The sequence below is a fragment of the Ziziphus jujuba genome, chromosome 2, assembly GCF_031755915.1.
Source record: "Ziziphus jujuba cultivar Dongzao chromosome 2, ASM3175591v1".
Taxonomy (NCBI): Eukaryota; Viridiplantae; Streptophyta; class Magnoliopsida; order Rosales; family Rhamnaceae; genus Ziziphus; species Ziziphus jujuba.
The window spans coordinates 17,387,073-17,459,161 of NC_083380.1; the positions used below are offsets into that span (position 1 = coordinate 17,387,073).

The window sequence follows — 72,089 nt, forward strand, 5'->3', positions numbered from 1 at the left end:
TGAAAAAGAGATGCTATGTCATGGTAGAAATTTGAGTACTTTGTCTGAAAATATTTATCGTATTTTCTGTTCTACTAAGTTTGCTTTTGAATTATGGAATGCTTTAGAACAAAAATATAGGCTAAGGAATTTGCTTTTAAAAGATATTTTGTTGAAAAATGGCTTGATTTTCATATGGTTGATAGTAAATCTATTTTTGATCAAATTCATGATTTTGAAAATATTGTTTTTGATATGAAAATAAAAGGTATTGTTTTGGATAATACTTTACTAATTGCTTCTTTGATTAGAAAATTGCCCCCTTCTTGGTCTGGTTTTTAAAGAATTCTAAAACAAAAACCCGAAGATTTTTTTTTTTGATGAATTGCTTGCTTCTCTTACGATAGAAGACAAACACCGTGCGACTTTAACATCTTTTAAAAATGATTTTCAATCCAATGACCATATTGTTGAAAATTTGCATAAACAAAAAACCAAAGGTTTTAAGAAATTAATTTTAACAAAAACAAAAATGCCAATAATTCTAATAAAAAAGATAAACCTATTATTCAGAAAAAGATGGGTTCTTGTTCAGTTTGTGGAAAAACGAATCATAAGCTAAAAATTATTTTTTTCAAAAAATGAGTTACACAGAATATTCATGGATCTTTGGGCACAAAACCACAAGAAAACGTCATGGAGACAAATTCTTCCTCTCATGCTAACGAGTATTTTATTTCTAGCCCACAAACAAATTTTATTTTTGAATCAAATGATGGGTGGATTAATTTAGTGGCTAATGTTGATGTTTGTTCTGATAAAAATTTATTTTCTTCATATCAGGAATCAAACACAAAAACCGTAAGCATGGAAAATGGAAATTTAGCTCGAATTATAGGAGAATGACGAGTGAAATTGAATTTTTCTTTTGGTAGTTCTATTATTTTAGATAGTGTCAAGCACGTTTCAGATATTAAACAAAATTTAGTTAGTACTTCTTTATTGGTTCAAAATGGTTACAAAGTTGTATTTGAGTCAAATAGAGTTCTATCTATGAAGAATGGTTGTTTTATTGGCAAAGGTTATTTATATAATGATTTGTTTAAACTTAATATTATAAATTACAATATTTATGATTTTTCCACTTGTTATACTTCTGTTGTGAATGCTAATGTTCTAATTTTAACATGATAGACTTGGGCATGTTAATTTCAATTCTATTAAGAGGATGATGAATTTAGATCTTATTCCTAATCATCTTTTATTTCTAAAAAATGTGATGTCTATGTTCAAGCAAAACAACTTAGAAAACCTTTTAAATCTATTGAAAAAGGAACCACTTCGTTACAATTAATTCATAATAATATATGTGATTACAATAATATTTTGACTTGGGGTGATAAACGTTATTTTGTTATTTTTATTGATGATTTCTCTAAATATTGTTATGTTTATTTCTAAAAGGGAATTATTTGATATGTTCAAGGTTTATAAGGTTGAAGTAGAAAATCAGCTTGAAAAGAAAATACAAATTTTGAGATCTAATAGAGGTGATGAGTATACTTCTAATGAGATGAATGAATTTTGTGACTCGATCGCATTGTTCATCAGGTAACTGCACATTATCCACTACAATCAAATGGTGTAGCGGAAAGGACAAATATAACACTACTTGATATGGTAAATTCTATGCTTATTAGTTCTTGTTTGCCTAATAATCTATGGGATGAAGCTTTATACTCTGCATGTTTAATACTTAATAGAATTCCTTATAAAAATTTTGATAAAACACCTTATGAGCTTTGGAAAATAGGAAACCTAATTTGAAATTTCTCAAAGTGTAGGGGTGTTTTGCTAAGGTAAGTATTCTTGTAAACAAAAAGAGAAAATTGGGTTCTAAAACCATTTACTGTATTTTTATTGGTTATTTTTTAAATAGTATTACTTATAAATTTTTAATATTAAAATCTGATGTTTTTGATTTTTCTATGAATACTATTATAGAATCTTGTGATACTACTTTCTTTGAAAATATTTTTCCAATGAAAGATAAAATTTCAAAACAAGTTAGTAAAAACTCAACTTTTAATTTTATTCATTTCCAAGATCAAAATGAACTTAGAAGGAGTAAAAGAAATAAAGTTGAGAAAAATTTTGTAAATAATTTTTTAACCTTTTTGATCGAAAATGATCCTAAACCTTTCAAAGAAGCCATGAGTTCTCTACATGCTTATTTTTGGAAAGAAGTTATTAATAGTGAAATGGATTCAATAATAAGCATAATACATGGATTTTAATTAACCTTTCTCCTGGTTGTAAAACAATTGGATGCAAATGGATTTTTAGGAAAAAATTGAGAATTGATGGCTCCATTGAAAAATTTAGAGCTAGACTTGTTGCAAAAGTTTTAAACAAAAAGAAAGTATTGATTTCTTTGATACTTATTCTCCTACTAAAATCACTACTATTAGAGTTTTAATTGCTTTGACTGCCATTTATAAATTAGGAATTCACCAAATGGATATGAAAACTGCTTTTATAAATGGTAAATTAGATGAAAAGATTTACATAAACCAGCCTGTAAGTTTTATTAATGCTGGTCAAGAAAAAAAAGTTTGTAAATTAGCTAAATCTCTTTATGGTTTAAAATTAGCACCAAAGCAACGACATGAAAAGTGTGATTCTTTCTAATGGTTTTGTTATTGGTGATGCTGATAAATGTGTTTATATTAAATTGTTAGAAAACATATGTGTAATTCTTTGTTTATATGTAGATAATATTCTTATTTTTGATACAAATTTGAATGTCATTAAGGATACAAAATTGTTTTTGTCTTAGAATTTTGATATGAAGGATCTTGGCATTGCTAATGTTATTTTAGCCATGAAACTATAAAGTGTGATCCATGTATTACTTTGACACAAGGACATTATATTGAAAATTTATTAAAAAAGTTTAACTTTTTTTATTTTGAGCTTGTGTCTACACCTTTTGATCCTAATTCAAAGTTAACAAAAAATAAAGGTGATGCAATATTGCAATTTTTATATTCTCAAATTATTGATTCCTTTATGTATTTATCCAAATGCACCGAACTAATATTTCTTATGCTGTTAATAAATTAAGCAGATATACTAGTAATCCTAGTAGTAATTATTGAATTGTCATAAAAAAGATTTTTAAATACCTTAAAGGTACAATTGACTATGGAATTAACTATATTGGTTTTCCTATAGTCTTGAAAGGTTTTTGTGATGCTAACTAGACTTCAAATTCAGATGAAACTAAAGCCACAAGTGATTATATTTTTATTTTGGGTGGTGGTGCAATAGCATAGAAGTCAACAAAGCAGACTATAATTTCTAGGTCAACCACGGAAGCTAAATTCATTGCTATAGACCTTGGCAATAATGAAGCTAAATAATTGAGAAGTCTTTTAGCAGATATACCAATTCTGCCTCATCCAATTCCCGATGTACCTTTGCATTGTAATAGTCAAGTAACTATTGCAAAGGCAAAAAGTAAAAATAATAATAGAAGAGGAGACATATAAGGATTAGACATAAAATTATTAAACATTTACTAACACATAGTGTTATTTCTCTTGATTTTGTCAGACATGAAAAGAATATTGCAAATCCACATATAAAAAGCTCAGCATGTGGGCGAGTTATTGAATCATTGAGAGGAATGGGACTAAAGCCTATATATATAGTCACCACAGTAAACACCTAAGCTTTGTGATTGGAAATCTCATGAAGAAGGTTCAATGAGTAAAAATGAAATAGGATTGTAACTATGGTGATAGTGCTTAAATATTGTGATGGTATAGGAAGAGTATAACTCTGAATGAAACCAAGATATGTATATTTGCAGGGAGTTGATCACATATTTCCCTTGAAGGTTTCATTTAAATGAGTATCGTAGTGTGGTCGCTACTGTGTAAAATCAGGCTATTCCCTAAAAATACTCATGATAAATATATGTGCGCATGACTGTTAAAGCACAAACCATAATGGAACTCAAGAAGAATTACCTGTACTGTGTGCATTGTAAGTAAAATCTAGTTCAAAGAGCCTAGTTCAAGACTTAGTTCACTACGGTTTTTTTAGTTGAAATTTATAAATACTAAGTATTGGTTCAAACCCAGAAGCTACCTATATTGGTTCAAACCCAAAAGGTACCTACATTCATTGAACAGTAAAAATGCTCAATAATATATATATTTTATAAAATTATATTTTCACAATTTCTAAATCATGTGGAGGATTGTTATAATTGATTTAAAAATTTATTAAATATTATTTATATATTATATGAACAAGGATTTTATTGAAAGATTAAGCCTAAGTTGTTTTTAACGTTGTAAATTAGTTTCTACAAGATAATATCTTTTAACGTATATATATTTGGTCATTTAGTAAAAATCAGTTTTCTATTTTATCTAGTGTTTCAACATATATGTTAGCTTATTAACGTTAAGAAAATTGGTTTCTAATGTTTATTTTTGTTATTAAGTTACTATTTTTATTCCTAAAAATCATCTAAATCCATTACAATCTCTTACTCCAAATTCAATAAATAGGAGTTTCTTTTCCATTTGGAAACACACAGCAATAGAAAGTTATTATTTTCTCTTCTCTCTAAATACTCCTTTCAAATCTCCATATTTTCTTATTACTATTATAAAATTACTTTGCTACTACCAAATATATTTTAGTGTATATATATATAGAGCATTACGAAAGTTTTAAGGAGTTCGTGGAAATTCCTAACTGCACATAAGATTCCTGAAAAATCATTATATTTTGGGAGAGAAACATTCAACAATCCAGTGCAAAAGGAAACATATCTTCGCTAAGAATAATGCATTTGCATACTTCGATCTAACTAAACAAACTATTTTAAATCCTGAATAATTACTTATTATTTTATTATTATTATTCAATGTTTGGTATTTACAATTGTAATTCAATTTTGCTATTTGTTTTATTTCCAACAGGAGTATTGGCACAACAGGTACCAATTTAACTCTTTTGTTTTTTTTTTTTTTTCTTTCTTCTGGGTACCAAATAATATGGGAACGCATTAACAGTAATTGTTGAAAAGTCAATATAATTGTTAAACATGGTACCAAAATTGCTACTTTCATAAACAAAAATCTCAAATTCAAATCCCTACTCTCATAAACAAAAATCACAAATTCGAATCCCTTCTAAATGTATATCACTAACTCTAGTATTGGTATTAGGTAAATATCATCTTTTCCTCAAAAAAGTTTACCATACAAACTCCAACGATCGAAGGCAATTGAGCAAATGTTTACCCCATTGGGATTTGTATTCGAATTTTTATTTTATTTCAGCAAAAAAATCATAATAATAAAATAAATTATTAATTGGAAAACCATAGGTGGTATAAACAACCCAAGCCAAAGACCCCACTCTACAAACAAATTTGAATCTCTCGCTTTTTCCTCTGTTATGTTTCTCTCTCGCAAGAAGTTCATGGTTCTTTTTGTAGTTTCCAATTCTCTATTTATTTGCTAAATTTAGTAAAACTGGACATGGGTCGAGCTCAATTTGGAAACCCTTCGAGATTAACCCATAGAGGATCGATTATTCAATCAAATTCAGTGCAATACAGCATCCCAAACGATAACTTGAAGGAGAAAACCCAAATGAAAACTATGAAACCCATCTCTTCTTTCAGACTTTCCTCCCTCCTCCGCCTCCAAAAAGATCCAATTCTCGCTCTCCAACTCTTCCAGAACCCAAATCCTCAACACCCAAAACGCCATAAACCCTTTCGCTATTCACTCCTTTCATACGACCTCATCATTTCCAAGCTTGGACGTGCCAAAATGTTCGACCCAATGGAGCAAATCCTCCAACAATTGAAGCAAGAGACCCGCTTTGCTCCACCAGAGATCATCTTCTGCAATGTCATTTGTTTCTATGGCCGGGCTCGCCTTCCTCAACGTGCACTCCAGGTGTTTGATGAAATACCCTCTTTTCGTTGTCAGCGGACAGTGAAATCCTTCAATTCCCTGCTGGACGCGCTTTGTAAGTGCAGTGAGCTTCAGAAGGTGAGGGAAATTTTTATGGATATTGAGAATTATGTGTACCCAGATGCTTGTACGTATAATATTTTGATCAAGGCTTGTTGTACGAATGGTTCTTTGGATGATGCATGGGTTGTGTTTGATGAAATGCGTAGTAAGGGTTTTTGTCCAAATGTGGTGACTTTTGGGAATTTGATTTATGGGCTTTGCACGGATTTAAAGCTAAAGGAAGCCTTTAACTTGAAAGAAGACATGACTAGAGTTTATGGGGTTAAGCCTAATGCATTTGTATATACATCATTGATCAAAGGGCTTTGCAAGATCGATGATTTAAGTTTGGCTTTTAAGCTTAAGGAAGAGATGGTAAATAATAAAATTAAATTAGATTCTGCAGTTTATTCTACTTTGATCGGTGCACTCTTCAAGGTGGGTAGGAAAGATGAAGTTTCTGGGATTTTGGAGGAAATGACTGTGAATGGATGTGAACCTGATACTGTAACTTACAATGCAATGATTAATGGGTTTTGTAAGGAAAAGGATTTTGAAGCAGCTTATGGAGTTTTGGATGAGATGGTGAAGAAGAACTGTAAACCTGATATTATTAGTTATAATGTAATCATTGGAGGATTATGCAAGGAGGGAAAATGGATTGAAGGAAATGATTTATTTGAAGATTTGCCAAGGCGTGGTTGTAAACCAGATGTGGTATCATATAGAACAATTTTTGATGGATTTTGTAATTGGAGAAGGTTTAAAGAAGCTATGTTTATTTTAGAAGAGATGGTATTTAAGGGGTATTCACCCTGTTCTGCAAGTATCCATAAACTTCTAGATGGGTTGTGTCAGGAAGGTAACGTGGAGTTTATATCGAAAGTTCTAAATAGTATTGGAAATGCAAATGTTGTTGATTTAGGTACTTGGGGTTCAGTGATTTCTGTTGTATGCAAGAAGGACAAACAATCAGATTCCATTAATCTTATTGATACTCTATTAGTGTCATAAATTGATAGTTTCTCTCTGCAATACTAGTTATACATCTTGTTGATCTTTATTTATTTATTATTACTTTACGATTAACATCATTTTACCCCCAATTTAACTATGACATGTTTTTAATTTTTCCCCAAAACTACAAAACAATTGCCCCTAAACTATTGCTTTTGTGTCATTTAGTCCAATCCAAGGAAGCATTTTTTATGAATGAATTTGATGAAATTAATTTTACATAACCTATGTAACTTTTTTCGAAAACAATTTTGTTATGTTTTGTGTAACAATTCTGTTTATAATTTGGCCAAATTCATTAGAGATGATTTCATAGTTGGAATAAAGGAATACATAAACAAGAAGAAAATTGATAAGTTGAGAGGTATATTAACCTATCACTTTACTACGTATTTAATTTATTAACAAGGTTGTTCAAGATTGATATCAGATAACCAATACGCATTCTAATTACACAGTTGCTTTTTAGCTATGCCTTTTTAAAGCTGCAACTAATAGTTTTATGAACTTTGAAGCTTTGAATACTATATCCAAAGTTTTCATTCATGGTCATTATGTGTTTATGAACTCTAAACTATAAAACATAATAACATAAATGCAAATTTAGGAAGCATGAACATTTGAATGGTAACTTGTAGTTTACTAATCTAGCCCAAGATTACTATTTTATGATTATAATATTAAATTTTATGACTAAGTAATTAATTACCACATTTTTTTATTACGTTAACAATTTTTAATATATGTTCATACATGCAAGTACATTTATATTTGTTAATTTGGTTATAATTTTCTGCTAGCGAAATCAAACTAATCAGTGTTGGATTGAATTTGTCCTATGGGGATAGTTTAACATACACTCTAATGTTAAAGTCACTATTCTTCTAATAAAGGTTTAGAATGCTAACAAATAGGTAGGTTGGTCTAGTGATATAACTTCCGTACCCATAAAATAGTCATGAGTTATTGTAATAAATCCAAAATTCGAATCCCTCACCTTAAAAAAAAATGTTGTATTTAATATTTTATAAGCTTTACCCAACTAATCCAACGAACTTTGATTAAGTTCTTTCATCGGTTTTCTATTGTCAGTTCAATTAGTTAATAGTTAGATGCTTGCCTCCTAGCCCCCCAAAAATAAAAATGTTGCTTTCTCATCCGTTTTAATCAAAGCACTGTCGGATTTTTCAATTTGATACTGTCAGCGCCCCTTAAAAACCAGTATTTGGTATTGGTTAGTACTTAGTATGTTTAGCATTTATTTTAGACTGCCAGGCTTTGATATTCTTCACCTACGCCATGAATCCTTGATTGATTATTTCAAGTCCTTTGAGAGGCAGAGGCAGAAGAGGGCCAGGATACCATCATTTAAAAGAATAAGTATATTGTTGTAGTGTAAAGTATTAACTGTTCCAACTTATATTTATATATACATATATACACATATATAATATATTTTTTTAGTATTAACTGTTAACCAACTTATATTTATGTATATATATGTATAATTTTCTTTTTTTTGGCTATAAATTGTATCTATCCCCTTTTATAGTGTGGATATTTAACATCAAATAATATGTTGCTTGACGACAATTTTCTGCAACATGTCCCAGTTATCCACCATATGAAGCTTGATTTCGCCTATATATAATAGCACTTTTGTTATATAAAATCTGTATATATATTTGATAATACAAAGTTATAACTAACAAAGCTTTGATTTTTTGAGCAATCTAACTGGTAATGACCACAAATACAATTCATAATTGAATTAAAAATTTGATGATAATATCCCTTTCTCATTAAAAAAAGTAAAATAAAAGAAAAAAATAACAAAGATTTAGGTAGATACATTAATGTTACTTTTATTTATATATTATTTTATTATTATTATTATTTAAAATTGGAGGTAAATCAATTCGAAACCATCTCTGGTAAAGCTTTTTGGGTATGCAAGTTATATTTGATCAAACTAGTAGAAACCAAATCTTGATTGGTAGATCTCCAAATTCAAAGTCACTGAATACAGCACTGTAAATATCCGGTTACATTTAAGAGAGGTTATTATGGAGCGTCCTTCTTACTAGACTTCCTTTTCCAATAATATAATGCAATAAGATCTGTTATCTTAGGACTCCATATTATAATAAAAGGACCTATAGAACGGGTCTGTTAAATAATTTCTCTATGTTTACACTATTTTTGCAAACATTGCAAAGATAACATGTATCATCTTTTACATAAATAAATAAATAAATAAATAAATAATAACAATAATCGTAATAAATAATGATAAATGAATAAAGCAATCTTATATGAAGTATACATTTAGATTTATTAAAAAAAAAAAAAATGTATGCATTTAGAAGTGGTGAAACCATTGATTTGCGGAACAAAGACAGCATATATTCTAATAATTATTAAGTTTACATGACAGCTTTGCAGTAAGGCTACAAAAATGATGCCCTTTGTTGTTATATATTTCTAAGTCAGAAGCCAAAATAAAATAAACTATATGTAGAGTTTATTGATTTATTGGATATTTACGCCAATGATCCTTATAAGAATAGGTTGGAGGGGAAGAGACTTGCATGTCCCTGCAACCCTGAGTAGTGAACCTACCTGCATCATCCCAGTTAATATGTGTATAACTATTTTTAAAGTTTTACATATATAATTGCGTTTCCAATTCAGACGATAATAGAACTCAACCATTTCCTTTTGTCAAAATAGAAATCCCTTAACAACCCAGCTATTCTTTTGGATGACCTAACTATTAAACTAAGTTGTTGGTATACATGTTAATTGCCGTCTGCAGCTAAATTTGATATTTTAGCTTTTTAAATTAAAATTTTAAAACCTTAAATCCTTTATTTACGTAATAAAATAGTGCAATTTTTGTTGGAGTTTTAAGAGGTTGAAGTCCCAAATCAAGCAAAATTGAATGCTTTACTCTTGACATGATTTGAAATATCCTAAACATTAATTAGGAATTATTTTTTATTTATTTGTTAGAAGTACAAAAAAGAACATCACCACAATCTTCCAGGCTAACACATAAACGAAGAAGATAAATACTTAACTTTCATAAAATATCCAAAACCAAAAACTAAGAATGAACACGTACCAAATTACCCCTTTCGAAAATTAGTGGAAAATTCTTATTAAAAGTGGGGCAGTGCAATTTAGACCAAATGATATGGTAATTAATAAGTGCAATATTGCACCTTTACTACCTCTTTCAACTTTTAATCATATATTGACCCTTAATTTATTCGGAAAGTCCAAATTTGGGAAACAAAAAAAAAAAAAAAAAAAAAAAAAAAAAAAAAAGAAAAAGAAAAAAGAAGAAGCTGTGGCTGTTTAATCTAAATGATGAACACTCCTTTTCTGATTGGTATTTTACTATCTTTTTCTTTTACCATTATGAAAGAGGAAAATGTTATTCATAGAAAAAGACACAACAACAGTGAAGCAACAACAAACAAGCAGGCAAGCATTCATAAATTAAATCCCAAACGCTGAAACAACAAAATGGTTGACCCATAAAAGCATTCATCTCCATGTTACTAACTATCGTAGAAGAACTTGCAATTTATAACTAAGCAGTAGCTTTTACATCTAAAAACTGTCTTTTACGGTCTTTACATAGACAATCAAAATTCTACACCTAAAAAGACCAAATATAGAAGCAAAACGCATAGACAGGAGGGTCATCAAAATAACCAGAATTGACACAACTCACAAGTTTCTTTTTCTCTCTGTCTTAATGAAAATAGTAAGTACTATAATATATTTTGATATTGACTTTCTTTAGTTATATACATGTGAGGATAACTATAGTGACTGGAACATTAAGTGTAGAAGTTACCAAAGACTGGCACTTTTTTATAGAGATTCTTTCAACACCCACCACTCGCAGGCTCAATCGAACTTAGAAGACCATTGCCTCTCAGCTGCATGCAATGATCTTCAGCATCCACCTGGTCACAGATAATTACCACTGCAAGTCCATTGTAATGTGCCTCTTGCATGATATTAACTGCATTGTCAAGGGTCATTCCAGGGATCACTTTCATCAGGACCTGGACAACATACTCTCGTTTATTGTAATTGTCGTTATGCAGCAGAACACGGTAAGGTGGTGCCATTTTTCTTGATTTCCTGAAACCAGCCATCTAAATAGATTAACAATCTCCAATTAAAAAGAACCTATGTCTCCTTTACATGACATGGAACAAATAAAGTACAACAAATATACTATTTCAAGAAGCTGCAAGAAATAGCATTGTTTGTAAAGCGGGTTGAGCTCCTTCATAAACAACAAGATTGGTCTAATGACGAATAAGCTTCTAATCTAAAACCCAAAAAAAAAAAAAAAAAAATGGTGGTGAAGAATGTACAACAAGGGTGCACCTGTAGAGTTATTTTAGGCAGAAAATTAGATATTCCTTTCTATGGTGGAAAGCTTGACATGGAAGCAATAGCTCTAAAGTGTAAAATAAATCTTATGCTAAGAGAAAGAGGTCGATGCTCATAGAAATCACCAAGAAGACTCTCTATTATTCCTCTCCATTTAAGTTACCCTCTTCAAGGGAAGATCTAACTAATTCAACTAACGTATTGAATGAAAGGAACTCATGCAGAAAAGTTAAAATGGAACAAATAGCATGCTGGATCATAACGGCAGGCCAAAGTTCCAGCTACTTTAGAGAATGAATGCAGCAAACTTGAACGAGATCTTGGTGAATATGGTGTTCAGCAAACAAGGCTACAAAGAAATTTGCCAAGGACAAAATTAAGTATGCCTAAAATGGCACATGAGTTTTGGTGTTTTAAGATGCAATGAAGTTCATGTTTTCATAAGCTTTCCGTGCACCTAATAATCCTTGCTTTATTTCACTTTATTATCATGACTTATGATATATGATTGGATAAATTGCTCTTCATATTATATGCAATATTACTTTTTCACTTTTCAAACCACATTTGCTCATAATTGCAGAACAATATGCTTTTAAATGAGATCCGTAGCTAGATAATTAAAGTTCAATGAACCGCAAGTTTAAGTCATTACTATATTTTGTCTTTGAAATAAGGATATGAAAAGTTGACATAATTCAAAAGCAATAAAGGAAATCCAGCCTTGAAACTATGGTGTTTCTACCTTACATCAAACTCAGACTCGCGGCCAGGTGCAGTTCTGTCTATGGTTGGCTTTTCTAACACCCCACCACCTTTTCCAAGCCCAGTGGTCGATATTGTCATTAAGATGTTCCGGTTTGAGCAATTTGAATGAAAGTGATGTATTTCCCCTGTAACACAAATTATAGTAAAATGGGAAAATCAATAAATTTACTGTCTTCGTGTGAAATGAAATGATAATTTAGTTTAGTGATAATGGCTGGACTGTTTAGATGAAGGATTTTAGCTTAATGGTTAGGTTAAAAGGCAATAAAAATTACATAAAAATAATCAAAAAGAATATCTATTCCATTAGGTTTAAACGTGTATGCTCAGAGTATGAAATCCTATGAAAGAAAGAAAAGAACACACACAAACATATATGCATAAAGGATTTTAGTTTTCATTATTCGGTTAACATTAAATTATGAAGAAATAAAACATAACACAAAAATTAGAAATATATATATATATATATATATACATATATATACTTCCAAAAAAAAAAAAAAAAGTATATCGGTGTAAAGATTTCAATATAAATTTCTCTTTTTCCTTTTTCTTTTCCCTAATGTATTTCAAGCTCCAAAAAATAGGAGTAAGGATATCGTTTCTTATTCTCCTTTCTTTCTTCAGTGGATTCCAAGCTCCAAATAATGAGGATAACATTCCTAAATCCTAATTTGATAAAACAAATTATTTATCTGTTCCAGTATTATTTCCAATCTTCAATTTTCCTTTGCAACGAACAATCAAATTCAATTACGCAAATCCTATCATGGAACACAGCATTATATCATTCATAAGGTATACATGCTTTTACAGTTTTCACAGAGAAAACAAAGCCAAATGCATCAATTTCATGTCTACTTTAGATTAAGCAAATTCCAACCAAAACCCACCATTAAAATAACAAGAAAATGGATGAAACTTAAAGAATCACACTCGGATATGAAGAATTAATGCTGAAAAATACAAATTCTTGTTTTTCCCTTGTGTTGCTAAAAAAAAAAAAGGCGAATAGAGAAAGAGACCTGATTTAGTGGAGTTGAAAAAGCGGTTGGGTGAGAGAGGGACTCGACCGCATATTGCAGTTTCCATGAGAGCCTCTGCCTGCCTCCCTCTCTCTCTCTCTCTCTCTCTCTCTCTGCTTTCTCTCCTTCGACTGTGAGCTCAGCTCAGCTCTCTCTCTCTCTTCTCTGGGATATATATATATATATATATTTATTTATTTTCCCATTATATATTGTTTCACGTGATATGGACAATCATTTTTAGTAGCCTCTGAATATTCGGTTCGTTAATTTTATATTATTATTATTATTCTTTTGGACTGAGATTCGTTAGTTTTTTATTTGACATTCCTTTTGAACAATATCATATTGAAGGGGAACTTTTAAAGTTTAAAAGTTTTAGAAAAAAAAAAAAGGTAACATTTAGAACGTACTATGGCATATTTAAATATAATAATTTAAATTAAATATAGATAAATAAAGATTTCAATGAACCAATGAAATACAATACAAACCAACGAGGGATCATTATTAGTTTTTATATAAATAAATATATATAATTCTGGTAAACAAGATTCATAATTATTAATTTAATATTTTTTTATTTTTAAAAACTAAATTTAATATCTTTTTTTTTATTTTTTAAAAATAAAAATTTAATATCAAAAAATAAACTCATAAATATAATAATTTAAAATTCCATATTCATCTATTTAATTACAAATAGTATTTCTAAACCAATAATATATTATTTTATTTTTTATCACATTAATTAATAGATAAAAGTGATTAGGAATTTAATATAGTATTATTACTAACGAATATATGTTATTTGGAATATTATGGATACATTATACGCATGTGTATATATATATATATATATATATATTTTAGAAAACTATTAATAATTATTATATCCTCCCAATAAATACTCATGTTTTTTGTGGTAAAAAATTATATAAATTAAATATAACTAAGTAAATTTTTTAAGTATAAACTAAAATTCAACACAAATTAAAAAAAAAAAATAGTAGTGTAATATTTTTTTAATAAAATAATATTCTAATAGTTGAGTTTGAAAAAACTGATCATTATAGTGGTATCTACAATATCAATTTTTATACGTCGGAAACATACTTTAACGTTCCATGTCATTTCATTTATATATATATATATATATATATATAAATATATATTATTTTTAAATCATCAATTAAAATAATACTTATTTAAAACACCTATACAATTTCTATTATATATATATATATATATATATATATCATAAATGATATATAAAAAATTTAGAAAGAGAAACTCTAAAAAGTAGCATTTATAAAATCTATAAATCTTTTATGATTTAATAATTATACATAAATTGTTCCGTACAATTTTCTGTTTTAAATTTATTACTATCAATATATATATATATATATATATATATGTGTATGCACAGTATATTAAAACAAAAACATTGAAATTTATTTTGGTGGTGGACACAGGAGCCATGTAAAGCGTAGAGGAACAGCGATCGTTGGTTTCGAGTGGTGGACTCCACGACACGTTATGTGATCAGGAAGGATTATTCTGATGAATACACACAATGTAGGTCCCACAGAAGAAGCTTAGGATTTTTTTTTTCTCTAGTTTTTTATTTTTTGCCAAAAAAAAAATTAAAAATGAAAAATGTGAGCCACTACTTGAATATTGTGGCTATTAGCAATTGTCGCTCCATCACTACTCTTGATAAATCTAGGGAGATGGGAAGGTAATTATTTATTTATTTGAAAGATTGGAAAGGTAATTATATAATTTAATTATTTATTTATTTTGGGATAGGAATCTGTGTTAATATATGGTAACTATTTTGTGATATTATTATATTTAAACTATGTGACTTTTATGAAATAATTGTTATGTGTTTCATTATTAGTAATTTTGAAAACTTTATTTTTATACATAAATAATTTTGTAAACTTGAAATGATGGATATGGATTGGCATATTACTTCCAATCATATATTTTTGCTGGTGTTAAATTCCAATAAAATCAGTCAATTAAGCAAATAAAATAAATTCAATTGTTCAAATGTTACATAAAAATTAAAAGCACCATAAAGTATATAATTGTTTTTTTGATAAACCAAAAAGTATAAATTAAATGAAAAATTTTATTCAGTAAAAGAACTGAAAACTTCTCCCTATGGGATATTTTAGTGGTATAGCAATGTTTCTATGATTCTATATTCGAACTCCACCCCATTATAAGGCCAAAAAAAAAAAAAAAATCAATAATTGTGGATTATATTCAATTTAATTCCTTTTTTTTTTTTTTTTTTTTTTTTAGGGATCCAACCTAAACCAAACTGACTTATATTATTTTTAAATAAAAAACATAGAAAGCTTTTATTCATAAGACTTATAACACTTAATACTTGATAAGATTACGCAAGTTATAAAAAATTTATTCCTTTAAATTATTCTTATCCGCTATTATATCGGCTTGATTAATTTTATTAACTAATAAAACAAAATATATGATAGAAGTCCAGCCTTCTTCATGAACTTGTACAATCGGTGCCACAGAGAGAGCCAACTCTATTATCGAAGAAATAAGGAAAAGGGTGATGATTTGGCACCAGATATCCGAAGCTGTGGAAAGAGCAGTTAGTCATATAAATATAAATTTAAAAATTAATTAATATGAAGATATTAATAATTAAACAAATATATTTTTTAAAAAATTTAATCGTAATATAAATTGCTGTTTATGTTTTTATTTTATTTTATTTTATTATAAATGAAAAGGAAATTCGAACACTATAAATCGATGATATGGAAGTATCATTAAAATTGATTTTATTGGACTAAGTCATAATGAATTAAAAGTGTACTTAATTTAAAGTTTAATGAATTTAAAATAAATTATAAATTTTAAAGAATTTGATAGATTGTTATAGAGATTTTATAAAAAATTTATAAAAATATAATAAAATCTTTGGTATTAATACTTAATTTCATATTAACAATTTTTTTATAATTTTATTTTTAAAAATCCTTTTAAATTTATTAAAATACAATATTTTTTAAAATCTTTTAAAATTAATAAATTTTTAAATACTTTTAGAACTTAAAAAAATTTTACACAATTTTAATTGAATATATCTGAATTTTAATAGGCTTTATAAAATTTATTAAAATCTGAATTAAATATTATTAAATTTATATAAACTCATTTAAAATTTAAATTTAATATCTCTAAATTTTTATATATTTTTAAATTCTTTTAAACTTTAAATTGAATATACCTTTCTAAATCTACATTTGAGAGTAATTTTAAAATGGTTAAAATCATTTTCAAAAGAACAAAATGCTTCATAAAGTGTTTTGGCAACAAAATATGAAATTATTTTTTTATGATTTTATTTTTGAAAAATAATTTATTTGATAGTTTTCAAAAATGGTGATTTTTAAAAATATATTCTTAAAATCATTTTCAAAAAAATACTAAATTTTAAAAATAAATTTTTTTAAAACTTTAACATTCTCAAACAAGCTAATATTTATTCTCAAGGTAAATTGCACTTTATGCTCAATTGAAATATGGATATTGAATCGAATTTATATATAAAATTTGTATGTAATTTTACTAGGATTGTACCCATGTCTAATTAAAAAGAAGTTGGTATCCTACCCACGCATGCAAGGTGGTAAAATTATTGTAATGATAAAAAAATAATAAAATTAAAAAAATTGAAAATTGAAATTTTCTTTGGAATTTTAATTTTTAGTTTTCGTCTTTTGGTAAGGATTTAATTGAATTAAAAGTTGAATAAATTTCGGACATAAATTAATCAAAACAAACGGTCAAAAAAAAAAAAAAAGTAAAATCAGATTTACAGCGAAGAAAAAGGATAAGCAGAATAGATAGATAAAACAATCCCCAAACACTTTTTTTGTGGCGCTAAAATTGAAACGAAAAACGGTCGGTTCAGGTAACTTGGACGCCATAGCCGCAGAGAGCTTGCTTTCTAAGTTTCAATGCGCTGCGAGGCTTGCTCTTCATCTTCGCTCTGTGCTCGCTATGGACCGGTTTCCACAACCGCGCCAAGCCGGAGCTCGCTCAAGAGCCGGCCTTCCTTCTTCTACTTCTTCAACTGCAAGCCCTCCATTTCTTGTTCCACCAACCGTCCCACAGATTCTTCGTCATCGTCTTCTTCGCTTTCTACCAGCTCGTATAGCCGTAGATGGTACAACCCCCTTAGACGGAGGCAGCTTGATGAAGCTCCGGATATTGAGCGCCATTGGGTCGAAGCTGATCAGCCGCCTCTCGCTTCCCTAGGTATAAACTAAATTTTTACCAATTTGAATGAATTATCGCTCATTTTATATGCCCCAGATAATTTGTTTTTTTTTTTAATTGGGTTTTTTTTTTACTGGTTTTTTTTTTTTTTTTTAATTATAGTATTTTGGTTGAATAAGGCTTGGTTCAATTTGTTTTTTGGTTTATGGAGTTTGCGATTGTGTATATTGCAGAGAGATTTACGGTTGCTTCATATAATATATTGGCGGATAGAAATGCTTCTTGGCACAAAGATCTATACTCTAATGTGCCTTATTCTTACATGAATTGGGACCGCCGGAAAAGGCTCATTTGTAAAGAACTCATTGGATGGAACCCTGATATTATCTGCCTACAAGTAAGATTTTATATATATATATATATACACATTTGTTCATGTTTAGGTTTTGTTCTTTGATGGTGTTTAAATATATATATTTTTTTGGGATCTTTTAAGTTTCTACTTCCAGGCAATACTTTTTTTTTTTTTTTTTTTGGGAACAATACTTCGAGGCAATACTCAATGGTAGTTGTTTTGCAATTTTGTTAGGAAGTAGACAAATATTTTGATCTTTCCGATATGTTGGCAACAGCAGGATATCTCGGGTCGTATAAGGTAAATTTCTACTTGTATAATCACAATGTGTAGATGAACCTAGAATTTATTTATTTTATTATTATTATTATTATTTTTATGTATGTGAGCCAGGTTGAAGTTTTGACGTTTTGAAGTTTCAATCTTGATGCCACATGATAGGTCTTGTTAAAAAATTAACTGCAGTAAATTTGTGTTCAGTGAGAAGAACTCTCAGTTCTCATTGAGTCATTCAGAAACTTTTCTTCTAAAACAAGTTCTCTTTTCTCGAATGGTATAATTTGATACCTGTCATCAAATAAGCATTTCGATCCTTGGAACTTTTTGGATCATAAGTGTGACTGACTTTGTTATAAACCTGACAACATGTGAAAATGGAAACTAGTTAAAGTCGAGTTTATGCATTGTTATTGAAGTTTTGCAAACTGAGGATAAATATTCTAAATCAGTTGTTTGTGATGGTAGAGACGCACTGGAGGTTCTGTTGATGGTTGTGCTATGTTTTGGAAAGCTGATAAGTAAGAAAGGCTCAGTTTTATTTTGTTTTGTTTGTCATGGTTTCTCCGTGGTTAAACCAAATCAATTTACTTTTGTTTTTTGTTTACATCATTTTGCCAGGTTTAGGTTGTTAGAGGGAGAAAGCATTGAGTTCAAGAGTTTTGGACTTGGTGATAATGTTGCTCAACTCTCTGTTTTTGAGGTAGAGTAAATAAGCATCTTGTTTAAAACTTTGCAACAGTTTTAACATATATGATTTGAGATTTTTTGGGAGGTCTGTTGCGTTTTCAAAATGCTGGACATGAAATTTGATAGAGGTTATCTAGACCCAATCAAAACTTCAAGAAAAAGATATTGCATGAAGTTGGTTCCTTGTGCCACCAGCGAAGAGTGGGGAAAGCATTATAGGTTGATGTTTTGTAGCTCTTAATGAGAATGGTCAAGGTTTTTTGCTTAATTATGTTTACCTCCTTTTCTATAGTTTGTCCATTGGAGATTAAATGCATACTTTCCATAGAATCTGAGGATAGAATTTCAACATCATCCTAGATAGGGGCCACCATGGCAAATAGGTATGATTAGACAAGTGATGATGAGGTGAAAGAACATTATCCTAAGAAAATGAAGTCAAACCTGAATCAGTTTTGGTACTGTTTGTATAAATTCATTAAAAGAATGGTGTAATGCTACATTTTCATGTAACAGCAGCACCATGAAAAGCAGCACCTTAAGAGACCACAATATCTGTAGCAACATTTATATTCATTAAATATGTTTGCAGTGTCTCAGGTGCTGCCTGAAGTTCCTTCTTTTTGGCATCTATTGCTTCATAAGTTGAACTTGAGTTGTCTTTCTGTGTCAAAATTCTTAGGTCCTTTATCTGGTTGAGTCTGCATGTATCGCTGTTTTATAAGTGATCTTTATGAATTCAATTTTTTTTATCTAATTTTGGCTCGTACAGGCAGATGTGTAATGCTGCATCAAGAAGGTTATTGATTGGTAACATCCATGTGCTTTATAACCCAAGGCGAGGGCATGTTAAATTAGGTCAAGTAAGTATTTTACATAGATATGCAACTTTATATGCATATAGACTCAGTTTTTTTATTTTTTTATTTTTTTAGTTTTTTAAATTTCCTTTATTTTCTTTTTGGGTTACTATTGATTATAAATCTTGATACACTTGGGAATTTTCTTGATTACGTAAAGAATTTATGTCAACCAAGAAATGAAAGAAACTTATGTTAGAAAAATGCAATTTCTTTATGAAATCAATTTCAATATAGAAGATAAAATTATTAATAATCATGTGGTAAAGAATGTTAACTACTTCTACAATTTTCACCATTTGTGATGGTTATCTTTGTTTGCATTTCATGGTTTATTTTTCCCCTTATAAATGTTGGTAAAGATATGTTTTTGAGACACGACTATTTAAAATAGTTTTTGCTTATCAATTTGTCTGAATTTTAGGAGCTTGTAGTGATGTTTTAATTAATAGGTTGAATAAATTACAAAATATATATATCTGCCTCCTACTATAATTTGCTCAAGACTTTATGTGTCCAAAAGTCTATAAATTTAGAACTACTATTGCTGGTTTTATAACATTTTGTGATTAAGATTTTTGACATGCTTATTGAACTGTCTTGTACAGATTCGCTCTCTCTTTTCAAGAGCACAAAACCTTTCTGAGAAATGGGGTAATGCCCCTGCTGTGCTTGCTGGTGATTTCAATAGCACTCCTCAGGTGTGGTATTCTAATATATAAACTTTATCTCTATATAACTACCATCCTCATCTATTGCTCGGCCTGTTACAATAACGAAGTTCAAATGTCTTTCTTGCTAATTCGCAGAGTGCTATATACAAGTTCTTGTCATCATCTGAGGTGAGTTACTTACAAGTTGTTAATTGGTTGGAAAAGTCTGTTTTCAGTAGTCTTATGCCTACACTAGGGAGACTGATTTGTTCTCCTAATGTGAATCAGGATCCCTTAATTTACACCTGAGGGACTTGCTTGAAATTTGATTTCGTTCTTATTTGCAGCTGAATGTCATGTTATATGACAGAAGAGAGCTATCAGGGCAAAGAAGTTGTCATCCTGCTCAAGTTTTAGGTCTCAAACAACAATTTAGCAGTCCACTCAAGTCGATAGACGGGTATTTTCTCATCAATGTTTAAAACCACAGCTACAGCTTTTGTATTCGATTCTTGTATCTTTTTAATTTTGTAATTGAAAATTAATTGTTTTGCATGTAAATAGTTTTTTCTGATCCTTTTCAATTATTTTTGTAATCACTATTTCTGGCTTCCCTTATTATCTTAATATTTTGTTTTGTTTATTATTATTGCTCTATACAAGGCTTTTGTCCGATGTTTAGATACAAGGGGAACTTGCCCTGGTATTTTCACTGCTAGTTCCTGGATGTATTGTTCTAGTTACCGATAAACCTTTTTATGTTTCAATATACTTGATCTCAGATTATTGAAAGATTGCTGGACAGATGAAGAAATTAAAGTTGCAACAGGAAAAACTACTTGCAATATAGCTGTGCATCCCTTGAAGCTCAATAGTTCCTATGCCACAGTGAGGGTAAGAAGATTCTACCTTGTACCACTTGGTAGTTAAATATTCTGCTTGTCTTTTCTTTTTATTTTCAGGTACTTCATTTTTCCTTTTTATTTTTCTCTGTGTTTACTGCGGATAAGCTGCTAGTATAATAGTCATATCTTTTTATTTTTCTCTCTGTTTACTGAGGATAGGCTACTATTATAATAGTCATATCTTCTAAATTGGATTTTTTCTGGAGTATTATCAATTTACCAAAGTACAAATTTTCCAGGGTTCTTTGGGAACACGAGGATCTAATGGTGAACCTTTAGCCACTTCATACCACTCCAAGTTCCTTGGAACTGTTGACTACTTATGGTGAGTAGCTTCTACTGATAGGGTGCAATCAATAAATTAGTTGTGATCGTGATAGTTGAGTATTAGTTGTGATGGAACATTTAATGCTGGTTTTTCATACAGGCACTCTGATTGTCTTGTACCTACAAAAGTTTTGGATACCATTTCGATTGATGTTCTCCAGAGGACTGGTGGGCTTCCCTGCAAGGTAGGAGCACTTGAGATTTCTGATACCTGGTGACTTTTAAGTCCAAAACTGGAGGTTTAAGAATTTTGGTTTTGTTGTTGGACTGTGGGTGTGGATCTTGCAGATAAAAAAGTTGTCCATGGGATTCACTCTTACATTATAATTAGTAGTCATCTGCGGTTGTCAATTGGCATTGCCACATAATTTCCTTAGTAGTAATGAACCAATTATGACCATCGGGATTGTACATTGTTGAATTCTGACATTGTTGAATTCTGCAGTTGAGTTTTGATCCTTTTCTCTTAACCCATGTTTGCAGGATATAGGCAGCGATCATTTGGCCTTGGTTTCTGAGTTCGCCTTTACAACGCCCACCAATGTGGGCATAAATGCAGCCACATAATGCATCTCAGCTGCAGCCAAGCATCATGGAGTTAAAAACGATTTCTTGGTACAAGGCAGCGTTACTTCTAACATCAATCCATGAAAGAAGAAAAAATTTTGGTATCGTTTTGGTTAACTAGATTGTAGAGATTAAGTATGGGGGAAAGTGATGAGATTACAGCTACTACCTGTTTCATTAAGTTATTATGAAACTCGTTAAAGAATTTCAAAGTATTTCATTCCTTCATTTTTGTTGTGTTTATGTTCACTTTTTTATGCCTGTAATGTAGAAAACAATGTGAATTTTCACATATTGGTAAATATTGAATATAATCTCTCCTCTCTCTCCTTTGCCCATTTTTCCACTACAACATCTTCTCCTGGTGCTGGTGCAGTTTTTGTTTGTCATAGTAATGGCCAAAATCCACTCACATAAGTTAAAAATTATAATGCTTTTGTAAGAAAGTATACTTATGAAGTGCTAAAGACACATCTCTCATTTTTCATTCATCTTTCTGTTACCTCCAATGTGGGCAGAAATACCAGAGCCCATCTACTATATATGCTTGTACCTTGAAACCAGCAAACTTAACCTTTATGGAATGATTTTTTAAGAAAAGGCTAATCATTGTCTGATTACAATCCATAAAGCTAATTACAATATGATTAATAACATGTAGCATTCATTTAGATACTCCCCTAAATATCAGACAACAGCCAGTGAATCAAAACAAAAAACAAAAGGGAAATTAAAAAAAAATGAGAAGAAAACAAGTAATAGAAAAGGTAGATACAGTTAACAGCATGAGTTAATATTTGACCCTCTTGAATTGAAAAAGCAATTGAAGCAGCTCATTCATCACCACTTCCTTCCTCATCATCTCCATTGTCTTCATCTTCGGCTTCCTCTTCATTCTCATCCTTTTCATCTTGTTTGCTATCACTTGCTTCAGTTTCGTGAGATGACTCCTCTTCCAACTTTCTCTTCTTTTTCACTTCCTTTCCTTTCACTTCTTTTCCTTTCACTTCTTTTCCTTTTACTTCCTTTCCTTTTGATGCCGCTGCCTTCTTTCCAGCATTCATCTTTCTAAACTCTGGAAAGAAACCAAGAAAAACAGGGTCGGTACCAGTCTCAAAGAATGACTTTGTGATAATGTTATTCTGCCAATTATGCACTTAAAAGTAAATCCAAACATAGTATTTCCACAATTTTGAATGTTTGAATGTGTAGAAGCATTCACTTAAATTAAAAAGCTGTTAGGATGCAGCTGTTTGTCAGTTGACCATGACAACAAAATATTCAGTCAAATTTCTTATCAAATACAAATATCAAAAACCATAACCATTTCAGAAGAACCATAATCAAATCTCTTATCAAATACAAATCTTCCTAATAGAATTTCCATTATCATATCCTTAATCCTTATATCTATGTCTCTTTTGTAATGAAAATAAGAGATAGAATGAAACTGAAGCGTTTTTATTCCCATTTTCTCACCCCATTATTGATTGAATCACCATTCACCAAACCCAACATCATTTCTTCTTCACCCATTTTAAGAATGCAACAAAATTCCCATTCCCAATTTTTATTTGTCACAAAAAAATATATTATATAATGGAAACAAAAATCCAAAAAAAAAAAAAAAGAAAAAGGAAAAATCCCAATTCACCATTTTTCATTACCAACAAAGAAAGAGTGGAAAGAGAGCACTAACCGGCAAGAGAGGCCTTGAGAGGCTTCAGAAGCTCAGGAAACTCAATCTCTTCCAACGCTTTCAATACATCGTCACCGTTGATTGTCTGCCTCTTCGATTCCTTGCAGATGTCGTTAGCCCTGCGATCAAATTTTTTTTCGATTTTGAGGTATTCGGAATTCCAAGCAAAACAGATTTCGTTTTCAGAAAAAACAAAAAAACATGAAGGAGAGAAGGCATACGTGGCGGAAAGGTAGTGGATGAAGATTCGAGCGCTCTCTGAGAAAGCGAGAAGGGCGTCTTTGTGAACGTTAATGTCGGCGTCGGAGGAACACTGGGATAGCTTATCCTTCACCACACGGCGCACGATAGCCTTTGGTAGCTCCTCCGCCTCTGATACTACTTTCTCCATTTCGCCGTTTCTCTCTCTAATTCTCTCTACTTCTCATATAAACCTATCCAACTATAAAAATAAACAAATGGCGGCAACAAATTTTGTTTTGTGGGTTTTTATTTCCCGCCAGGAATTTTCGCTCTCAGCCAAACCCAATTTATCGATTAGGCATTTTGATCGACTTCAATCTAATTATTTATGCTAATATTAAAAAAAAAAAAATCTAATAATTATTATTATTCTTTTTTTTTTTTGGGTGAAATTATACAATAATTGTTGTTTATAAGTCTTTTCGCGGAATTTAGAAAATAAATAATTTTAGTCTATAAGTCTCTTTGCCGGTTTGTGGGTTGGTCGTTAGATTCGATAGCATTATTTTATTTTATTTTTTTAAACACCGTCTATATTATATTATAAAATATAAATAGTTTTATTTTTATTCAGCATAAATTTATAAACAATAATTTATTTATTTTTTTAAAAATGGAAAATAAAATATACACATTATCATAAAAAAATTATTAGATAATATGGACCTACCATACTAACCCGTAAATTCAATTAATAATTAAAATATAACATTTGATTAAATATGATATATTAATTTTAAAATTCAATGTAATTAATGGTTAGTAATTTGTTAAGGAATAAATTTCTGTGATATAAGTTTATTAGCATATTAATTTCCTCTCTATGAATTTCATTTTATTTTTAAATTGTCTAAAAAACTAGATGACATTATTGTCACGAGATAAAAGTTTTTTCCATTGGAATTAAATGTTTTCTACCAATTTTATCCTCCTTTGCTCATAACGTCTTTTGACTATCTCAACAAGTGCCATTTTCTTTATCCAATAAATAAATTATTTTTAATATTAAAACTGTTAGATTAGGGATGACTAAAAATAAAAAAATAAAAAAAAAACAAAAAACAAAAATAAAAATAAAAAATATATATGCAAAGAACGGGCATCTAGTTTTTTAGAATGTTCTTTTATGAAAGGTGAACAGTCTTTAATCTCTGATGTTGTTGATCTGATCTTTTGGAATAAGTTTGGAACCTTCAAATCCACCTCCAGCCCATGATATTTTGACAATTTCTCAATGATATTCCTTTTCTCTCTAAAAATCTTCTCTCTCTAAAATGCTTCTCTCTCTGTCTCTTTCCTCTATATAATTCCTACATTCTTTAGTCTCTATGTGGAGTTGGGATTCTTCATGGTTGCATAATAACAAAGACCATTGAGCTTCCCTGTATTGGGCTTCTTCTGGGAGGGAAGGTTGTGAGCGAGATTTTTTTTTTTTTTTTTTTTTTTTTTTGGGTGTAAATTGGCGTTTTCTTATAGGCTGCGAGTAGTGGTGAAATAAAATCACATAACTATACTACATAGTTTTTTATTTTTTATTTTATTTTATTTTATTATTTTATTATTTATTTTATTTATTTTATTAGGTGAGGAGTATTTATACAGTAAGTGCTGATGCTAGTCAGTTCTTCTAGATGTTTTAAATGAAATGTAACTTCCTAAATTGTTTACTTAACTAAATATCAATAACATGAAAAAAAAGCAATAAATATCAATTAACTATTGGATAAACAAAATTTATAAATTTTTCATCAATAAATAAATTTTTAAAATTTTCATAAAAAATTGTAAAATTAACATGCGTAAATTTTTAAACGAATTGTAGCTTTTAAACTGTTTAAAAATTAGTAAATGTTTAACTAACAATAAAATATCAATTAAATATTGGATAAAATGTTTTTATAAAACTTTAATATGAAAAATTAAAAAAAAAATTGACAAAATTAAGATGATTTGTTAAAATGTTTGCAAATATTTCGGTAAATGAAATATTTTTGAAATACAAATTAACAACTTTAAAATACAAAATTGTTTAATAAGTATAATGATAAATTATATAACAATATTTAATTAGTTTTTATTGAATTTCATTTACTGGTAAAAGGAAAGAATATTGAAGGAAACTAATTTTCAAAAATCAGTTTTCTAAGATTTAATTTTCCAAAAATGAGTTTTTTTTAGAATTTTTTTTAAATGATTGATTAATTATAGAAATCCTAATACAATTCTCTTATTTTTCTTTTAACATTGTTTGGATAATATAACACAAAAAAAAAGGAAAATAATATAAATTATTAAAATACTCTCAAAGTTATGTATGTATGAGTATGACATCATATTATTCTTTTTAATTGTAATTATATTTTAAAGTATATAATTTCTTTCAACTATAATATATGAATAGTATTTTTATAGTTAATCTTAATTACAACACATAATATGACACCACATAAATTATATTTCAAAATAAAAAATAATAACAAATACTCTAATATAAAAAAAATAATAAGTAAAAATATATATTTCTGTAAATTATATGATGCCAACAATATGAATAATTAAAATAAAGTAAAAATTACAAAATAATATATATCCATGAGTAAATCATTAAAGAATGTATGAGTTTGTTTGCAAAAATAAAAATAAAAAAAAAATAGAAGAAGAAGAAGAAGATGATGAATTTGCTTAATCAGTCCTATAAACTAAAATTGTCTAATGCTTAATTAGTCCTATCAATTAAAATTGTCTAAGTTATTGAATTTTAAAAATAAATAAATAAAAAAACATAAGACATTAATAGCCTTAGGGAGTTACCAATATTTGTGCAATCATATTGAGATGCAACACTTCTAGACACGTTAAAAACATGTTGACATAACATGGATCCTTCATAATAACTCGGGTTGCATCCAATTTCTATTGAAGAGTAATTCTTCCATATTATGTACAATTGCAACCACCTTTGCTAAAGGATCTAAATCTTGGTTAAGAGATATAGTAACAGCTTTCATGTAATTTTTTGAAAATTCAACAAAAGATGAAAATTGAAGAGGCCATTTCACTTCCACTTGAAGACATTTTTTGAGACGATTTTTTTCTCGTGTGATCTTGGAATATTTGTGGATGTTGAAGATTTTAGTAGGCATAGTTGGATTTAAGAAATCTTGTTGTGCACTAAATTATATTACATATTTTTAAATATAATATCTTCCATTGTATCCTCTAGACCATTATTAACCACCATTGCTGATGTAGCTTCAATTTGTTCCTCTACATCTGCTAATGAATAAGATATTGCTCTCGTTTCTCTATCTTTTGTGTATATATATATATAAGCTAATGAATCATAGATCACAAAAGATTTCATAAACAAACATTTCACTGCTAGATGAGACTACAATGATTAAATAAATAGAAAATAAAAAATTAATACATAAATTTCTAGCTATTAAATAAATAAAAATACTAATGAAATTAACTTTTACCATTTACCATTGATTAAACACAGTTTTCTCACAAACCACCCATTTGTTCTTGTCACACCAAGTAAATCCACTACCATATGTTAACATCTCATTAATAGCCATGCATTATGTCTTAAGAGTTTTGATACGTGATTTAATATGTGTATCTGCCTTAATTTGACAATTTGACAATTTTGAATTTAGCTTTTTTCAAGCTGAATAAGATAACCATTATTAAATTCAGTGCCAGCTTTCTATTTCCTATTTAAAGTTAACTCAGCGTAGAACTCTACAAGTATAGCATCTTGATTAGCATTCCAAGTAAAATTGGTCTTGCCCTTTTTAGATCGCATACATGAACTAGGAGTTGAATCATTTGCATATATTATAAACAAGTACAAATATGGCACAAAATATTTAAATATAAAATTAATAAAATAATATCATTCAAAATACTATGTGTTTCTAATATCAATATCTAAACAATACATAGCAAATTCTTCAAACATAAAGTAAATATATGCTAGTGAGTCATGCCTTGCCACTCATTCCACATTTGTACCATTGAATTTGTCCTAAATGTTTGACTAGAATCCAATGCATCTATAAATTTGATAGCCTTACCTTGTACTTGAATCCACATTGTCTCTAAATCATCTAATTTAGACTCATAAGGATCGATTGACATTTCTTGCCTAATAAAATTAAGTAAAAGAGTACAAGCCATTATAATCCTATTTTGAGTCTTAACAGGATAAAAACTAGGGCTTCTAAGAATTCTCAATGCATCTTCAATAACCCAAAATAGCTTTTAATAACATTTCGAGCACTTGAATGCTTCATGTTGAAAAACTACTAGGTTGATAACTATGTTTCCAATTATTTAGATGATATCTTTGTCTTCTATATGGAGCAAGAAATCCTTCATATTTATAAATCCAGCATCAACAAGATAATAATTACAAGTAAAAATATATATAAATTCTATTAGCAAAACAAAAAAATAAAAAAATTGAAGTATTATTAAATATTTTAATTTAAAAAAATGCCATGTGGGACTCTTAACCCATTTTTCCTAGTAATTATATCTCTAAGTATCTTAGAATTTACAGTGGAACCTTTTCAGCCTGGTTGTATATATATATGAATTGCATGTTGTGAGAGTATATTTCAAGAACATTTGTAGCAATTTTACTGTTCCTAGTATGATACCTAACTTTTCAATATCGATCACATGTAATTTGATATATGTTCCATCTAAGGCCCCTAAGCAGTTCTACAAGTTAAAAAACAAAATAGTTTAAATATGTTTTTTTGTCTTCATATTTTAATAAATAATAATAATAATAAAAGTTAATGAATCTATACCTTGAACCATTTCCGTTTACTGTCAGTTGAGTTTTCAATTACTGCTTCAGGTTTTCTAAGCAACTGTTTGTGTAGTCGTATGACGCCATCTAATATACTATTAAAGTGTCTACTAATTTTCTCACCAGAAGCATAAATCTATTTTTTATTCTCCTATTTTTAAGCATGAGCAGTATATATAAAAACATTGCAACCATCTCATCTACACTTACATTTTTAGCATCATGAACCTTTCCAATTGTTCTAAGTATATAACATAATTTTTTGAAAAGTACATCTATCCATGAGAAGTTGTTCTTTACATGCCAAATCATCCTCGTACACCATTTCATACAAATTGTTAATACAAGGAGGATGCCTTAATGAGGATGATTTCCTAAAATACTTAATATTATAAGTTTCAAGTAGTACAATCACAATATCACAAAGTATTATAATAAGATCAAATGAAAATCTAAAACCTTCTACCATTAAAGTTATTCTTTTTCTCTTCGATACTATCAATCTTGTCATACTTAAAAGGGAACATTCTAGCTAGATTGCCTCAGATTAAGGGAAAATACAAAATAGACCTTGAGGTTTCAAAAATTTCAACTACCACCCTTACGGAGTGATTCCATCATTCAAATTGATTCTCTTTCCTACATGGCTTATTGTAATGACATTAATACCTTATCATTAATTGATATAACCGTTGGGATGAAAAAAATTAATAAAATTTGAAAAAAAAAAGATTCAAATAATGTTTAGAGATTGTTTGAAACTAATGGCTAGTAGTTGAGGAGTTTCAATCACATCCCTTGGAAGACAAATTTATCTAAAAAACTAATGCTTTCACACTAATACAGACATTGCCTATAAAACCAGCACCACTCTTTCAAAAATATAAAAATTTCAACTCCTCTTACCTCACTAAACCTGCTCAATTCTAAATCCCCCTTCCTTTCATACACAAAAGGTCTTCTCCTCCAAAACATAACCAGCAAAACACTTCCAAAACTCCTTTTATACCTAACTTATATAGCACCTGCAAAACAAACTCCTCCAACCAAAACTCAAAAACTTGCATAACCCACAACAAAATCATAGAAATTTCAACTCCTACAATGCACAAAACAATCTCAATTTGACAAGAAATTCACAATCCAAAATAAAGTCCCCACAAAACCTGCAAAACTCCTTAAAAAATGACATAACATTCTCATATATACTTCACAAAACCTGTACATTTCCAACCCATAATAAAATCTTTGCAACTCATAAAAAAACCATAAAAGATAATTTGAGAAGCTGCTTATCATATATTCAATCATTGAAAATGCAAGCATCAAATGGTAGGAGTGAAGTTAATGGAGGCATAATCAAATTTAAAAATAGAAAGTGCAATTGTGGCAAAAAGGTAGGGGTCAAAATTTCTAAATTAACCAACAATCTATCAAAGCTTTATTTTGTTTGCTTACGAGAGAAATGTAATTATTACTCCTTTTGGACACCAATTAAAGAGAAGTTTAATATAGTTGATGATGCAAGTAGCAAGTAGAGGCAAACAAGATGCAATCAAGTAATTGAAAATCAAAGGCAGAATGATATTAAATCACTAAGTGTAAGGATTAAAAATTTAGAAGAAATGCATGGTGGATTGAAGATTATGATGCTTATAAATATGCTGTTTTTTGACATATCAATTGTTGTATCATAATATGAAAATAAATTAAAGTTTGAATGAAAGAACAATTTTAACACAAATAATATATAAAGTATCTAAATATACCATTAAACTCATCAGATGCATAAATTGATTACATTTTCATCATTAATCCTAAATATAAGAAAAAGGGGATGCAATTCCAAGATATAACTATTATATAAAATTGTCATATTTGTTGTACCTCAAAAAACAAAGGTAACACAGTCATATATGATATATACATTCATATATATCAAACCACCTACTTACAATGTCATATGCACAAAAACACAGGGTTTTACGCTTCATGTTAAACACCATCCATCTAGTTAGAAACCATTGTGTTAAAGTAAATACCCCATTGCATTCGATAAACAATTTGCTACTTAAAGATCTCCAAGATATCGTATTCTGAATACAACAAAACATAATCCAACATAAATTACTAGTTAATTGTATCAACCTGATAACAAAATAATTAAGGTCCCATACACTTTTTAACAATGTGGTTATTATTCTTGCTAAGAAGAAGCCCCTAGAATATTTGAGGCTGATATTGATGGATTGCCACTTTCACTTATTCCCCTAAAAATATTAGTTAATAGTTATTATTCAATTTAATGAAAATGAATAAAAAAAATTAAAAGGCTCATTAAATTACCTGCATGGTTATTTGCTTTTTCGCATTTCCAAGAGACCATGTTCTCTTACTGTGGCCAATGGTTGCATATCTCATATTTGATAGTGAAAGATCTCTTCTCTTTTAGAATCGATTCATCATATGCTTTCATCCTTGTCATTTTTGGCTTCCCAAGTCTTCGGACATATGTTGGAGGCTGCATCTTATCCATATTAACTTCTGGCCATAGTGCTCATATGGTATAGAATGAATCATACCACTATCATTCTAAAGATAACCTATCTTGGTCAAGCTCTTGTCAACATATGCAGCATACTTCATCCTCATATAGTTGATAGCTGTCATGGTATGCTTACATGCTATTCCACTCATTTGCCAATAACCACATCCATATTTGGCTTTATTCAAGTTTGCAACAAATACCTTTGTCTAATTTAAAAACATATATTCATCATTGCCAACCCAAATAACATTTAAATGTCTTCCTGCTTTTTGATTCATATTCATCTTAATTTGGAAATTTGGTGGAATATTGGTAGTCCAGGACGATGCCTTATTTTCTCGTTTCTTGAATCTATGCATATTTTCCTCCTTAAAAACTCAAGCAATTGCAGGATAGATTTGCTCCTATACTTATTACTTGACTGTTAAAAGATTCAGTCATATTGTTGGTCATGTGATGTGTTTTAGCATTTTCATCAAAAGCATATATGCTTCAATGATAAGCAGACATTTCCATAAGCCATTCATAAACAGCTAGACTAACACTTTTGATGCCTTTCATGTTTTCCTTAAATTTCTTGATATTTGTAGACATTGCTACTGCACAGAACATCTTTTTTACCTTCATTCCAAGAACATTTTCTTCAAAATTGACAAAAATATACTTAATACAAAATTTGTATTTATCATTTAGAAAAATCTCATTTAAAGCTGCAAAAATTCCTTTCTGCCTATCAGACATAAAAGTAATTGTTCTAGTTTCATGCACCCTAATATACTCATTTAGTAAATTCAAAAACTATTTCGAACTATCCAAGTTCTCACCCTCATGAATATACATACTGCCATAAGAAATATACTATTGTTCGCATACAAAGATATAACAGTTAGCAACATGCCACCAAATTTTCCTTTCAAATAGCATCAATCTAGACCAATGAATGGTTTACAACCCTTTTAAAACCCATCCTTCTGTGCAAGAAAACTTAAGAAGAACTTCTAGAAAGTGGGATTCTTAGATAAAGTATTTCTTTAAGACATTACTTGAATCATTGTACCAGGGTTCTTAATTCTTAAAATATTTTTGTACTTGTGAAGCTTTGAGTATAGCTCACCATGGTCACTACCTACCTGATCAGTGCATTGTTTTTCGCTCAATACGACATTGAGTTCTTAATCTTCACTCCATATATTGATTTGACCTTTTCAAATATTTGAGCTATATTTATATTAAGATTATCCCAAACTCTTGTTCAAATATCAGAGAAATCCACTCAATAGTCACCAATGAATTTATGGTCAATTTAGTACAGACATATTCTTCATTATATGTTTTAACTTGAAAAGTTTGACCATCAGGCATTGGTGATGTATATATCGTCCAATTATATCCTTCTGCAGCACAACATGTAGTAACTCTATTATTCTCATTTTTAAGTCTTACATTACTAATTCCCTCTTCTATGGTATAATCCAACAAAACCTTTCTATACTTAATAACATTGTTAAAAATCATCCTATTACACAAGCAAGGTTTTCCATCTGGCCTAAGCATGTAAACATTACCTACCATTTGCCTAGATATTCTAGTAATTGGGATTTCTCCTTCAGAATCTCTTCTAACACTCCTATGTTGTCATTTGACTTGTATACATTAGAATTATCATCATTTTCAAGGTTCACATTCCAATACTCATCCACATTGGGGTCCTTATTTACAGTTTTATCTTCACTCCATCCAAATTGTTCTGAGCCATTATATTTCCCAAAAGTTTTCATATTCAATTGAGGAGGGCTTGGTTCAATTTTAAATTGGAATTTAGAAGTGGCAACTAATTTTGTTTGGGGCAAATTGATGTTGACTTTTAGTTTCAGCATGGATAGGGTTGTCATTTGGGATTGATAATCCATCAGATTGATGAATGCCATTTTCTGCATCATCACGAGGATTTTAGATATGTAATGGTAAAAAGGCTACCTCCATATTCATTCTTTCAACACCTTTTTCTTTGAATGTTGCAAATAGCTCCAATAAATCCATGTAAAATTGTCTAACTACTTTCTTATTCTTAGATTTTTTTTACTTTTGTATTTTTTTAAAGTTTTTTAATATGGGTATGTAATAAATTAGTTTATAAGCTGTTATATTTGAGTTTAAAGATACTGAGGTGACATGGTGTGAAGATGGGGAAAAAATTGTGTAGAACTTAAAAATCACGAATGCCAGTAAAGTAGAGGAAAATTTGTGAAAAAGATGAACTTCCGCCATTTTCCATTAGTTTGTCAAATTTCGCTACTTTTCTGTTAGTTTTCAGCTAATTTTCCACCAGCAGAAAAACATTATATCTAGCCAAAAAAAATACAGAAGTGGTTTTTTTGAGACAGTTAATATGTTTATTCAATATCACATTTTTTCTAGTAAAATGGAAGATGATAATGTTGTAATTACGGTTTTATTCAATGGAACATTAGTACAAAATGATGGTGGTCATTGAGAGTATCAAAATGATAAAAATATAATGGTTTCCGTCGGCAAAAGATGCCTAAAATTAGAGTTAGAGGATGAGATTTTCAATTCTATTGGGATAGATCGAAATGAATTTTTGCTAAAGCTAAAATGGATATATGGACAATGTGTAGAAAAGTTGGATCCTAAAAAAATACTCAATGATAGGGATGTGAAATGCTTTCTTCAAGAAGTGAGAAATGGAGGGATAACAACGATGCGACCTCCATTGTATGTTCAGGTAATTTTGAAAGTTGAACATGTATCTAGAAGTGTTCATCAAACAACCTTTGCTTCGAATAGTGGGAGTAATCATCATTCTTTTGCTCGTCTTCCAATTGGTATTCGTATACCACAAGTTTATGATTCTGAACCTATTAAGGATACATTACGTGACATTATAGTTCATGAAACTCAGTTTAGAGATCAAGTTGGTGTTTGTGAATCCTGGACATCATTTAACATCCATGAAGGAGTTGATGTTGGAGGTGACTGTGCTAAACAATTTCCTAACAAAGAGGAGTATGAGCAGTTTCAGAATAATGATCATTATGAGAATTCCAATACAATAGGGGATAATGTTAGTTTTCAGGCAGATGATGTTGATCATAATGATGAGTTGTGCGACAATAATAATAATATGCATCCTGAAATGAATAATGAAGGAGTTGATGATGTTAGGGTTCATCGTCCTACAAGTGACCACTTATCATCGATCAACAGAAGTGATTCTAGGGCCATATTTTCATTAAAGTTCACTAGCTGTGAGAGCATTATAGTTGCATAGATATTTTACAACAAAAGTAACTTACAGAATAAACTAAGTATCTATTGCATGCGTGAAAATAAAGAGTTTAATGTAACACGATCAACTACACAACGGTATGAGGTTGTGTATTTGTAAAATACTTGTAAATGGCGACTGCGTGCAACCAAATTAAAAAATGGGAAAATATTTATTGTGAGAATTTTTGATAATGTACAAAGTTACTCGCTAGATATCGTGCATTGAGAACATAAGAAGACAAGTAGCCGGATTATTGGGTAATGTATCAAATCTAAATATGAAGGGATTGCACGTGTTTACAAACCCAAAGAAATTCAACATGACTTTGTGCAAAAATATGGGGTGAATAAAAGCTACAACAAAGCATGGAGAGGTAAAGAATATGCACTTAACAGTGTTAAAGGATCTTCAACGGAGAATTTTGCTAGGTTGCCTACCTACTGTTATGAGTTAGTGTCGAAGAACCTTGAGACTCTTACACATATCAAAACAGACGATAATAACCATTTTTTATATTTCTTTATGCCAATTGGAGCATGCATTAGGAGATTTATATCCCATATAAGAACTATGTTGGCTGTTAATGGGACTACTTTAAAAGGGAAATACAAAGGATATATGTATATTGCAGCGGGCATGAATGGTAATAAGCAAATACATCCTTTGGCTTTTGGAATTGAAGATAGAGAGATTGAGCAAACATATACACGATTTTTCAAAACCTGAAGGATGCTATTGGAGATTTCCTAGATTTGGTGTTTGTGAGTGACAGACACCCAGCTATTGAAAAGGCAATATGCAAAGTTTTTCTCAATGCATACCATGGACTGTGCACATACCACATAAGTAGAAATATTAAGGCAAATGGACATGTGAAAGACGATGATATAATAATATAATGTTTCATGCTCACAGTTAAAACATATTTGGTTGAAGATTTTAAGTTTTATATGGAGTAAATTGAGGCAAAACACAATAGGATTGCCCAGTACATTCGATCATGTGACCTTACAAGGTGGGCATATTCTCTTTCTCCATGTAGAAGGTGCAATATCATGACCACCAATATTGCAGAAAGCTTGAATGGTATTTTGCTAGATGCTAGAGAGATGCTAATAGTAGCATTGATTAAGCACATATGGGATTTGTTGCAAAGGTCGTTTTATGAACGACGTACTGTAGGTGTAAAATTGCTGAAGCCTGTGACTGACCATATGGAAGAGTAACTCAAACTCCACAATTTAGAGTCTATCGGACTACGTGTGAAGGCTATTAATACGTATGAGTTTCTTATGGAAGGTGGAAATTTGAAGGGAACAGTTAACCTCCAATCAAAAACATACTCATGCAAAGTCTTCGATCTTGATCAATATCCTTGTGATCTTTGTATTGCTGCCTGCAGAGAATGAAAAATTACACCTTATGGCATGTGTTCTCATTACTACACAGCGGATGCATATCGTACAGCTTATGCTGAGTCCATTTACACTGTATTAGATGAAAAACAATGGCATGCTTCGGATGATGTGTCAAGTCGTATTGTTCTTCCACCAAAATGGACAGGTAAGCGAGCTAGTAGGCCGAGGATGCAGCGTATACCATCTTAAGGTGAAGATGTTATTAGATGTAGATGTAACCGATGCCGTGATTTTGGACATTATAGGCAAATATGTACGAATCCATTGTCTTATGCTTCGAATTAGGAAGTTTTAATTTAGTGTTATGGTTTAATATCTTTTGATAATTATTTTGTATCATAGATATATTTTCTACTCGATGGTAATGCTTTTTTTATATTGTGATAATGGTGTAGAACGTATTAACAATTTTATTTTAAGAATTTAATCATAAATGAAAAGAGGCATTCTGGAAATGATTTTGAATCTTTAGTTTACAACAGATTTTTTGAAATGTCCAAATGATTTTGAAAAGAAAAACAAAATATATCATTTTTTTTCTTTTCTTTTAATTGGTTATTGATTTTAAAAGTCAATACATTATTTGTTAAATCCATCTTCATCTTATATAATATTTTGTCTCCACTCTCAAATTTTTTACCCCAATATTAATTTATTCATCTATTGAAAATTGATTTTCTAATTGGAGGAAATTAGTTTCCGACAGGAATAAATATATTTCGACAATTTCCGATAGGAGGAAATCTTTTTTGATAGGAGGAAAATGTTTCCGCTTGAAAGAAAATTTTTTTGACAGGTAGAAAATTTTCCACGAGCTTGAATTGAGCTGGATCTAAAGGGTTTGTGCAAAATGGAATTCTAGTAAACATGCCACATTTTGTAGAAGGTAAATTAGTTATCTTTACATCAAAATATCATTATCTTTACATTTAAAATACTAATATAAGAAAAAAGATGCATCTATAAACACGATGAAAGTAACAAAAACAAAGAAATAAAAATTATATTATGCTGTTCATGAATCAACCACCTAACTCATACGTTTAGTTCCTTGTTGTAAGCCTCATAACATACTTCTCTATATCCTCTCTCTCTCTCTCTCTCTCTCTCTCTCTCTTTCTCTATCTTTGTGAGTGTGTGTGTAATTTTCTTAGCATGCACTTGTAACTCTACAATCACAAATTTTGTGCTTCAATTTTCTGCTCGGTCCATCACTTGCTCTTCCAGTGCTGAAAGAAATAGAAAAATATTAGTAACAAAACTTAAATATTTATATATTTCTTAGTTTAACTAAAGTAAGTTAACTAAACCGAAATGAATTTTATAATAAAACATTTATTAATCACCATAATAATATCACCATACAACTCCGAAAATTTTTATCTACGAAATTATAACCTTAGTTGATACATGCCCTGAAAATTTGTAGATTCTAGCTTCTAGGAAAGAATAAAAGGCACCAAAAGCTTTAATAATAGTACAAAAACACTCAGGTTGCCATAGACATTTCGAAAATGAGCAAAGAATGAATAGAAGAAAAAAAAAAAATAAACCAAACTCCATACAACCAAAATAAAAAATAAAATCATGATCAATTTTATTATTACAAGAACTGTGAGAACTGCAAACCAAGTTACAACATTGACATGAAGCATTGCTTTTGTAGAATAATGATAATGGTAAGACAACAAACCTTCATAATAATAGACATTAAAAAGAAACCAGTGAGAGCAACAAATCACTAGATCAAATATCATCCACACTAGGTAACTGTGATCCAATAACCAAAAGAAGATCTAAAAATATCCTACAGAAACAATCAAAATCACCAGAAGAAAGGGCATTTTCGAGACTAACCAACTATTTTTTTTACTTATAATCCCTGACAATTAATTAGCAACACAACAAAAGGTACAAGCATGTTAAGCAGGAAAAAGATACCAAGAAGTTTCCCAAAGATCAAAAAAATCTATATGCAACGGTTGTAGTGAACCTTTCTTCAATAGCAAGGTTAAGATATATGCTTGGCAAGGAAATATTAGAATTTGTCTGCTACCTAGATTCAGTATTCTTAATCTCTCCAATGAAATTAAAAGTTTCAAAGAAAAATATGGGAGGGTCATGACAAAAGCAAAAACAAGAACAAGGCTTTTGCTATATTCAACTTCTGTATCTACTCTGATGAGATTTTAAAAAGTCAAAATAAGACTTGATAGAAAATAAATTACTTAATCATCCAATTGTTTTATTTTATCAAGATTCTAAAAACAAGCAATCATATAATTTGTACTCATCACTGAAGTTATTTTCAATCATATTGCAGAATAGATTTATCTTCAAGGTAAGAAGATAGTGAAATGTTCTGAGAACTTACAACATTTGTATGAACAATTCCAGGTGATACACAAACTACACTAATACCACCTTCTGCAAGCAGCCGCTTATGGAAAACACTACTAAACATAACCTGCAATAAACAGATCACCTTTATATGAGCTAATGAAAAGGATCCAAATAGAGCAAGCATAATCTTCATGATGCTGATAAGGAATTTCCGTGGCCACACATAGACACTTTATTTTTCTAGGCAAAAAAATGATACATCAATTTAAAGGTGCCAGGGGCTGCAACAAACTTATTTGAAAAAAAAAAAATACACTAGAGAATAAAGTTGGAACCAATTTCATTATCAAACAAAATAACAATCACAATAAATTATTCCATACTTTCATGATAAAGTGGGAACTACTTTCATTATCAAACATAGAAACCAATTTCATTATCAAACAAATAACAATCACAATAAATTATTCCTTACTTTCATGATAAAGTTGGAACTACTTTCATTATCAAACATATGGTCTTTAGAGGATGAGTAATGCAAAAAAAAAAAAACAAAAAAAAACAAAAAAAACAAAAAAAACAAAAAAAACAAAAAACAAAAAAAACAAAAAACAAAAAACAAAAAACAAAAAACAAAAAACAAAAAACAAAAAACAAAAAACAAAAAACAAAAAACAAAAAACAAAAAACAAAAAACAAAAAACAAAAAACAAAAAAAACAAAAACAGAAAAAAATAAAAAAACGACTAACATTGCATCGGTTTGTTCGCGTCAATTGAGCATAAAAAGGGATAATCCTCAAATTCTTAAAGACAAAGCAAAAGACCTTAGATCAATCCTAGATGTAAAACCTCTTTTGAAAATTTCCCTCAAACACCATTCATTGTTTTCCCAAACAAATGACCAAAGAGTAGCAAAAGTTGCAACCCAGTATATACCTACCATATAAGTTGAGCTAAATTGTTTAACAATTTTATGATAAATAAACTAATTGATTTCCAAGCATTCTTTACTTCATATCTCATATTTGACAGAACATTAGATCATCCACTTCTAAGAGATATAAAAATAGAAGTTGTGGGATTGAAATGTGCACAGATATTACCCTTTTAGAACTTAAAGTGACAAACATTGTAGTCCTAAGTTGGAAAGGTCATGTGACTCACTTTCAACTAGTACACACACAATGACTCAGCTTCTATTCCCACTTCCAAACCTTTGCAGAAAACCAATGAAACCCATAGAACCCATGATACTGCAGAAATTGAACAATTTGAAAGAAACAAAATATACAATTTTGTTAACTAAACAGACCTACGCACATGACTAGAAATTGGTCAATTTTGTTCTGTTCTTCTTAGTTGGGGTGGGCGGGTTCGACTAGAAATGCTATGCTTACACACAAGACTACCCCTCTTCTTGAAAGCTTCACGGGGGCCGCTTTACGACGACGGATGACCGCCACTAGGGGGTTCATTGCACAAGGCCCTTGAGGAAAAGCTTTATCTAGCGAATAGAAGATGCTCAGCTCCACACATTGATGTTTTCATAAGGAAGCCATCGAAGGCTTTCCATAAATTGGGATTTTACCGTAGAAGGATCAAATTGTATCCGAGGAACAGGGGGATACAAAATTGGTAGTTGTGGCGGCACTTGCAATTGCGGTGACGACTGGAGAGGTCGGAGTATAGAGATCAACGACGACAATGGTGTGTCTCTCCTCTACCTTTGGGTGGCGACCATGATCGTGATTTTTAAAAGGGAAACTAGAAAGGAAACCCTAGCTGCGTTTTGAAAGCCTAAGAGAGGGACCAAAAAAAAAAAAAAAAAAAACGAAAAGAACAAAGGGGGCGTTTGGTACGCCGGACAGGTCCGGATCCGACAGCGTCGGATAGGATCAAACAGGATAGGATAGGATAGTTAGTGCAATACTATGTTTGGCATAATTCCAAACTGAATGGTGGACTAATTATACCATGTTTGGTGCAGAATCAGACTAGATAGGACTATTTTGTAATTATATTTTTAATTATTTTTTAAAAAATAAAAATTTTAAAAGTTAAATTTATATGAAAAAAAAAATTATTATATCTAATTAAGGTTGTACATTTATATATTTATATATACATGAAAAATATGCAAAATTTATTGGGTACACCCACAAATTATATTAATATATAACTTTAGAAATAGTTAAAATTAACTTAAAACATAGTACGCCATAAATAATAATTAATTAAAAATAAATATATTTTAATGGTATGCATAAGACAATTGAATATTTTTGTCAACCCATATATTACATTAATATATTGTTTCCAAAACCAATAATCTTGATTACAACTAAATATACAAATAAATATATTACTTGTATAGAAATGGTGAATATAACAATATATGGATGAAGTGGCTGGACCATTTTTAGAATGTTTTTATTTTATTGGAATATTTATTTGATTAATTACTTCTGTAAAAAGTAATTATTATTTGTATTTGAATGAAGTGGCTAAATTTCTAATTTAATTGGAAGAATTACTTAAATACCGTTTCGATTGATAAATTTTTTTCACATTCATCCATCTTTTTTGGATGTGAAATGTAGTAATAAGGATAATTCTCAATGTAGTAATATTAAGCTACCATCAATTATGTTTGGTAATTCATGAAAAGAACTTTGGAAAACTGTTTTAATGGTTTTTAACTGGTTTTGGTTTTTTTTTTAATTTCTTTTATTCTTTTTTTCTAAGAACAGGAGTTTTTTTAAAGCAAAAACAAAAACAATAACAAAGCAACCAAACAGGCTTGTATATATCAAATACAATATATTTATTAGAAGCAAAAGGAATCGGAGGGACCATATTTCAACAATTCCAATCATAGCCATGCAATATCAATTATAAGAAATAAATCCAAAATCTCGACATTTTATAAAATCTGTCAATCATATACATACTGTAATTACTTATTGTGAGAAGAATAAAATATCCTTAATTTAAGAATTGTCGAAGTACACTTAACACCTGAAACAGAGAGGTCATAATGCCTCATTTTCTCAAAAAATGGTTCAGCAAGACAAATGACATGATAATCCCATAGAATTACTCCACCTGCTCTATTGCTAGCCTTTTGTCCATAATTGAATCTACAATACCATGAATGCACAACAAGAACCAACATCTTATTTTAAACTCGGAGAGTACATGATATAATTATTCAATTCAACCAAATCAAAATCACCACCGCAATGATAAATCTCCAATAGATGTCAACGAAGAATAGATAGTGGTGGCTCCTATGCTTCAACCCAAGCAAACTGTAGTACATTATATATATTAAAAAAATGGTGCTAGATTTAATTAGTAGATTGTAGGACAATATTTCTCTGTTTTGTTTCCGCTTCTCCAATTGTAATTGTCATATAATAGGTAATAATATAAACACATTCTGCACTTGCCAAAAATTTATCACAATGGTGATTGTTATCTTACCTGTTCCTAAAAAGGATTCAAGATTAAAGGTTTGAAAACAATTTTTTTTTTCCCCTAGACATATGTTTTTGTTATAATAGTTTTCGATTGGATGCTATCGGACAACGGTAAATTCCCAATTACACGTAATCTATATGAAAATTAAGAAAAGATTAGATTGAATACATCCACTATAAGAGAGTGGATAAATAGAAACAAATAGGAGAGTGATGGGCATGGATAGGGGAATTGAATAGAGGCTAAAAAACAAAAAAAAAAAAAAAAAAAAAGGCAGCAATGCCCATATCCATCCCCAAAGCTGGATGGCAATAAGCCAAAACCAGCAATGGGATAAAGGAAAATGCAAATTAAGAGTGAAGACTCTCCATTTCATGTTTATCTTTAAGCCATGCTATGAAAGACTACAGCTCATAGAATGGGTTTGATTCAAAGAGAGAAAAGAAAGTGAGAGATTGAGACGTCACATTAATTAGCCCCAATTTATGCACCAATTTACAACAATTTCTTTCATTGAACACCAAAAGAATATCAAACATAAAGAAAGATAAAGCAACAAATAAAAAGAAAAAGATAAATGTGATTTCATCATAGTTAAACCTGAATCTACCATTAATTATACTTGTTGCCAAATGAGCAGCAACACATAAACACATAAATTTTCAACACAATCAAACAATACAAATAAAAAGAGCCAATGACAAACCTGTGAAATCAAAGCATGAGGTCTAAACCTCCAGCCAAATACACCATTCACATAACAAGGTATATAGCAATATTCAACTCAATAAACTCCAATATACCATATATATTGTAATGAAGATTACTTACGGAGTGCCAGAGAGATTCTCCATGTCTACAAGGTAACTTGACATCTTTTCGAATCAAATTATAAATGTTAAATATATATGCTTAAATCTATACACATTAAGAAGAAGTTTTCAAAATAGAAGTGCACTCTTATATCAACTATCTCTGTAGTTTCTGGTAAGTTTTCAAACCATCGGAACACCATACAGCAACAAAACCAAGAAAACCATACTTCCAGAACAAAGAATTCGAACAAAACCCAAAAATAAAAACAGAAAACATAAATTCTTACTACCAGGTATGTGAAAAAGAAATTGACAGCCACAAATTTCAACTGAAACCATTTAGCCGAAGTAAATGAAGATTCTTTTACCTTCTTACCGTTGTTCAGCCTTCTTCCTCAATATGAACAAAAGGCAATTTCTCATTAACTGTAAAAGATCCCAACCAAAAAAAAAAAAAAAAAAAAAGAAAACAAAATTATTTCAGTCGAGATATAGATGACCCACATAACAATTTTTCTACAATGCATAATCACATAAAACCAAATAACTATGCCAGATCGAAGAAGGAGATGAACGACGAAGAAGAAATTTTTTTCTAGAAATATGTACTACCAGATCGAAGAAGAAGAAGAAATAAAATCGCAGAAAAAAATGCCAGAACGAAGAAGAAGAAATTTTTTTTTTAGAAATATGTACTACCAGATCGAAGAAGAAGAAGAAATAAAATCACAGAAAAAAAAAGGCCAGATCAAAGAAGATGAAGAAGAACAAAGAAGAGGAATATGGCAGATGGAAAAAGGAAATAAATGAAAAACGAAGAAAAAAGAAGCAGATGACAGCAGATCGAAGAAGAAGAAGAAGAAGAATATAGGTGAAGAAGAAGAAGAAGAAGAAGGAGAACGGAGAAGAAGAAGAAGAAAATTTTTTTTCCTAGAAATACGTAATGCCAGATAGAAGAAGAAGATGAAATAAAATAGCATAAAAAAAAGATATATGCCAGATTGAAGAAAAGGAATATGAGCAGATCTAAGCCCTAAAAAAGAAATAAACTGAAAAATGAAGAAGAAGAAGCAGACGAACAATGAGAAGAGGAAGAAGAAGAAGAAGGAAAAATCATGGATTCAAGAAGAAGAATACTACCCACGAGCTTGATCTGGCCAGAGATACACAGGAGACACCAACGAGAGCTTTCGATGAGCTTTGGACAGAAATCTGAGCCAGGGGGAAGGACGGGTTAGCTTAATCCTCCTCTAGGCGTATTATTCCACTGTAGCGGTTAAGTTATCTGCTTCTTTATTTGCCTCTACCAAACAGTGGATTGGGACACAATCCTATCCAATTTGGTAAAACAAACACGCCCAAAAGGAAAAAACATGTGTTTTGATATAGAACAAAAACAAAAAATAAAAGAAAAGAATAAAAAAAAAAACTTAATGAAAGGTATTTTGGTCCAGATGAATTAAAAATGGGTTATTTTTTTAAATATATATATATATATATATTTGTTTTTCACTATTTTTCAATTTTGGATCCGTTGGGTGGTTAGTTTTCAAAAAATTCCCATGTAAAATCTTGATTATTTCTTCCTTCTATTTGGATTGGACCCATTCTTACAGTCTACTTTGGTCCCCTTATTTCTTCCTTCTATTTGGATTGGACCCATTCTTACAATCTACTGCCGATGGTAGTGGACCCTCAACTTATCCATTAGGGCCTTGACCTCTTTTAGTTTATTGCATGTAAAATCTAAATCATTGGCAAGCAAATCACTAGCATTGCTAAAGTCTGGAATATTTACTCCAAGATTTAGCGTATGAAGCTTTGGATTTAGGATTATGAATGAGTAGGAAAGTATTTTCGTTTACATGTACTAATAAACTAATAAGCATAATATTTGAGGAATATGTATAAAACCAATTTATACAAAGAACGTGATAAAAAGTACAAATTTTGACATGAATGTGATAAAAGTACATACTTTGATAAAATTAAATAAGAAGTACATATTTTGACATGAATGTCATAAAACAAAAGTATGTATTTTGATAAAATTAAGTAAGAGAACAAGCAAGTGAATTCTGCACAGTTACGATATGGAATAAAAATAGTTTATATTTAAAGAGATTTTTTTTTTCTTTTTTCCTCAGCAAGCCATAAAAATTATTTTGTAAATAAGTATAGATTTTTTTGTTGTTCTGATTATATAATTCTTGTGTATTGACTAATTTGTATATTAAATCGTTGATATTGTAAATGATTATTGTTTTTTAAAATTGTAAATAATGAATATTATATAACTAAAAAATGAGTAAAAAAAAATTATAACTTTATTCAGTAATCGTGACTTTAATAAGTAAGAGATGACTAAAAAATAAGATAAGTGAGGACAATAAAGTATTAAAACTAACAAAAGGTAGGGAAAAAAAATAAAAAATAAAAAGGAAAAAAGGTGGGTAAAACTGCACTGGTGGTGTGTGGGAGTGAAATGCGGGGACACACTTCTTAGTTGAAGTTGAGGAGGCTTTGTTTCGTAAAGAAGGAAGAATACTTGTGCAAGAATTAGTATGCCAATTTTTCACAGCCAAAAAAACAAAAACAAAATTGAAAAATAGTATGCTAATCTTTTTGTTTGAATACTAATTTAATTTAATCTACAGAAATGTTAAAAATAGTTACAATCTTGGAATCATGCTGACCTCCGGAATGCATTTGTAGAAATTGATTAGACAAGTACAAGCACTAGTGTTTTTTCACTGCCTCAGCACATTTACATGTTGCAAGCCAAGTTTTGTTATTGTTGTCTAAGCAGAAACTGAAGTGTATCTACTCCTTGTCCATGATCGATAACCCATGGTCCATTACATATACTTCACATGTGAACTATTCTTGCCACTTTGGCTCTACACTAACCTAGAAGATTCCCAATTCCACCACCCACAAATCATCATGCCCATTAGACCATGCACAAGCTAGTAATTGTTTGTCTCTCTCTCCGCTCAAGTATTTAGTATTGCTAGCAATCGAACACCAAAAAAAAAAAAAAAAAAAAGAAAAAAAAAGAAAAAAGGAACTGTTGTTGCCCATTATAGGATATATAAGAAACCTCTCACCAATGACCAATTCCATGTTTTCTAATCATGTTTAATGATGAATATTTGCAAAACATCTTTACCCTAAAAAAATTAAAAAACATATTTAATTAGTATCTTTATATTTGCGGCTATAGTTCATGGATCTTTTAATTTGAAATGTGATATATTCCTCCATCCCCAAAAACCAAAAAAAAAAACACAATCATGTAGTAAGGTGGAAATGTCCTGAATGTGACTGCATTTGTATCTGGCCATTTTTAAACTGTACATGATGTAATAACGTCTGTTAGATGTTGACGCAATGGTAAAAGCCACATTTTCTTTTAATAATGATTTAGAATTTAAATCTTCTAATTCTATATATATAAATGCATTATAATATATACTAGATAGGATTAATTCCAATTTAATACCTTATACTTTGGTATAAGGCCAAATTGTATATTTAGTTTTTCATATTTAAAATGTTTAATATTAGATTTTCAATTTATTTCACATTTATCTAATTTTCAAATTTATTATTAAATTGACTAATAGAAAGCTTAAAAATTTATAATATTAATTAGTTTTCTCAATTTACAAAGTAGAAGGGAAAAAAATTGATTACTAAGAAAATTAGTTAGTTTTCTCAATTTTTAATTTTTTTCTCACCCAATTTAAGAGTTAATTTGGTAACTAAACAAATGTGAGGCAAATTATAAATTGAGGGCTTAATATGAAACATTTTAAATTTAAGGGTTCGATATGTAATCTAACCAAAGTACAAGATACTAAATTGCAATTCACCTTATTATTATATAATAGCAATTAATATAAATTGTAGATAATATTACTACTCATCACCTATATATATGAAATTTTGCCAGAAAATCTGTAATCCCCCACCATAACATGTGCATTACCAATTTTTTGGCGACAATAGACTCATGTTGCAAGATGATAGTACTAGTCTTCACATCAATTTTGATATTAAGAATCTTATTTAGTGTGGTTGTAGACAATGGTGAGACAAGAAAAAAAATTTTGAGGAGCACTATTATATATTATGGTTCGATTATTCTCTAATTTTAATTCATAGATGGAAAATATTCAAACATATGGAAAATGAAAATTTTTTTTTTTTGGTAATATTATAGTCCATTGGTTATTAACCAAACTGAATAGAGTTAATTAATAATTTTTTTCAACTTTTTATAATTTTTTTTTGTTTTTTCCAATTTTTTTTTATAGGAAAATATGATTTTAATACTTAAACTAATGTATTTTGGCATCTACAACAGCCACGTTAGAATTCAATTTAAAATAAATATATATACTTTTTTTTGATCTTTGATCACAAGGTGTTCCTAAACCTAATCAGCCTAATCCCTATACGAGAATTAAAACATTAATAAATATTTTATTTGTTAGTAAAAACTACTTTAACTTAAACCTAACAATAGCATTTATCTCCGTGCGATACACAAAATATATAACCATAATAGATTATTTAATCATAACAAATGATGTTAAATATAATATGTAATAATTAATAATATTTAAAAATTTATTTAAAAAGTTTTATTACTAATAAGTATTTGGATTTTTTTTTTCAATCCATGTTATAAAAATTTGTCAAGAATTATAAATTTATTGGTATATATAGTACTATTCAATTATGAAATTCAAATTCAAAAATTATCTATACAAATTACCTATATATGATTTTTTTTCCATCTACAACAGCCATGTTGGAATTCAATTTAAAATAAATATATAGACTTTTGTCGATCTTTGATCACAAAGTGTTCCTAAACCTAATCGGCCTAATCCCTATTCGAGAATCAAAACATTAATAAATATTTTATTCGTTTGTAAAGACTACTTTAACTTGAACCTGACATTTGAGAAGGCAAAATTCTTGTAGTTGTAGTTTGCTACCAACTGTTGGTAAATTACATAAATATACTTGAGGTAAGGGGAAAAAAAAGTTCCAAATTTATATAGGGATTAATCAAAGAAACTCAACGGAAAACTATAAAAAAAATAATAAAAATGTATCCATAATCACAATTAAAAGAATTAACTCCTCTACAAATAATTATTATAATTACAGATAAGTATATTAAAACGATATTATAATTTTAAAAAATTATTGATAAATATTACATATATATATATATATATAAAGATTGTGATTATAAATAAGTGATGTAAAAATTAAAACGAGAAAAATGGGAAATGAATTTGAAAAGTCAATTACAGATAATGTGGGAACAATTTGAGATCGGGCATACTTATATTTTGAAAGGCTACATTGGTAAATGAAAATATAATATTAAAAACCATGTAAAAGCCAAAAATATTTGAGGAGGGCATGTGGGTATACGCATGTTAAAAGAGAAAATATGTACTTGAGCCGTTGCCTTAAAAATTAATATTATTATAGATTAATATTGCACAATATTTTCAACGAATAACATCGTTATAGTCTAATAAAAAAGAAAAAAAAAAAAAAGATGTTGAATATAAGCATGTGGATATGAATAATGTGTCCAAAAGAAATTGTACAAGATGTATAATGTATGACTAACACGTCTAGGAATAAAAGAAGAGTAAAATTCGTTAATATGTTGTGTATAAAGAGAGGATAAGAATCCAAAACGCATGGTCTTACAAAGATAATAAATGTCTATCCAAAACAGATATGTATACTTTTGAAAGATGTGTGCCATAAAAGTGATATGGTTGTCTAAGTATACAAAATTGACAAAAGCATGCAATATAGGAGAGATGGCTCGGATGCAGCGGTGAAAAATGGTGAAAGCATGATTGGTATTGTGGCCAGAAACTTCAAAGGAGAAGTTCTAAAAATCTGGTCTATTCCTTTTCAGTCAGAAAATCCAGAACTTGCTGAAGCGTTTGGAATCTTCCAAGGCTTGATAAAGGCAAAAGAGGAGGGATGGTCCAATGTGTGGTGCGAGTCTGATGCTAAGAGAATCATCCACAGTTTGGAAAGTAATGACATGCAGGACCTTCATTGGATGGCTGAGGGAGTTTTTAATGAAATCATTCAGCTGAAGAGCCGGTTCCAGGAACTCAAGTTCGTTTGGACTCCGAGAGAATTAAATTTTTTAGCCCATTTTGTTTGTAACTGGTGCATTAGGAACAACATATCAGGGTCTCTGTCTAGCACCGATCTTCATAGTGTTTTCTTGTCTTTTGTTTCCTAGGAGCGTGGTTTTTAAACCACCTCGTTTTGTAAGCTTCTTGCAAGCTTGTTTTCTGGGTTTTGGTCATATATAAAACATGTTTTCTAGCCAAAAAAAAAAAAAAATAGTATATTGTGTAAAGGAGAGTAAATGTTCTAATGGTAAATACTGCAGGGACTTTTAAAAGTGAAATTTGGATTTATGACATAAAATCAAGTACGAGTGATAAATTCAATGTTTAAGCATGAGCATTCAAAGTCTAAAAAACGTGCTATGAAGCAAATTTAAAGAGTAGAACGCAAAATTATAAAAAAATTCAGAAACTATTAAAAACTACTTAATTACTGCTAATTAATTAGTTAACAATGAAGATGGAGCGTTCGTAATTATATACAGCATTTTACTGAAGAATTATAAATTTGTTATTTTTTATTTTTGGATCAAAACAATAAATTGTTATGTAAATACGCATATTGCATAACTAAATAGATTCATAATTTGGGTTTGCCACTAATTTTGTCAATTTCCTTCTTAAATTTTTGTTTGCCACTTTAAATATGGATAGAAAAATGCTGCAAATTTTTCTATCATTCAAACCACCGATTGTATGATAATTATATTATTATTTTATTATTCATCTCAGCTCCAGCTCCAAGTTAATCAAGTTAAAAAGGTGGTAATCTTGCCATCTTGTGCAAACCAAAATCTACCAAAGTTTGCACCCTTTTTTTTTTTCTTTTTTCGTTAAAATAAATATTTTGTTAAATGACCTAATGCAATATTTATGTCTATATTTTATGTTCCTTTTAATGTCTTTTGAATACCTAAGTTTTATTATATTTAGCTTAGGAATTGTCTTTTTGTTGGGTATTGGTTTTATTTTGTAAAATAGTTATGTATTGGAAACAGTGTTTCCAGCAACATAGGTCTATTGTTGGGGCTGGCATTCTCTAAGCTTTTAGAATGAGTTCATAATTTTTGGATATGTTGTAGTAGACATGTAAATGAAAATATAGAAAAAAGAAATACTCAAAAAGGCCTTGGGAAGCCCAAGATATGCAAGTTGCAAGTTGGCATAACCGCTGAGATTTCCAACAGTTATGGCCCACGGATTTGAGATAAATTGGAGGCCTTACCCAATTCTTTTGGACTTGGTCTTCTGCAGATTCATCCTTGATATTTGAATATGCCACATGCCAAAATTCAAGCAATTTGGATGAAGATATCCCAGCCTTCCATATGGTCAAAGTAGTGGTACAGGATTAGGTGGAGACAGTTTTTTAAATTAAAAATCTCACCAACTCTTGTCATGATTATGCACTCTTATGTGAAGCTGAGGGTTGAACGTTATGTATCATAATTTTGAGTGGAAAATGTGTAAATTTTGAATTTTAAAGACTTCCATTTGGTCCCACACACACCTCACATGTATGAAACAAGTTTTGTATCTATATATGCAACAAATGAATGAAAAACAAAGATGAATTAGTGTGCTGCCTAGTTTTGTGTGTCCTACTCTAACATCTTCTCTTCTTCTTCATCTTCTTCTTTTTCCTTCAAAACAAAAACCCTAACAATTCTAAATATCACCATACCAAAAACAAACACAAAAATTACCTAAACATCAAACCAAAAATCGGATTAAAGGTTGTGCACAAGACTAACACCTTGTGTATAACACTCTTGGCCAAGTAAACCTAAAACCACACCAAACTCCAACATGGTATCAGAGGTTTGTTTGAACCATTGAGGGACCTTGTGAGCTTTCTTTCTAGCCTATTTTCTTGTGAGAGAACCCCCCATTTCATTCCTTTCATTTTTGATTTGAAGTAGTACAAAAATCTAGCTAGAAAACTCACCAAAAATCCAACCCAAGAGCCATTTTCTTCCAAAATCCGATTTTATGTCATGGCTTCTCAAAGTTTTGCACCTCTCGCTTCACCAAAATTTAAGGGCCAAAATTACTCCATTTGAAGCATAAAGATGAAAGTCTGCCTACAAGCCTTTGGACTTTGGGATGTGATAGACGAAGATTATGAAGTTGAGGAGTTGAGAGCAAATGCCACACAAGCATAAAGACTTGCATATGAGACTGAGATAGCTAAAGGATTCAAGGCCTTGACAGCCCTTCATTCTTCGGTGAGTGACTCCATCTTCATTAGAATCATGTCTTGTACAAGTGCTAGAGAAGTTTGGTTAAAGTTGCAAGAAGAATTTCAAGAAAACACTAGAACAAGACAAATGCAAATTTTAAACTTAAGAAGAGAGTTTGAAACAATTAAAATGAAAGAAAATGAGTTGGTTAAGGACTTCACCGATAGACTACTAAAGGTTGTGAACCAAATTAGAGTCCTTGGAGAGCTATTGACCGACCAAAGGGTTGTAGAGAAGGTATTGGTGAGCTTACCCGAAAAATTTGAAGCTAAGATTTCTTCCCTTGAGGAATCAAGGACTCTTAGTGAGATTATTTTGAGTGAACTTATCAATGCCCTCCAAGCAACCGAACAAAGAAGAGCCACAAGAAAGAAGGAGTCTTTGGAAAGTGCTTTTATGTCTAGTTAAAGCGAAAAGAAGAATAAAAAGAACAACAACAAGAATAAAGGAGGAATCAGTTATGGAGGTTTCAACAACAAAAACAACAATTCTAACAACAACAACAACAATGCAAGGCAACAACAAGGAGGATAACAACAAAACCATGGGGGTTATCCACCATGCCCCCATTGCAAGAAGCATGGACATGCACCAAACAAGTGCTTTTGGAGACCGGATGCAACTTGTGATAAATGTGGGCAAAGAGGACATGTTGGTAAAGTATGCAAGCAATGAAGGCAACAAGCAAATGTTGTAAATGAGGAGGCCGAAACCTTATATGTGGCTACATGCCTTAAAGCTATAAGTAGTGGTTTTGGTTGGTTGGTAGATAGTGGTAGTTCACACCACATGACTTTTGAAGAAACCAACTTTGTGGAGCTTGACCAATCATACAAGACAAGGGTGAAGATTGGGAATGGAAGCTTCATGGATGTAGAAAGAAAAGGAGACATCTCACTTAACACCAATAAAGGTACAAAACTTATCCAAAATGTTTTATATGTACCTTCATTATGTGAAAACTTGTTGAGTGTTGCACAATTGATTGAAAAGGGATATGTCTTGAGCTTTGGTTGTGATGGTTGTTTGATATCGGATACTTTTGGAAATGAGGTGTTTAAAGTTTCCTTAAAAGATAAAAGCTATAAGTTGAATTTACTAGATAGTGAACAAGCTTTGAAAGGCAAAGTTGAGTCCATTTCTCAACTTTGGCATAAAAGGCTTGGTCACTCTAGTTATGGTGTAATAAAGAATACTAATGCTGCAATGAATGATATGACCTTAATTGATGATGTGAAAAATGTGTGTAAAGTTTGTCAACTTGGAAAGTCCACTAGGTTGCCATTTCCTAAAATCGGTGCATGGAGAGCCAAGGAGAAGTTAGAACTTGTTCATTCGGATGTGTGTGGTCCCATGAGTGTATCTTCCTTGAGTGGTCATAAATACTTTCTCATCTTTCTTGATGACTACTCTGAGATGTGTTGGATTTATTTTCGCACACATAAGTCACAAGTTCTAGAAAAACTTATGGAATTCAAGAAGTTGGTTGAAAACCAAAATAGGTCCACTTTGAAGTGCTTGAGGACCGACAATGGTGGTGAATATACTAGCCTAGCTCTTGAAGATTTTTGCAAAGAAAATAGAATAATTCATCAATTTACCACACCATACATACCACAACAAAATGGTGTGTGTGAGAGGAAGAATAGGACATTGATGGAGATGGCTAGGTGTATGATACATGAAAAGAAAATGCCAAAGAAATTTTGGGCCGAGGCTATCTATACTAGTTCCTACATTCAAAATCGATGCTTCACCAGATCCATTGAAGGCAAGACACCCTATGAGTTGTGGTTTGAAGAGAAACCATCTTTAAAGAATGTTAAAGTATTTAGTAGTGTGTGCTTTCTCCATGTTCACTCATATATGAGAGATAAACTTGACAAAAAGGCTAATGTTGGTATTTTGGTGGGATATAGTGAGGTTACCAATTGTTTTAGGGTCTATAACCTAGAGACTAAAAAGCTTGTGGTAACAAGAGATGTGAAGATTGATGAGAATGAAAAATGGGATTGGAGTAAGGAGGAGCTATTGGTGAATGAGGATGAGCCATTGTTTGAAGAAGAAAATGAAGAAAGAAATGTTCAAAACAACAATGATGAAGATGACAATGATGAAGACAATAAGGAGGATGATAATCTATTCCAAGAAATCATTGGAGCCGATTTGGAGGTTGGTGATGTGTTGAGGGGAGAGATCTTTGTCCGATATTTATAAAAGGTGCAATGTTGCACTTGGTGACCCTACATGTGTGCAAGAGGCCTTGATGAAGAAAGAGTGGAAATGAAGATGATCGAGAAGAATGAGACTTGATCTTTAGTCACTAAACCGAAAAACAAGAAAGCAATTGGTGTCAAATGGATCTTTAGAACTAAATACAATCTGGATGGCACCATTTGCAAACACAAGGCAAGGTTGGTGGTCAAAGGTTATGCATAACAAGCCGGAGTTGACTATGGGGAGACGTTTGCACCCGTAGCAAGGATGGAAACCTTTAGACTCATCCTTGCTCTTTCGGCTACCAAGCAATGGAGTGTGTTTCACTTGGATGTGAAATTGACATTCTTGAATGGTGTATTGCAAGAAGAAGTGTATGTGAAGCAATCGGAAGGCTATGTGATTGAAGGACATGAAAATAAGGTTTACAAACTTCACAAAGCCTTATATGGTTTTAGGCAAGCACCTAGGGCTTGGTATGCAAGGATAGATGGCTACTTGCTTGGACATAGCTTTAGGAGGAGCCAAAATGAACCCAATTTGTATGTGAGGGTTGAAGGAAGCATGATAGTGGTTTCTTTGTATGTGGATGATTTGTTAGTCACCGGTGAGGACCCAAGAAATGTAGATAAGCTAAGACATAAACTTGAGAAGGAGTTTGAGATATCTAGCTTGGGTCTTATGAATTACTTCCTTGGTGTGGAAGTAATGCAATGCCAAAGAGGAATATTATATCACAAAAAAAGTACATCAAGGATCTTTTGGAGAAATTTAATCTTGAAGAATGCAATCCAATGAGCACTCCAATGATCCAATAAGAGAAGTACCAAAAGGAGGATGACACACCAAAGGTAAATCCTACTCTTTATCGATCCTTAATTGGTAGTTTACTTTATGTGTGCTCATTTAGATCGGATATTATATATGCCGTATGTGTGCTTTCCAGATACATGTATTGATGATATGAGGAGTACTTTGGGCTACTTATTTTCACTTGGGAGTGGTCCTTTCTCATGGAATGCAAAGAAGCAAAGCACAACGGCTCAAAGTACCGCGGAAGCCGAATACATTGCTTGCTTATCTTGTGCAAACCAATATATTTGATTAAGGAAGTTGATGGGAGATCTTGGTCATACTCAAGAAAGTCTAACTATCATCAAATGTGACAACACTTCAGCAATTTCAATAGCCAAAAACCCGGTACAACATGGAAGAACAAAACATATTCTGGTGAAATATCATTCCTTGAGGGAGTTTGAAGATCTTGGAGAAGTCTCTTTGGAGTATGTGAATTCGGAGGACAATCTTGTGGATGTTTTCACAAAACCACTTGGAAAGACCGGATTTGAGACATTAAGGACTCTCCTTAATGTCTCTAGCAAGATTACCAACGAGGAGTGTTGAAAAGGTGGTAATCTTGTTACCTTGTGCAAACCAAAATCCACCAAGGTTTGCACCCTTTTTTTTTCTTTGAAAGAAATATTTTGTTGAATGACCTAGTGCAATATTTATGTCTATGTTTTATGTTTCTTTTAATATTTTTTGAATACCTATCTTTTATTATATTTAGCTTAGGAATTGTCTCTTTGTTGGGTATTGATTTTATTTTGTAAAATGGCTGTGTGTTGGAAACAGTATTTCCAGTAACATAGGTCCATTGTTGGGGCTGGCGTTATTTAAGCTTTTAGAACGAGTTTATGATTTTTGGATATGTTGTAGTAGACATATAAATGAAAATATAGAAAAAAGAATGACTCAAAAAGGCAATGGGAAGCAGGTTGCAAGTTGGCATAACCGCTGAGATTTCCAGCAGTTATGACCCACGGGTTTGAGATGAATTGGAGACCTTATCCAATTCTTTTGGATTTGGTCTTGTTCAGATTTCATCCTTGATATTTCAACATGCCACATGCCAAAATTCAAGCAATTTGGATGAAGATATCCCAGCCTTCCACACACACACTAAATTGTATAGGATTAGGTGGAGACAGTTTTTGAAATTCAAAATCTCACCAACTCTTGTCATGATTATGCACTCACATGTGAAGCTGAGGGTTGAACGGTTATGTATCATAATTTTAAGTGGAAAATGTGTAAATTTTGAATTTTAAAAACTTTCATTTGATCCTACACACACCTACATATATGAGACAAGTTTTGTATCTATATATGCAACAAATGAATGAAAAACAAAGATGAATTAGTGTGCTGTCTAGTTTTGTGTGGCCTATTCTAACATCTTCTCTTCTTCTTCTTCTTTTTTTTCCTTCAAAACAAAAGCACTAACAATCCTAAATATCACCATACCAAAAACAAACACAAAAATCACCTAAACATCAAACCAAAAACTGGATTAAAGGTTGTACACAAGACTAACACATTATGTACAACACTCTTGGCCAAGTGAACCTAAAACCACACCAAACTCCAACAAATCAAACTCAACTTGGCCAATTACAGGGCAATTGATGGCAGAAGATAAGATGGCAAGGCTGGTAAGAGCGTATGCTTATAACAATGGAACCACGTTTAAAAAATTGGACTTTGTGTGGTGGCATGCTAAAGATGTTGAACACTCAATGTTGTTACTAGAAGCCAAGAAAAAGTTTGAGTGAACACTCTTTTGCCTCTCATCCAAACCTTGTCACACTACATTCCCGACCAAGAAACTTCTATGTTAAATTCACTGATGGGGATCGCAGCCGAGTAAAGCCTAGAGACAAAAGTCAAAAGAGCAGCTCAATCAGACTTGATCTTAGTATCCAGTAAAAATATTGAGGGTTTGACATTTTTAGCAAGCTCCAAACAAAGTCTATTTTAATGGTTATTCTATTATTACAGTCATCCGCTCTTACAAGCCTGACAGTCATCCCTTTAATCATCAATTACTAACAAGTCAGCTTCTTGATGAGTAAATTAAGTGTTTCTAGATTTCTTGATTACTTTTTTTTTTTTTTTAATGATTTATGACTTATTGTATTTTTATAAATAAATTAATAGTTTCAAATCTTTGATTATTTTATCCCAAAAAATAAGAGAAATAATAATAGACAAAATGTGGAAATGTTACACAGTATGAAAAAAGATAAATAAGGATATTGCAAAAAAAAAAAAAAAAAAATTGTAGAAAGAAGTAGAGAAAACAAACCATTGAAGAGTCGGCTTCTTGAAGACGATATGAGAGATGTGATTGATTCATTTCATTTAAATAATTGAGGATGTGATTGAATCAATCAGGCCATCATTTCATTTAAATAATTGAGGAGGAAATACCTGATAAGAGCACGAAACCAAATGAAAAAAATCTATGAATAGAAAAATAACACACACACACACACACACACACACACACACACACACACACACTAATGATGAAACTAATTCAACTATAAACATAAGTCCAAAATGTTTTTATTTATTCATTAATTTATTTGTTATTGTCAGGATTATTACATGATATGCGTGCTTAGGAGGCACACAATTAGACCAATTCCTCATTCATCAAACAAAGTCCAAAAGATTGCTCCCAAAAAAAAAAAGAAAGAAAAAAAAAAACATATAAACAGAGTAGTTATGCTTGCACAATAATTCAAAAAACAACGTACGATATGAATATTAATATGGCCATATACATGGTAAAAACTAAAAATTGAGGCCTTATAGACGTGGATGGATATATATCACAGAAGATGTCAACCTGGCCACTTTCAAATTCGGAGTTATGATCCTTTTACTTTACCTAGCATGGTAACATACAAAAACTAAATATATATATATATATATATATTAAAGAGAAAAGAGTCAAAGGAACTATGGTGAAAAAAGAATATTACAAAGAAAGTGTACAGCATGAAAGAAATTAATATATGAGGAACAAAATAAAAAGAACAATTTAAAAGCACTAATTAGTTTCGAATCTTACTGAAAGCATGATGACTCTTAATGAATCAAGCTCTTTTTCGAGGCAAGAAATTATAGCAAAAAGAATTCTTTGCAGCTTTGTGAATGTCTCATTCAGTTTGTATATAGTATCATATATTATTAATAATATATATAAATGGCCTAGAGTTTTAGTTCGAGTTTACTTGCTTTTCCTAATTAAGTTGGATATGCTATTGGTTCCAGATAATTTAAAAAGGATGGTAACCTAGTTCTAACAAAACTTCTCTTCCTCTGTGACTTTTTTTTTACCCTTAAAAGAAAATCTATATTTTCTCCCCAAAAAAAAAAAAAAAAAAAGAAGAAGAAAATCTATACGAATTAAAAAAATTTCATGATCTTAAAGGCCAACCACTCAAATCACCCTTAAAAGATAAAATAAGCAATCCAAACAAAATCCAAAAATGCATTCCGGTGCACAAACTTTTATATATTTATTTATGTTTGATTACACAATATGTTATTGTTTTGCTTTTAAAGTTGTTTCAAATATTTTAGACTTCAAGAAATGCCATCCTCACAAAATCAATTCAACGCCAAGGAATAAAAAATAATAAAAAAAAAGCCTTGAAACGACGGTTGTCCCTAATTTTTCCATAATCACATCGACGAATCGTGGCATAAATTATGACCAACCAAAATACAAACCAAATCCCATTGAGCTATTTTTACTTTCAAATCTTTGCCATCCACTTCCCGAAACAGGATTTACTTCATGACTTTTTTTTTTTTTTGTTTTAAAAATTTTAACCCTTAAAAGAAAATCTATACGAATTAAAAAAAGCTTATCATGATCCAAAAAACCAACAAGTCCAATGATACTTAAAATAAGCAATCCAAACAAAATCCAAAAATGCATTCCGGTGCACAAACTTTTATATATTTATTTATTTTTGATACACAATATTTTATTACTTTTATTTTAAAAATTGTTTCAAATATTCCAGACTTCAAGAAATGCAATCCTCAAATAATCAATTCAACGCCAGGAAGAAAAAAAAAAAGAAAAAAACAAAACAAAACGAAAAAAGAAAAAAACGCCTTGAAACGACCGTTGTCCCCAGTTTTTCCATTTTATTTTTTCTTTTTTTGGTAAAAGCCCAGTTTTTCCATTTTCACATGAACGAATCGTGGCATAAATCATGACCGACAGAGATGGAAATAAAATCCCTACGGAATCCATTTTGACTTTCAAATCTTAGCCGTCCACTTCCCAAAACGGGATTCACTTGCCACTGACGGCCTAGATCCACCCAACAAGGATCACGTGGACCAAAAAAATCGACAAAAGAATAATCACACTCATACTTACGTGTACTGGAAGTCGTAATCCGCACACGGAGTATACCTCAGAACAGCGACACATATAAAACCCAAGCAATTGGGTCCCGCCACGTGGATTCTCTGCCCCAGAAAGATACCGACTTTTGGGGGGTTTTCGATTGCTTCAGCGAACGGCAAGAATCGGCGTTGCTTTTTTTTATTTATTTTTTATTTTTTATTTATTTTTTTTTTTAAAGTATTTATTTTCGAAGAAAATCTAAATGGAAAAGAAAATAAGAATCGCTTGGGAGGATATTGGAAATGGCGGTAAAAAAATAAAAAATGGTGAAATAAAGAAATATATATATATATATTTAATGGTCTTTTCGTTTTCTCATTGCTCTTATTTCGGTGATCTTTTTCATCCCAAAAATTTTCCCAAGTCTCGCTTTGCTTTTTTTTTTTTCTTTTTGACTGTAAAAAAGAAATTACCCAATTCGGTTGGGTTGGGTTGGGTTTTGTTTTGGGATTGATTTCGCAAAATTTTTGTTGCATCGATATTTTCGCGTGGTGAAGAATCTTTTATGTAATCGAAACCAAATTTGCACAAATGATGCAGCAATTCGTTGACAGCGTCCTTGCTGTTACCAAAGAGTGAGCCTTCTCTTTCGATCCTATTCCTATTCTTTCATATATTATATATATATAAATATGAAATGTGAATTTGTATGCATGCATGTGCTGGCGAAGAATTTTTTTTTTTTTTTCTCAGGTGGATTTTTGTTGCTTGTGATATGATAGAGATTTATTTGGGTCTTTGCCATTTTCGCTTGGATTTTTTGGTTTGATCAAGTGAGGGATTTCAAGCTTAGAGTTGTTTAAGAATTCCGAGAGCTTCGTAAAAATGATATAATTTGATTGATTGAGGTTAGAGTTGATGATTTAGGGTTTTATCTGATTAATGTCATAGGGATTTCTGCCTTCAGGAATTGCTTTTTCTTGTATTTTAAATGACAAAAGATTTAGTTTTAATGTTTGTGGTTTTGATTGCTGTCTGAGAAAGAGAAAAATATTTTCTTATTTGGGAAATTTTCGAATAAGAAGATTTTTATGCGCTGTTTTTGGACCTAAGGATTTGTTCAATTTTTCTGTTAAAAAAAAAAAAGTTAAAAAGATTGATATATGGGAGAGAAAGGTTTAAATTATCCTTTCTTTGTCTCATTGCTGGGCTGTTAACTGGTTTCATGCATTTAGTGAAAACCCTTTAAAATACCCAATTCGGTTGGGTTTCGGATTTTTTTTTCTAATTGATTAAATGTAAATTTGAACTATCGCATTCTTATTAAAATTTAAAAAAAAATAAAAAGTGCTTTTTATATGCTATAAATATTACTAACCAAAATTGTGTCAACAATTGGATTGCTTCTAGACAAGTTACCTTGAGCAAGAAGGATTTTACTGCTATTTAGGGTTGTATGGTTGAAAACTTTGGAAAAATGTATTTGGAAAGAAGTAATGTGATCAAGGCCATTTAGGTTTATATGTTGTATGGCTAAGGCAACAAAAGTAGAGTTGGAGCCTTGTTGAGAGAATCTGCTGGGGTTGAATTTGTTGGAGGATGAAAGTCTATGTTCAGGAAATGAGTTTGGAGGACATACATTGAGAAGACTAAGACGAAACGGTTTGGATACGTGTGGTTGTGTATTTCTGTCAATGTATGGTTTATGTTTCCTTCTCTGCTTTATACTCTGTCTAGTAATCTTCAATTCTACATGCAGTTGGGGTCCAAACGTAGCATTGCACTTCTAATTTTGTCCAACTAGGTTGTTAAAAACTTTGATATAATTTCCTTTTGGAAATTGCTTCTTCCAAATCCTTTCATACATAATTCTTAATTCCTTGTCAAATTCGCTTCAATATGAATATGTAAAATGAGTAGACAGACTTATCATTTTACTACCTGTATTACTTCAGTGTTTACTATATATGGAATTCCTCTTTAATTGTGATGGTTTTTTGTGGTGCAGCATAGCAGAGTACAAACATTAGCTAATTGTAATTGCTTTGAGAAATTGCTCTAACTTTCAATTCTACTTCTTTACCTGCTTTCCAGTTGTACTACTTTGTTGTCCTTATTTCCTTATTTAAGAATTATTGAAATGATGCTGCTTCTAATTCCTGGCTGAGCCACACTATGTTAGATTGCCAGGTTATGTCCATCTTCTGTGGCACCAGTGATGTATGTTGAAACATATTCCAGTAGATTTTCAGATTCATCACTTGTGTCAAATAGTTTCAGGAAATGTTCAGTCATCATTTGTCCTAATATGACCACATACCTGAACATTAAAGACAATGAAGAAAAAATTGCATTAGCAGAACTGTCTTCTTGCTATTTGAGATCTGCATGCGTGTTCTAGGTATATGGGGTTTATTATAACAGTGATATGTTCTTGAAGTCCAAATGGTGGAGTTCTCCAACATATTTGCCCATAAAGATTATCTTTACTCTCTTTCCACTGCATGCTAGCATTAATATTACAATTCTTTTCTGATCATTTGCACTATCTACCATGAATATTTAGTTCTCCAAATTTTGAATGGTTCTCTGTTATTTAGTTTTGTATGACTATCTATTATTGCCTTGTGGATCTTCTCAAGTACTTTTTGTATATGCTCGATCACTGAAAGAACAATTTGCTTTTGCTTCTAGTGCAGGTCTGTAAAGACATTCACTTATGAGTCCCTCAACAATATAGTGAGGCTGATTAACGGATTGTCTGCAATATTGTTGACCTTTTTACCGGGGAAGTCTAATATTCTTGAAGGTATTCATGGCTGGGAGCTTAGACCAACGTTTCGTGGGCCTCGGTTTCCACGGTGGATGGAGAAGTAAGTTTTGACCTTTGTGATGATAACTCTTGTGGAACTGTTTCCCTCCCAAATAGGCATGTTGAGTTGAGATCCTCTTATGTATCATTCTTTTGTTTTTTAATTTTAAATAACTTGTGTTGTTGGATCTGTTAATTACATCATACATGTTGCATATTTTGCTGTCATTGTAAAATGGAATTTTGTACTTAATACTTTAAAAAGTAGTGAGGTTCTCTCTCTCTCTCTCTCTCTCTCTCTCTCTCTTATAAAAAAAAAGAAAAATGAGAATCTATTTTGTAAATAGGTACATGATATCTAATTTATATTGTGGTTATCACACATGTTTTATTGTTGACTTCTCCCGTTTCGACTTGATTTTCAGTGGTGTGTCCTCTTTCAATCAACTCATTCATGAGCTTTCTGTGGATTCTGATACTTCAAGCATAGACTACTCATCTGGAGAAGAAGATAATGATGGGAGCATATCTCCTTCATCACCAGCATCTCAAAGTTCAAGAGTCTCTAGATCTAGTATTTTCTCAAACCATGATAGGGGCTGGACCGGATGGGTACGATACATATTTCTATGGATTTTGGTGCCTGCAAAATTCCTACTTGGAATACCTTTTCGTATTCTCCATTCTTCTTATAATAGGGGCCCAAAAGCCTCTGTTATCAATGAAAGAAACCATCCTTCAAAATTACGTTCTTTTAAGAAAATGCAGACTCTAAAGGATCATATTGTTCACCGCACCACAGATAAGAGACGTGGAGTCATTGAGGTATCCAGTGGTGCTTTCTACAACACGTATTGTTAATCTATAATCTTTATTTTATTTTGCCTAATTGATATAGTTACATGCATTTCATTCTTTTTGCTGGTCTTTTGTGTTATGTGCAACAGGATCTTCATCTAGCAATTGAGATCTCCATAGAAGCTATATTTGATATTGTTCGCAAAGCAGCCCACTTTCTTCTTTCCCCGTCAAAGACCTTCAGAGCACTAGTTCGTTGTTATTCGCATCGAGGTGTTGAAGATTCTGTTCCTACAGCTACACTTGGAGATAATGATCCAACTCCTACAGAAAGAAGTACCACATTTCATCAGTCACTGAATACAGATGCTAGGACATGTCAGGATGTTATAACAGAGCTAGGGTAATGACCATATTATTTCAAATTTGATTCCTGATTGATTTGTTTAGTGATATTTGTGCATGTTTCTGCTTATATCTCACCTTCATACCTATGTCAGGTACCCATACGAAGCAGTACATGTGATAACTAGTGATGGATATGTCATTCTTTTGGAAAGGATTCCTAGGTATTATTTATTATTTTGAGTCAAACTTTAACCCTTTTTTTTTTTCAAAAAAAAAAAAAAAAAAAAGAAAAAAAAAGAAAAAAAAAGAAAAAAGATTTGTGTTTGATGTTACCAGTTCAATGTTGCAGACGTGATTCGCGAAAGGCTGTTTTTCTACAACATGGTGTTTTCGATTCGTCTATGGGGTAAGTCGATGCTTTTATACTTGCTATCATGTATGATATGGCTTAAGCTATGGTCTGCCTGGCTGGGTGCTACTTACTCTTTTTTACAAAGTTTGAAGCAAGCAGCCTTGTCACCAGACACACTGACACTTGTGTACAAAACCCGTCAACCGGGTCATAACCACCAGTTTATGGATCTGACTTTTGGTTTGATGCATTTGCTCTGGTCCCTGTAGGAAATGGGAAAAAATATATGTTTTGACTTCACCTTCCATTCTGTCTCAAATATAGACATGCATATATGTATGGTACCCATATGTATTTTGTTGTCTATTTATGTGCATGCTGTTTGTTAACTCTATTTGGCACAAACTTTAACTGAGACATTATAGTTTCAGCAGCTGCTTCTCTTGGTATAGCAAAATTTCCACATTCATCTTTTGGTTTCAGCTTCCATTGCATGTTCAATTTTGGGTCTCAAGTGGATGGGGTAGGTAACGCACTTCACAGATTGATGAGAGTCTCCAACTTTTCTGTCTAGATGTTTCTATCCAATGATGATTTACTTGGAAGCTTTCGTTAATTGTGCCAAAGGGCTTAAATGCATGAAGACAGGGTTGCCAAGTGGTAGCACTTTAAGAGAGAGAGAGAGAGAGAGAGAGAGAGGGGGGGGGGGGGGGGGGGAGGAAAAAAAAAAAAGAAGGCATTTAAGTGTATGGTTAAAATAACTTCCTGTTGTCAATAAGTACCTACTAGGATTAGGTGCTTCTTCTAAAAGGTACTTTGATTGCTTTTTTATTGTAAAAGGGCACTTATATATATTTTTTACCAAACAGCTTATAATGTGCTTGTCTCACTTAGAAGCACATTTTGCTGTTAAAAAAAAAAAAAAAAAAGAAGAAAAAAGAGCATTACCAAACACACAGTAGATTTAGGTCTTCTTAACCTAGGCCATTTGCGCTAGATGATGGCAATAATGGTCAGTTGACCGAGACCGGTTCCATGTGAGTGCTTGTGATGTCACCCATTAAACTCTTAGGGAATTTGTTATGTTAAGGTTCCTATTGTGAGTGCTTGTGATGTCACCCATTAAACTCACAGGGAATCTGTTATTGTCAGGATATTAAGGTTCCTATTGTTTTACAAGCACCTCTGGGTCCATGTTTTGACCTTCAAGCCATGAGCTTACCGTCATAGGAAAAAGTTATATAGCAGGCTTGTGCTAAAGTGTAAGAACAATTCAGTCAAGTCTTGCATCCCAAACAGGCCTCCCGAGGGACTTACCTTGAGCATCAGAGTATATCATGCTAGTGTTTTGAGCATCTCATGAAGCTTAGTCCTCTTCGTAGTGTTTTAAAGTTTTAAACTATCTTGCTCGTGGTTTTTAACCCCTTTAATTCCATGACTAGGTCAGGTTAGTCCAATGTCACATGAGTGTTCGTGAAGGTTATCTTTTTTCAACAGCTTCGTTGTTTATATTGTTCCGGAATTTTACTTCTCTACCTTGTATATTTTCCATGTTAGGCATTGAAAATACCATGGGTAGTGTACTCTGAAGAGCAGTTGCTTTTGACTAGTTTATTGCCTCTTGCAGCATTCCCACGTTTCTTATTTGTGTTACATGTACCCTATTTTTGGAGTTTGGTTTCCAGTAGGGAAAGAAAAGAAAATTTCAAATTGATTCTATAAGAAGTCAAAAAGCACCAAAATGGAGATTTAAATATTCTTCCTTTATTTTCCCCGAGTAATTTTCAATTACAGAGGATTACACGATATTTTATCTCTCTGGATGCTCTATATCTGCTTTTCTAACTTTTGAATTTCTTCTGCGCAGATGGGTGTCTAATGGGGTTGTTGGTTCACCTGCTTTTGCAGCCTTTGATCAAGGTTTGCTTTGTTTTAACTTGAAATTATTTGCAGTTTATATGTTAAGTATTAGATTTTGGTATTATAATGCCTTTTTATTTTGCAGGATATGATGTTTTCCTTGGGAATTTTAGAGGGTTGGTTTCTAGGGAGCATGTCGACAAAAATATTTCCTCGAGACAGTAAGTTGTTCTGTTTATACTTATTTGTTTATTTCCCCCGTTCTACTTGTATTTGAAGTAAAGGAATGCAATTGGTATATTTCCTATTTATTGAATGTTGTCATCAATACAGGTACTGGCGATACTCCATCAATGAGCATGGGATGGAGGACATTCCTGCAATGATCGAGAAGATCAACCAAGTAAAAACTTCTGAATTGAAGCTTAGTCAACCTGGTCTTGAGGAAGAAATAGGTGGTGATCAACCTTATAAACTTTGTGCAATCTGCCATAGCTTGGGAGGAGCTGCTATACTGATGTATGTTATAACACAAAGGATTCAAGAGAAGCCGCATAGACTCTCAAGACTGGTGTTGTTGTCACCTGCTGGCTTCCATGATGAATCATCCCTAGTGTTTACAGCAGTAGAGCGTCTTCTTCTTCTTTTGGCTCCTCTTTTGAGACCCCTTGTCCCTGGCTTCTACATACCAACCAGGTTTTTCCGTATGCTTTTAAACAAGTTGGCACGGGATTTCCATAACTACCCTGCTGTTGGAGGACTGGTACAAACCTTAATGAGTTATGGCGTTGGTGGGGACAGCTCAAATTGGGTTGGAGTGTTAGGGTTACCTCATTATAATATGAATGACATGCCAGGTGTATCTTTTCAGGTGGCTCTACATCTTGCACAGATGAAACGTGCTGGAAAATTTAGAATGTTTGATTATGGGAGTGCATCTGTGAATATGGAGATGTATGGATCTCCAGAGCCACTGGACTTGGGTGAGTATTATGGGCTTATCGATATTCCTGTTGATCTGGTTGCTGGACACAAGGACAAGGTAATCCCACCTTCAATGGTGAGAAAGCACTATAAATTGATGAAGGATTCAGGTGTAAATGTATCATACAATGAATTTGAGTACGCCCATTTGGACTTCACATTCTCACATCGTGAAGAAGTTTTGGCATATGTCATGTCGCGGTTACTTCTTGTGGAGCCTGCTTCTAAGCAGCAATCTAGTCAGAAGGCTGGAAAGTTGAAGAAAAGAGAAAGGACTAGCTACTAGTTAATGGAGTGTAAAAAAAACCCATGCCCGTCCAATCGTTTTTGCTTCAGGATTTGGCATGAGTGTTATACTGAAGGGGGGATTACTGTTGTAGATTGAATACGTTGGCACATGTTTCTTTCCTCGTGTAATATTAGGAATAGATTTCGTGTTGGTCACTATTTGCCACCAATTGTTGTGTGTGGTGAACTGTTTAGAGGGGCACTGCCCGGATCGAGTCTTGTATTCGATTTCGTATCTATGTTCTTTGTAGAAGTGTGATTGGTAGAAGTGTGATTGGTAGATTTAAATCTGTTTTTTTAACCTGTAATCTTGATACTGTATAGGTGGGTTTTTGAAATGTGTTTCAATCATTTTGAATTCGTGAACTCTTTTCTTTTATTTGATGACAAGGGAGGGGATGTATATTTTGGCGTTTGTTTCTGTGATATATGACTGGATGATCTGTAATGGATGATGAAAATAAATTTACTTCAACAATAATGAAGGATAAGCATTTATATCATAAGCAATGATTATTAAATTAATGAGGATCTCTTAGAAGAGAATGGTATTACTTTTATAAATATATATATATATATATATATAATATGGAGAAAGTTCTCTATACAACGAGGTATATATAATTTTTCCATGGCATATTGCTTGATGTTAAGTGTACAAATTATGGTGCAATATATATATATATATATATATATAGAGAGAGAGAGAGAGAGAGAGAGAGAGAGAGAGAGGGTTCTTGTACAAAGGGATCTGACAAATGTTTTTGATACATCATCTCAATCTTTGATTTTTCATATCCAATGACCAATAAAAATTTATCCTTGGTAAATAAATTGTTAGAAAGTTTTAGTTTTGGAAAATTAGAATTTATTTAATATAAAACAGTTTTCAACCATTGGATGAACCTCATCCAATGGCTAAAATGATTTGTCAAAAAAGTTTGTTAATCTATTTGTCCAGGGAATTGGCCCCTGTAAATATAGAAAAATACTTTTATTATAATGTTTAATTCTTATTAGCGTTTCACTTTTCAAATTTAGATTATTTTTAAATTATTTTTTGAATTTAAATAATCTCAAATAAGTTTCCTTTGTTTTTTTAGGATTATTTTTTATTATTTTGGGTTTAAATAAATCAAGGCACTTAGTTCATTTAGACTATAAATATATCTTTAAATTTTACTCATCGAAACAATTCAAGGAGTAATGATAATGATAAGAGTGCTGCTATTTACACTAACTGAATTTATTTTTTACACTTTTTTTTCATATAAAATTACAAAATAATCCTTTTGACTTTTTCTTTTATATTTTCTTAGTTAAATTTTCTCTTCTTTGCTTACAGTTTCATCACAAGATTTATTAGCCATTGTCGTCCACGCAATCAGGACTCTGATCGTAAGCCATTGATAGTGTAGTAGCTTACCATCAGAGCCCTAAATGTGTTGACGGCCTACATTGGTATTTTTGTGGCCGGTGATAGTTGAGTTTTTATTTATTTGTTTATTTTTTCAATGGGTATCTTCTTGAAATGCATTAGCCTTGGGTAAAATGGAGAAAACCCATGCCTTATCTTTGTCCTTCATGGTAGGCTGTTGATAATACTTAGCAGTGATAATTGCAGGCATATGGTCAAGCGTTAAACCCCATCCGATAATTTAAAAAAATGTTTTAAGAAAATAAAATTGAAGCTGCAGTTAAAATTAGTTAATGTCTAGATTTTTTCAATATGCATTAGTCAAAATGGCGGTAGGTCAATAACTGTTAACACCGATGATCTTCCTATAGGCGATCTTGCTATATGGCTTTGGCTACCGTATGCTGGAGAAGAAGATCAAACCTGGACTTAAAGCGTGAAAAAAAAAAAAAAAAAAAAAAAAAGAGTATCGAATAAAAAATTGAAAAAGAAAAAAGAAAAAAAAGAAAAACCCAGGAAAGGGTAGAAGAATGGGACCTATTATGGGATATACAATGCATTAGAGATGTATAATCATTACACTTCAACCGGATTATTCTATTCCACCTGATAGAAAGAAAAGAATTTAAATCAAAATACTTAATAGCATGGCAATACATTTATACAAAACTTCTACCTCGAGCACACGCAAAGAAACCGTAGATAGTCAAGTGAAATCCAATCCACGAAATAATTTGATCTATAGGCAGAATTGTTGTGGTAAAGGTCGTAATGCTAGAGGAATCATTACTGTAGGGCATAGAGGGGGGAGGGGGGGCTTTTGAAATTTTACACAATAAGGATGTGTGGGGAGATTTGTTAGTCATGTAAATAGCAACACTCAATAAAAGTCTTGAAAGTTACATTAATTAAGATGTTCCGGTCTAAATATATGTTTGTGTTCGCATGTGATACTTTGATCTTTTTTTCTTTTTTTTTTTTTTTGTTTAATTTTTGGATCCAAGAAGAAAATTTTGTTTGAACATTGTTTTTACATAATTGTATATATATATATATACATGTATGTTCTCACTTTATGTTGGAAATATTTCCAACGTGAGTAATGTTAGAGGTACTAAGAAATTTACTAAAATGTTTACTAAGATGATATGTTATTATTTGATTGGTTGACAAACTAGTATAAAATAATGATTGGTTGACATATTTTTATTTGGTTGAAATATCAATATATATATATATATATTTTATATAAATATATATATATATACCAATAAAACAAAATTTAATCTAAATGGAAGGGCAATGTGTCTCCAGCTCACGACTCATGGGTATGAATGTGAAAGATATTATCAATTGATTCGAATTTTGTTAACAATAACTTAAATATAAATAAATAAACTTTTTAAGTAGTAAATTTAACCAAATATAAACTAGTAATATGATGATAACTTTTCATCACTTGGTAAATATTTTGATAGAATTTTTGGTGCCTCTATTATCATTCATTAATATAATCTAAATATGAATTGAACCTATGAAAAAATAAATACAACTAAATATATATCAACAAAATAATGACACTTTATCATTTCATAAACATAGTGGTAGAATTCTCTGCATCTCTCTAGCATTTTTCTTCCAACATAACATAACTCATAATTTATTATATATATATATATATATCTTGAACTAGCATCTTTGTCAAAAATTAAAAAAAAAAAAAACACAAAAACAAAAATAAAAACCAACTCCAAATCCATTAGCCATGGCCATCCTAGTAAATTAGGATGCCAAAAGGTACTTTTAATTGTTAGATTTTATGGATCTAAATATACATAATAAATTCTATTAATCATAAATTACTAACCTCCAAACGCAACCATTGATAAATTAAATCTTTAAACCTGCAAAATAGAAAACAATGTAAAATAGTGCCTATGGACACACTACTTTCAAACCACTCTCAGATCTCTGAGATCTCTGAAAACCCTAATGTCAAAATACCGTATAACATATGTTTGTTTGCTTGCCCTAGACCTTTTATAGTCTCTGCAAGTTATATTTACCCATTAATTTTAACACACACAAAATACTAATAATTTAATAATATAATAATACTAGGAAAAATATGGGTAAGTCATTGGACTTTTAAAAAGAGTTGGTCCTCCAATCTAATGGGCCAACTGGAGTCTTATAAAAAGTATGTGACCAAGGGCCCTACTACAAAATAATAAAATAAGTCAGTTCTATTAATGACATAAATAGGCCCTGTAAGTGAGTAATTGATTATGCTAAGTCCACAAATTATTTATTTATCTAACATTCTCCCACTTGGACTGCATAATCATCATCATATATAATCCAAACTCACTTACTACAGAATCTCCCAAACCATAATACCATTTCATCTAAATATATAGTATGTCGACAGGACACAACAATATACTAGACTAGGCAGTAGAGATTCTCTCAGTAAATCTCCCAAAACATGATACCATTTCAATTGAGCACTTTGCATGCCATAAACTCAGTCTAGATAGTAGAGATTTACCTAACCATGTGCAATCCCCCCAACACACAATACCATTTCATTCAAGCACATTGTGTATCAACAGGATACATCAATATACACAAACTAGGTAGTGGGGACTCACCATGGCACCTGTGGATCAACATATACATATACATAGACTAATAGTCTCGACAGGCCTGTAAATATAAAGAGTAATAATATATGTAATAAATCATCTCATAAATAAATAATGATCCACATACATCAATGTATCAAAATACTCAAATAAATAAATAATACTCAAAATGGATATTACTGCAGAAATTATAACGAACTCCCATTGACCCACAGCAGTTTTAGCTGTCTAACAATCCCATACGGGACACATGCTCCTCAAATATGCCTACGGGTAAGGCCTTGGTCAATGGATCTGCCACCATGCTGTAAGTAGGCGTGTGAACAACAGTAATGAGGCCTTCTTCAACTTTCTCTTTAACCACAAAATACTTAACATCAATGTACCTCGCACCAGGGGTACTTTTTTAAATTATTGGAGAAAGATACCGCTGCAGTATTGTCACAATACATCATCATAGGCCTCCCGATGGAGTCAACCACTCCCAAATCACGAATAAAATTCCGAAGCCAAACTGCATGACGAAATGCCTCATAACAAGCCACATACTCTGCCTCCATAGTCGAGGATGCTGTCACTGACTGTTTGGCACTGCACCAAGATACAGCACCTCCTGCCATGATAAATATATACCCAGTGGTAGATTTCTTATCATTCACACAGCCTTTATAATCTGCATTACCATAACCAACAACATCTAGGGAGTTGGTACGTCGATATGTCAACATATGATTTTTAGTACTCTGAAGATACCTAAAGACCTTCTTAACTGCTTGGTAATGAATAAGACCAGGATTGCTCATAAATCTACCAAGCACACCCATAGCAAAAGCTATATCAGGCCGTGTATATACTTGAGCATACATCAAACTACCTACTGCTGAAGAATAACAAACATTTCTCATCGCCATCCTTTCTTTATCATTCTTGAGACATTGATCCTTAGAAAATCTTTCACCCTTTGTGACCGGTACACTTCCAGGATAACAATTATGCATATTAAATCTCTTAAGGATTCTATCAATATAGGCTCTTTGAGACAATTGCAACACATAATTAGTCCTATATCGATCAATCTTGATGCCTAAAACAAAAGAAGCCTCTCCAAGATCTTTCATATCAAAATGGTTGCACAAATCTGCTTTGTCTCAGCCAGCAGGTCAGTGTCATTAGTAGCTAAAAGTATGTCATCAACATACAACACCAGAAATATAAAACTGCTCCCACTGACCTTTATATATATGCATCTATCAATAACATTCTCCTTGAAGTCATTTTGGATGACAACCTCATCAAACTTAAGATACCATTGTCTCGAAGCCTGTTTAAAACCATAAATTGACTTCTTAAGCTTACAAACCAAATTACCATTCCCTGTTTGCTAGAAGCCAACTGGTTAAACCATATACACATCTTCAAATAAATCACCATTCAGAAAAGCAGTTCTGACATCCATCTGATGCAACTCTAGGTCATAATGTGCCACAATTGCCATAATGATTCTAAAAGAATCCTTTGCCTCTTTACTTGACCATTAGAGTCTCTTTTAGTCTTAAAGACCCATTTGCACCTTATAGACTTGTTACCCAATGGTAACTCAACCAAATCCCAAACACCATTTGATGCCATGGATTTCATTTCATCTTCCATTGCATCCAACTAAAAGTTTGAGTGCGAACTGCTTGTGGCTTCCTCATAAGTGACTGGATCTGAATCATCACTTATGTCAAAATCATGCTCCTGCAAGTAAACCTCATAGTCATCAGGAATAGCTGACCTCCTAGTCCTTTGTGACCTCCTCAAAGGCACATCAGTATCTACAATAGCTGGGGTATTCTGCTCTTCAATGATGGGT

General features: G+C 31.1%; 5 protein-coding genes and 1 long non-coding RNA gene across 10 annotated transcripts; 3 read left to right on the forward strand and 3 right to left on the reverse strand.

Moving 5' to 3' along the window:
- The first annotated feature begins 5,177 nt into the window (after positions 1-5,177).
- Positions 5,178-7,072, forward strand: LOC107418870 (putative pentatricopeptide repeat-containing protein At1g53330). Its single transcript, XM_016027557.4, has one exon. It carries the CDS (start codon positions 5,547-5,549, stop codon positions 7,044-7,046), a length of 1,500 nt encoding a protein of 499 aa, XP_015883043.3. The 5' UTR covers positions 5,178-5,546; the 3' UTR covers positions 7,047-7,072.
- A 3,556-nt stretch (positions 7,073-10,628) lies between these two features.
- Positions 10,629-13,432, reverse strand: LOC107418869 (ATP-dependent Clp protease adapter protein CLPS1, chloroplastic). The gene is made up of 3 exons (XM_048472957.2): positions 13,268-13,432; positions 12,217-12,364; positions 10,629-11,213 (listed from the first exon to the last, which is right to left on the reverse strand). Exons 1-3 carry the CDS (start codon positions 13,332-13,334, stop codon positions 10,952-10,954), a joined length of 477 nt encoding a protein of 158 aa, XP_048328914.2. The 5' UTR covers positions 13,335-13,432; the 3' UTR covers positions 10,629-10,951.
- Positions 13,433-17,183: 3,751 nt separating this feature from the next.
- Positions 17,184-22,530, forward strand: LOC107418872 (carbon catabolite repressor protein 4 homolog 3). 3 transcript variants are annotated; one of them, XM_025073836.3, is made up of 13 exons: positions 17,184-17,584; positions 17,779-17,942; positions 18,135-18,200; positions 18,645-18,697; positions 18,798-18,879; positions 19,643-19,729; positions 20,335-20,427; positions 20,536-20,568; positions 20,727-20,839; positions 21,162-21,273; positions 21,524-21,609; positions 21,712-21,797; positions 22,111-22,530. In XM_025073836.3, the coding sequence occupies exons 1-13, from the start codon at positions 17,284-17,286 to the stop codon at positions 22,176-22,178; spliced, it is 1,344 nt and encodes a 447-aa protein (XP_024929604.3). In that variant the 5' UTR covers positions 17,184-17,283; the 3' UTR covers positions 22,179-22,530. The 3 variants fall into 3 exon arrangements, with proteins under 3 accessions (XP_024929604.3, XP_015883045.3, XP_024929605.3); XM_016027559.4 differs by having other exon boundaries at positions 21,712-21,796; positions 22,095-22,530; XM_025073837.3 differs by lacking the exons at positions 18,645-18,697; positions 18,798-18,879 and having other exon boundaries at positions 21,712-21,796; positions 22,095-22,530.
- Positions 22,531-22,747: 217 nt separating this feature from the next.
- Positions 22,748-24,429, reverse strand: LOC107418871 (DNA polymerase II subunit B4). Its single transcript, XM_016027558.4, has 3 exons — positions 24,099-24,429; positions 23,878-23,996; positions 22,748-23,253 (listed from the first exon to the last, which is right to left on the reverse strand). Exons 1-3 carry the CDS (start codon positions 24,266-24,268, stop codon positions 23,012-23,014), a joined length of 531 nt encoding a protein of 176 aa, XP_015883044.2. The 5' UTR covers positions 24,269-24,429; the 3' UTR covers positions 22,748-23,011.
- A 17,010-nt stretch (positions 24,430-41,439) lies between these two features.
- Positions 41,440-44,194, reverse strand: LOC132800618 (uncharacterized). The gene is made up of 3 exons (XR_009635816.1): positions 43,993-44,194; positions 43,221-43,278; positions 41,440-41,694 (listed from the first exon to the last, which is right to left on the reverse strand). It is a non-coding gene; the product is annotated as an uncharacterized LOC132800618 (long non-coding RNA).
- A 14,817-nt stretch (positions 44,195-59,011) lies between these two features.
- LOC107418873 (uncharacterized) lies at positions 59,012-66,535 on the forward strand. 3 transcript variants are annotated; one of them, XM_016027560.4, is made up of 9 exons: positions 59,012-59,362; positions 61,427-61,600; positions 61,965-62,364; positions 62,487-62,740; positions 62,838-62,906; positions 63,035-63,091; positions 64,905-64,957; positions 65,043-65,118; positions 65,231-66,535. In XM_016027560.4, the coding sequence occupies exons 1-9, from the start codon at positions 59,319-59,321 to the stop codon at positions 66,165-66,167; spliced, it is 2,064 nt and encodes a 687-aa protein (XP_015883046.2). In that variant the 5' UTR covers positions 59,012-59,318; the 3' UTR covers positions 66,168-66,535. The 3 variants fall into 3 exon arrangements, with proteins under 3 accessions (XP_015883046.2, XP_048329534.1, XP_048329533.1); XM_048473577.2 differs by having other exon boundaries at positions 59,013-59,362; positions 61,422-61,600; XM_048473576.2 differs by lacking the exon at positions 59,012-59,362 and adding an exon at positions 59,506-60,423.
- Positions 66,536-72,089: the final 5,554 nt, after the last annotated feature.

What these genes read in the sequence shown, in the direction of transcription:
- LOC107418870 (XM_016027557.4), top strand. Translation starts at nt 5,547, where the DNA reads ATGGGTCGAGCTCAATTTGGAAACCCTTCGAGATTAACCCATAGAGGA.
- LOC107418869 (XM_048472957.2), bottom strand. Translation starts at nt 13,334, where the DNA reads ATGGAAACTGCAATATGCGGTCGAGTCCCTCTCTCACCCAACCGCTTT. An exon ending in TTTCAACTCCACTAAATCAG is followed by an intron (nt 12,365 to 13,267) that starts GTCTCTTTCTCT and finishes TTTGTGTTACAG; the next exon opens with GGGAAATACATCACTTTCAT. An exon ending in GAGTCTGAGTTTGATGTAAG is followed by an intron (nt 11,214 to 12,216) that starts GTAGAAACACCA and finishes GGCTGGTTTCAG; the next exon opens with GAAATCAAGAAAAATGGCAC.
- LOC107418872 (XM_016027559.4), top strand. Translation starts at nt 17,284, where the DNA reads ATGCGCTGCGAGGCTTGCTCTTCATCTTCGCTCTGTGCTCGCTATGGA. An exon ending in GATATCTCGGGTCGTATAAG is followed by an intron (nt 18,201 to 18,644) that starts GTAAATTTCTAC and finishes TTGTGATGGTAG; the next exon opens with AGACGCACTGGAGGTTCTGT. An exon ending in GGAACTGTTGACTACTTATG is followed by an intron (nt 21,610 to 21,711) that starts GTGAGTAGCTTC and finishes TTTTTCATACAG; the next exon opens with GCACTCTGATTGTCTTGTAC.
- LOC107418871 (XM_016027558.4), bottom strand. Translation starts at nt 24,268, where the DNA reads ATGGAGAAAGTAGTATCAGAGGCGGAGGAGCTACCAAAGGCTATCGTG. An exon ending in ATCCACTACCTTTCCGCCAC is followed by an intron (nt 23,997 to 24,098) that starts GTATGCCTTCTC and finishes ATTTGATCGCAG; the next exon opens with GGCTAACGACATCTGCAAGG. An exon ending in TCTCAAGGCCTCTCTTGCCG is followed by an intron (nt 23,254 to 23,877) that starts GTTAGTGCTCTC and finishes GTTTCTTTCCAG; the next exon opens with AGTTTAGAAAGATGAATGCT.
- LOC107418873 (XM_016027560.4), top strand. Translation starts at nt 59,319, where the DNA reads ATGATGCAGCAATTCGTTGACAGCGTCCTTGCTGTTACCAAAGA. An exon ending in AGAGACGTGGAGTCATTGAG is followed by an intron (nt 62,365 to 62,486) that starts GTATCCAGTGGT and finishes TATGTGCAACAG; the next exon opens with GATCTTCATCTAGCAATTGA. An exon ending in TTTTGCAGCCTTTGATCAAG is followed by an intron (nt 64,958 to 65,042) that starts GTTTGCTTTGTT and finishes TTTATTTTGCAG; the next exon opens with GATATGATGTTTTCCTTGGG.